The sequence below is a fragment of the Triticum urartu genome, chromosome 4A (assembly GCF_056163025.1).
Source record: "Triticum urartu cultivar PI428250 chromosome 4A, HENAU_Tu73, whole genome shotgun sequence".
Taxonomy (NCBI): domain Eukaryota; kingdom Viridiplantae; phylum Streptophyta; class Magnoliopsida; order Poales; family Poaceae; genus Triticum; species Triticum urartu.
The window spans coordinates 6693270-6765358 of record NC_141876.1 but is presented as its reverse complement, the minus strand read 5'-3'; the positions used below and the strand labels follow the sequence as shown (position 1 = coordinate 6765358).

Below are 72089 nucleotides of genomic sequence, written 5' to 3'. Positions count from 1 at the left end.
TCTACCTTTAGCTCCTCGTTGGGTTCGACACTCTTACTTATCGAGAACTGTTGCGATCCCCTATACTTGTGGGTTATCAAGACCTTTTTCTGGCGCCGTTGCCGGGGAGCAATAGCATGGGGTGAATATTCTCGTGTGTGCTTGTTTGCTTTATCACTAAGTAATTTTTATTTGATGTTCTTAGTTTTTCTCTATCTTTAGTTATGGATATGGAACACGAAATACCAAAAAAATTAGGTGTACTTTCTGCTCATGGAGATGGGGAACCTCCTAAAACCCTCGATGCTGGTTATGTGAAAGATATTATGTACTACTTTAATAATCCTAAGAAAACCCCATTTAATTATATAATGGGAGTAATGTTGGATCAAAGTGAATACTTTAGGGATTACCACTTGACACAAAAAGGGAAACTATTATGGGATCAAATTCATATACTGAATTGGTATGCTAGGCAACTATGCTTGAGATATGATTATACTTGTTGCTCTAAGGTGAAGGCTCCACACCTTCCCTTTTCATGTGAATTTAATGATAATGAAACCTTAGCTTCTTATGCTAATGGTATATATGATTACTATGATGTGGAACAAATAGAAGAATTTGTTGCTTTTAAGGGTGCTTATGAAATTGAATCTATGTTTAAAGAGTCTGAAGATTTTGATGATGCTGTTTATAGACCTGAAAATTTAGCTATCCTGAAATATTGTTATGAGAATTATGAATACAATTATGAAATTAATGCGCTTATTAAGAAAGTCTCCGCTGTCCAAGAAGAGACTAATATTTTGCAGGAGTCTATGGAAGAAGAAATTGATGAAACTGTGAGATCATTGGATGAAAAAGATGAGGAAGAAAGAGAAGAACAAAAGGAGGAAGAGCGGATTGATCACCCGTGCCCACCTTCTAATGAGAGTAACTCTTCAACTCATAGATTGTTTAATTCCCCTTCGTGCTTACCGAAGGATGATTGCTATGATGACTGTTATGATCCCGTTGATTCTTTTGAATTATCCCTTTTTGATGATGCTTGCTATGCTTGTGGCAAAGATGCCAATATGAATTATGCTTATGGAGATGAACTTGCTATAGTTCCTTATGTTAAACATGAAATTTTTGCTATTGCACCCACGCATTATAGTCCTATTATCTTTTTTAATTCTCCCGACTACACTATATCGGAGAAGTTTGCCCTTATTAAGGATTACATTGATGGGTTGCGTTTTACTACTACACATGATGATGTTGATGAATATAATATGCATGTGCTTGATGCTCCTACTTGCAATTATTATGAGAGAGGAACTATATCTCCACCTCTCTATGTTTCCAATACGATAAAATTGCAAGAAACTGTTTATACTATGCATTGGCCTTTACTATGTGTGCATGAATTGTTCTTTTATGACATGCCGATGCATAGGAAGAGAGTTAGACTTCGTTGTTGCATGATATATGTTACTTTGTGCTCACCACTAAATTACAAATCATTGTTAATTAAAATTGGCTTTGATATACCTTGGGATCCGGGTGGATTTACTACTTGAGCACTATATGCCTAGCTTAATGGCTTTAAAGAAAGCGCTGCCAGGGAGACAACCCGGAAGTTTTAGAGAGTCATTTATTTCTGTTGAGTGCTTTCATATAGTTTAAAAACAACAAAAATAAAGAGGGGAACCCAAAACTTTTTCTAAAAGAAAAGTGAAAGTGAGAGAGACGAGCATTGTGAAAGTGGGGGACGTCCTTGAACTTTGTTCATGCCCATGGGAACTTTGTGAATCTTAATTACAGAAACCTTTCAACAAAAATAATTATCCCCTTGTACAATTCCATTGTATTATAAAAATAATGTGCCAAGGTTTGCCTTTAGGATGTTTACATTTGCTTGATGGTTTGTATGGTGCAGGACAGAAACTTTGGCTGTAGTGCGCGATTTTACATTTTTTTCTGGAACGTCAAATGGTTCTGATTCTTTTTGCACTGTCTTCCTATAAAAATTGTTTTTTTCCTAATTTTTGTAGAATTTTTCAAGTATCAGAAGTATGGTTAATGTTCAGATTATTACAGACTGTTCTGTTTTAGACAGATTCTGTTTTTGATGCATAGTTTGCTTGTTTTGATGAAACTATCGATTTATATCAGTGGATTAAGCCATGAAAAGTTATATTACAGTAGACACAATGCAAAAACAAAATATGAATTGGTTTGCAACAGTACTTAGAGTAGTGATTTGCTTTATTATACTAACGGATCTTACCGAGTTTTCTGTTGAAGTTTTGTGTGGATGAAGTGTTCGATGATCGAGAAGGTCTCGATGTGAGAAGAAGGAAGAGAGGCCAGAGCTCAAGCTTGGGGATGCCCGAGGCACCCCAAGTAAATATTCAAGGAGACTCAAGCGTCTAAGATTGGGGATGCTGGGAAGCCATCCCCTCTTTCTTCAACAAGTATCGGTATGTTTTCGGATTCGTTTCGTTCATGCGATATGTGCAATCTTGGAGCGTCTTTTGCATTTAGTTTTCATTTTTCTTTTATGCACCATGCTGGTATGAGATAATCCTTGGTTGATTTATATAATGCTCTTTGCACTTCACTTATATCTTTTGAGTATGGCTTTATAGAATGCTTCATGTGCTTCACTTATATCATTTGAAGTTTGGATTGCCTGTTTCTCTTTAGTTAAACAACCGCCATTTGTAGAATGCTCTTTTGCTTCACTTAGATTTTTTAGAGCATGGGCATATATTTTGTAGAAAGAATTAAACTCTCTTGCTTCACTTATATCTATTTAGAGAGATGACAGGAACTGGTCATTCACATGGTTAGTCATAAAATCCTATATAAAACTTGTAGATCGCTGAATATGATATGTTTGATTCCTTGCAATAGTTTTGCGATATAAAGAAGGTGATATTAGAGTCATGCAAGTGGGTAGTTGTGGATTGTAGAAATACTTGTGTTGAAGTTTGTGATTCCCGTAGCATGCACGTATGGTGAATCGTTATGTGATGAAGTCGGAGCATGATTTATTTATTGATTGTCTTCCTTATGAGTGGCGGTCGGGGACGAGCGATGGTCTTTTCCTACCAATCTATCCCCCTAGGAGCATGAGCGTGGTACTTCGTTTCGATAACTGATAGGCTTTTGCAATAAGTATGTGAGTTCTTTATGACTAATGTTGAGTCCATGGATTATACGCACTCTCACCCTTCCACCATTGCTAGCCTCTCTAGTACCGCGCAACTTTCGCCGGTACCATAAACTCACCATATACCTTCCTCAAAACAGCCACCATACCTACCTATCATGGCATTTCCATAGCCATTCCGAGATATATTGCCATGCAACTTCCATCATCATCATATACATGACTTGAGCATTCATTGTCATATTGCTTTGCATGATCGTAAGATAGCTAGCATGATGTTTTCATGGCTCGTCCGTTTTTTGATGTCATTGCTATGCTAGATCATTGCACATCCCGGTACACCGCCGGAGGCATTCATATAGAGTCATATCTTTGTTCTAGATATCGAGTTGTAATATTGAGTTGTAAGTAAATAAAAGAGTGATGATCATCATTATTAGAGCATAGCCCCAGTGAGGAAAGGATGATGGAGACCATGATTCCCCCAGAAGTCGGGATGAGACTCTGGACTTTACAAAAAATAAAAGAGGCCAAAGAAGCCCAAATAAAAAAAGAGGCCAAAGAAGCCCACCAAAAAATATTAAAAAATGAGAGAAAAAGAGAGAAGGGGCAATGTTACTATCCTTTTACCACACTTGTGCTTTAGAGTAGCACCATGTTCTTCATATAGAGAGTCTCTTGAGTTATCACTTTCATATACTAGTGGGAATTTTCATTATAGAACTTGGCTTGTATATTCCGATGATGGACTTCCTCAAATGCACGAGGTCTTCATGAGCAAGCAAGTTGGATGCACACCCACTTAGTTTCAGTTGGAGCTTTCATACACTTATAGCTCTAGTGCATCCGTTGCATGGCAATCCCTACTCACTCACATTGATATCTATTGATGGGCATCTCCATAGCCCGTTGATACGCCTAGTTGATGTGAGACTATCTTCTCCTTTTTGTATTCTCCACCATCATATTCTATTCAACCTATAGTGATATGTCCATGGCTCACGCTCATGTATTGCGTGAAAGTTGAAAAGGTTTGAGAACGTCAAAAGTATGAAACAATTGCTTTTGGCTTGTCATCGGGGTTGTGTATGATGTGAATATTTTATGTGGTGAAGATGGAGCATAGCCAGACTATATGATTTTGTAGGGATAACTTTCTTTGCCATGTTATTTTGAAAAGACATGATTGCTTTATCAGTAGGCTTGAAGTATTATTGTTTTTATGTCAAATGATAGACTATTGCTTTGAATCACTCGTATCTTAATATTCATGCCATGATTAGATATGTGATCAAGATTATGCTAGGTAGCATTCCACATCAAAAATTATCTTTTTTTTATCATTTACCTACTCGAGGACGAGCAGGAATTAAGCTTGGGGATGCTGATACGTCTCCGTCGTATCTCCCGTCGTATCTATAATTTTTGATTGTTCCATGCCAATATTCTACAACTTTCATATACTTTTGGCAACTTTTTATACTATTTTTGGGACTAACATATTGATCCAGTGCCTAGTGCCAGTTCCTGTTTGTTGCATGTTTTTTGTTTCATAGAATATCCATATCAAACGGAGTCCAAACGGGATAAAAACTGCCGGAGATTTTTTTTTGGAATATTTATGATTTTTGGGAAGAAAAATCCACGCAAGACGGTGCCCGAGGTGGCCACGAGGTAGGCGGGCGCGCTTGCCCCCCTGGGCGTGCCCCTGACCCTCGTGGGCCACCCGTAAGGCGGTTGATGCCCTTCTTTCGCCGCAAGGAAGCTAATTTCTGGATAGAGATCGTGTCAAAATTTCAGCCCAATCGGAGTTACGGATCTCTGGGAATATAAGAAACAATGAAAGGGAAGAATCTGAAAATGCAGAAACAGAGAGAGACAGAGAGACGGATCCAATCTCGGAGGGGCTCTCACCCCTCCCACGCCATGGAGGCCAAGGACCAGAGGGAAAACCCTTCTCCCATCTAGGGAGGAGGTCAAGGAAGAAGAAGAAGAAGGGGGGCCCTCTTCCCCTTGCTTCCGGTGGCGCCGGAGTGCCACCGGGGGCCATCATCATCACCGCAATCTTCACCAACAACTTCACCACCATCATCACCAACTCTTCCCCCCTCTATGCAGCGGTGTAACCTCTCTCTTACCCGTTGTAATCTCTACTTAAACATGGTGCTCAACGCTATATATTATTTCCCTATGATGTATGGCTATCCTATGATGTTTGAGTAGATCCTTTTTGTCCTAATGGCTATTTGATGATCAAGATTGGTTTGAGTTGCATGTTTTATTATTGGTGTTGTCCTATGGTGCTCTCCGTGTCGCGCAAGCGTGAGGGATCCCCATTGTAGGGTGTTGCAATATGTTTATGATTTGCTTATGATGGGTGGCGTGAGTGAACAGAAGCACAGACCCGAGTAAGTAGGTTGTTTGCGTATGGGATGAAGAGGACTTGATGCTTTAATGCTATGGTTGGGTTTTACCTTAATGATCTTTAGTAGTTGCGGATGCTTGCTAGAGTTCCAATCATAAGTACATATGATCCAAGTAGAGAAAGTATGTTAGCTTATGCCTCTTCCTCAAATAAAATTGTAATAATGATTACCGGTCTAGTTATCGATTGCCTAGGGACAAATAACTTTCTCGTAACAACAAACTCTCTACTAAACCTAACTTAGTTGTGTCTTTATCTAAACAGCCCCTACTTTTTATTTACTTGCTCTTTATTATCTTGCATACCTATCCAACAACACCTACAAAGTACTACTAGTTTCATACTTGTTCTCGGTAAAGCGAACGTCAAGCGTGCGTAGAGTTGTATCGGTGATCGATAGAACTTGAGGGAATATTTGTTCTACCTTTAGCTCCTCGTTGGGTTCAACACTCTTACTTATCGAAAACTGTTGCGATCCCCTATGCTTGTGGGTTATCAGCCGCTTCATCCAACATTACCGCCGAATCAAAGTATGACATTCTGGTAAGCAGTATAACTAGTATCGCCCACAACTCACTTGTGTTCTACTCGTGCATATAACATCTACGCATAAACCTGGCTCTGATACCACTGTTTGGGAACATAGTAATTTCAAAAAAATTCCTACGCACACGCAAGATCATGGTGATGCATAGCAACGAGAGGGGAGAGTGTTGTCCATGTACCCTCGTAGACCGAAAGCGGAAGCGTTATGACAACGCGGTTGATGTAGTCGTACGTCTTCATGATCGACCGATCCTAGTACCGAACGTACGGCACCTCCGCGATCTGCACACGTTCAGCTCGGTGACGTCCCACGAACTCACGATCCAGTAGAGCTTCGAGGGAGAGCTTCGTCAGCACGATGGCGTGATGACGGTGATGATGAAGCTACCGGCGCAGGGCTTCGCCTAAGCACTACGACGATATGACTGAGGTGGATTATGGTAGAGGGGGGCACCGCACACGGCTAAGAACAATGTCTATTGTGTGTTTTAGGGTGCCCCCCTGCCCTCTTATATAAAGGAGCAAGGGGGAGGTCGGCCGGCCCTTGGTGCGCCAAGGAGAGGAGGAATCCTCCTCCTAGTAGGAGTAGGATTCATCCTTTCCTAGTCCTACTAGGAAGGGGGGAAGGGGAAGGAAAGAGAGGGAGAGGGAGAGGGAAAGTGGGGCCGCGCCCCCCTCCCCTAGTCCAATTCGGACTCCCCTTGGGAGGGGGTGCGCCACCTCCTGGGCTGCTGCCCTCTCTCTCCCCTAAGGCCCACTAAGGCCCAATACTTCCACGGGGGTTCCGGTAACCCCTCCGGCACTCTGGTTTTCTCCGAAATCAGCCGGAACACTTCTGGTGTCCGAATATAGCCGTCCAATATATCGATCTTTATGTCTCGATCATTTCGAGACTCTTCGTCATGTCCGTGATCATATCCGGCACTCCGAACTATCTTCGGTACATCGAAACACATAAACTCATAATACCGATCGTCACCGAACGTTAAGCGTGCGGACCCTACGGGTTCGAGAACTATGTAGACATGACCGAGACTCCTCTCCGGTCAATAACCAATAGCGTAACCTGGATGCTCATATTGGTACCTACATATTCTACGAAGATCTTTATCTGTCAAACCGCATAACAACATGCGTTGTTCCCTTTGTCATCGGTATGTTACTTGCCCGAGATTTGATCGTCGGTATCTCAATACCTAGTTCAATCTCGTTACCGGCAAGTCTCTTTACTCGTTCCGTAATGCATCATCCCGCAACTAACTCATTAGTCACATTGCTTGCAAGGCTTATAGTGATGTGCATTACCGAGAGGGCCTAGAGATACCTCTCCGACAATGGGAGTGACAAATCCTAATCTCGATCTATGCCAACTCAACAAGTACCATCGGAGACACCTGCAGAGCACCTTTATAATCACCCAGTTACGTTGTGACGTTTGGTAGCACACAAAGTGTTCCTCCGGTATTCGGGAGTTGCATAATCTCATAGTCATATGAACATGTATAAGTCATGAAGAAAGCAATAGCAAAATACAAAACGATCAAATGCTAAGCTAACAGAATGGGTAAAGTCAATCACGTCATTCTCTAATGATGTGATCCCGTTAATCAAATGACAACTCATGTCAATGGCTAGGAAACTTAACCATCTTTGATTCAACGAGCTAGTCAAGTAGAGGCATACTAGTGACACTTTGTTTGTCTATGTATTCACACATGTACTAATTTTCCGGTTAATACAATTATAGCATGAATAATAACCATTTATCATGATATAAGGAAATATAAATAACAACTTTATTATTGCCTCTAGGGCATATTTCCTCCAGGGCAGCCGTTGCCGATTGGCATTCTGGATTACTCACGCCTAGATCACGATCTCGAACAGCCACTGCCCCCCCCCCAATGATCAAATGCCCCTGGGAAGACTGGTGCTATGTCATTACCTGCTATTTAGAACTTTAAAGGGTACTCAATCATTGTGCAGGGATAACTGATTTTTTTTGAAATTATGATGTTTTTATAACCAATTCGGAAACTATATGACCTAATGCATGATTTTCAGAACTATGACCCCGTCGGCCTCTATAAGGCCGAAGACCAGCTTTTCGGTCAACCGTAGGCCGACGAGCGCTCTTCGGTCTCCTGTTGGCCAAAGAGAGGCGGAGCTGGGTCGAAAAGTTGTTTTCGGCTTTGTTTAGGCCGAAGAGTGTACTTCGGTCATCTTTAGGCCGAAGAGTCCTCTGGGGCCAGCCCTTCGCATAAATGTGAGGCCAAAGTTGCATGGCAGCTCTCTTCGTCTTATGTTAGGCCGAACTGTCTTTTTTAAAATTTGAATTATGAATCCTATACAACCATTCTCCGTCTTAGACACTAGAAAGCAAATACTTTTCCGCAACCCTTTCCCTCCATATGTTCCGCCAACTCAATCCCGCCAACCCTTTCCTGTCGTTCTTTCCCGTCAACCCTTTCCCTCCATATGTTCCCGCCAACCCTATCCCGCCATTTTTTCCCACCATCTTCTCTTCTCAACCTATAAAAAAACCTCCACACTAAGGTGGGTAAGAAGTCCAGTGTAGTCTTGTCAAGATGTCTGATTATCCTTTTGATCGTAGTTTTCACCCTAGGATGAGCCAATGTCTTCTAAAATTAGCCGGTGATTTAAGATAGACAATAGGATAGTTCCATGGGACGAACTCCTCAGTAGTGACACCGTACTGAGTGAGTTGGATCACGGACCTGCTTCTTCCATTTTTATTCCTTGCACGGGCCTGCATCTTAGTAGACTCATCAAGTTTTGACCAAATAAAGTCGTATTTGCGCTGCTGGTTCTGCTTGCATAATTTTTTGAACAAGTTCATCAACCGCTTGTTCTTGACCTGTGAGAAAAAATTAGCCCGAAGATGGCGCATGCACCACCGGCTCTGCAAGTCCTTCCAAGGTGTTGGTTCGTCTCCAGTTTGATCCCTCAATGTCTTGACAGCCATCAATATATGAGCATGTCTGTCATGAATGGCACGCACGTTTGGTCGGTCCTTCATGATGGCAATTTTCAGTTGCCGGAAGAACCATATCCGGCTCGAAAGTTCTCACCCTCCTCAAATGCTATAGCAAGTGGTATGATTTGACCGTTCTCGTCCACACCAATAGCAGTAAGGATTTGCCCTTTATACTGACCAGTCAAGAATGTACCATCCACAAACATCACAGGAGGACAATGCCGGAAAGCTTCGATGCACATAGCGAAAGAGAAGAATACTCGTTTCAACACCTTGAAATCGGGTATACTCGGCAATCTCGTGTGTTGTACATTAACATAAGTGCCGGGATGCCTCTCCTTCAATATGTCGAGGAGACGGACAACATTATCATGAGTCGATGAACGTCCCAAACCTTTCCTCTGGAGCCTTCTGCTTAGCCCTCCATGCCTTCCCATAAGGAATGTCATAATTCCATCTGACCTTCACTGATGTCTGGATGTGTTTTGCTTCCATATCTTTCTTCTCCACTACCTCAGTATACATGAGTTGCGCAATGAGAGTTGAATTCGGGTTGGGATGATTCATCAGAAGGTTTTTCCTCAACACAATTATGTGGGATGACATCAGTGACAACCTAGTGGATGTTATACTTCGGCATGTGCCCGTGCACCTTCCCAAGACAATCTGTTTCAACACATTTTACGATATAGTTTGTTGGACTTGATATGTGTGTACGGAAAACCCTCTGCGTAGACATAGCCCACTTTATCACCATATAATTCAATTTTTTCTTTGTATCATACATAGGCCCTATCTGTAATTGGTTCAGATTATACTGTCATGGAGTCTCATGTCCATTGTTGACCGTAAGGCCGGTCGATATGTCCTGATCTCATGCAGAAGGAATCGGTACCTCCACTTCATCCTTGGAATTTTCATAATCCAGACCCTCCGCCAATCCATCCTCCTCCTCTTCCTCTATCACCCTCTGCATTTCCTCCCCTTCCTCATCCCCATCAGCAAAACCAGAACCAGCTAATATTATTGACTGACCACTCTGTACAGTATCATGACCACACACATTGTGTGGCACGTAATCTGACTCTTTCTCGGGTTGGCTAGCATCCACATCCAATGGTTGTGACCCGGATAAATAAATCTCGTTGGCCACTTGATTGCCCTGGCCGGGTTCATACCCCACGTGGAGTTGTATGGTATTCTTCTTCTTCGCCACAGGTTGCACTAGGGCATGTGGGTGGATTCTTCGGTCTCTGTAATGCCTTAACAGGGTCAACCGCTGTTGGCTCCTATCTATCAACATCAACTCCCACTTAACATTTTTACACGATTTGGTCCATGATGCATGAATACTAACGGAACATACTTTAGGATCCAACCCAAAATTGTAGTCAACCAGTACCTCAACTGTCTAATGTCCAGTCTATCCGGATCTGAAAGTGTCATGACACAATTTTTATACTCGCTAAGATCAACACCCAACTCATTATATCGAACATTACCAGGGCCATAGTAAACAGTCAAATTTACTGATTCAGACATTTTCACGTGTCAAACATTTACATCTTCTCATTAATCACAATGAACAAAATTATTACCCGCTACACTAACTAACCGCTAAAATGCCACCACGGACAGATTAACACTCGAAGTAAGCAATATGACTTATCTACACTAACTAAACTGTACAACTCAGATAAAATTTGTGACAACATGGTTATACCTTCGACGCATGTGTCCCTTGCTTCTTGCTCCTCTCTTCAACTCAGCTGCACCGGCCACCTCGCGAAGTACTTGCACCACCGGACAACACCACCGCCGCCCCCTTGGCTCCCGGAGGTTGGCTACCCCCCAAGTCGCACCTCCTCCTCACTACCTCCTCCCCAACCGCACCTCATCCTCACCACCACCTCCTCCCCAGCCGAACAACCTCCACCCCACCATGGCTCCTCCTCACTTGTACGCGAGAAAACTATCCCATAGGAAAAAAATGATCGTAGGCCGCCGGGGATGGCTACGGTCTACTCTTTCTTCGTTTTAGATGCGAAAATGGATGAAAAAGGGAGGAAATCGGCGCGGGGTGGCAAGAGAAACAGAGAGCAACAAGGAAGAACTAGGGAGCGAGAGGACGGAGAAGACCCGTTCGGCCTTATCCCGACCTCTTCAGTCACGGGGTGGCCGAAGACCTTTTCGATGTTGGTAAGCCGAAGACCATCTCTTCGGTCGCCAGCCCACCGGCAGCCCCTCTTCGGCCAACAGGAGACCAAAGAGCCCACATCGGCCTAGGGTGGACCGAAAAGTTGCTCTTCGACTTATAGAGGCTGACGGGTGATAGTTTTGAAAACATGCATTAGGTCATATAGCTTCCAAATTAGTTATAAAAAAGTTTTAAAAACAAAATCAGGATAATTTGGGTTTCTTGCCAGCAGATTGCACGATGACTATTCATGTATCTGATTTGTTTGTTGATGTGGTTAATTTGCATGAGAGCAATCACAAGCCTCATCATTAATATCACACATCAATTGTAACTACTGTTATTCACGTGCTTTTCATCTTTTGCTTGCCATCTGAGGCCCCAGTTACAGGAGAAGACAAGGATTTAAGAAATGCCATGTTAGACGTCTACGCGGAGGCTGAACTCCAATCCAACGGTTCAGAGTGTATCCAACGGCTCACGTCTTAAGTTAATCCTACCATACATATTGGTGTATATATATATATATATATATATATATATATATATATATATATATATATACATATATACTGAGCTAAAAGGCCACTAAGACAAACAGATTGCATAGTGGGCAAACATACAAGGGTACAAAACATGCATCCACGGCACACACACACACACACACACACATATATATATATATATATATTGTTCTGGCATGATTTCGATGAGCACATCACTCCAGCAGAATCACAACTCAAGAGAAACAGTAGTGGTCGTTCTGTCATCTTCACCAGGCACGCGCAAAATTCAATAAAAACTACGACACGACACTGACATATTTATGCGTAAACATAGTAAGGAAGTCCAGTATTCTAGGTAGCATTGATATAGATGGGCGGTAGGGGTACAGGGTTTAGAACACACGGACCGGCTTCCCCATGGTGCTCTTGATGTACAGGCACCTCACCTGCAAAAACAAATGCAATGACCAACGTCATGCCATGTCTAATTTAGTCTTTTGGGCCTAATCACTTGCACTAGACACGAGAGGAAGTGAAACAGAAACTCGGAGGGAGTGAGATCTGAATGGGACTCACGTTCTGCCAGTTCTTCTTGAGCAGGGAAACCAGAAAGTTGACGCTCATCTGGATGTTCTGCTGGATCTGCTTCTCCTCCATCGACAGGTTGCCCACCGCGACGCCCATGCACAGCACCTTCTTGAGCTGGAACTTGATTGTGGCTTTCGTCTCGTTCACCTTGGCTTCCAGAGACTCCTGGTGAGAAACCAGAGTCGGGAACTTGCCTACAATGCCACCAGCAGACAACACTCAGTATGCAGGATCAGAACAGGGATGGTGAAGCTGTCTATGTTATGCACACAAGTATGAACTATGAACTCTCAACAGATGGGGCATAGAATATTAGAACACCATATAATGCAGTAAGCTCTACAAATGTCAAAATTCACAATAGACTGTTCTGCGAAAGCATGGATGCAGATGAGAATCAAATGGGTTGTCTGCAACTGTACAAGACCATATGGCATACATTAAATCCATACAAGGACAAAATGCAAGTAAATTACAAGGTTCAGCTAGGTTCACACTAAAAATAAAACCATCACAAAAACTAATAATAGATCAATGATAGAAAAGATGTAACACACACATCCACATGAAGACAACCAAAGAAATGGTATTCGAACTTCTAACCATGAGAAGTAAACCAACCAGCTGAGAGACAAGTAAACTAACAGAGACAGATCAGATTACTTGCCTGCCTTGTTGAGACCAGGACCAAGGAGACGTGGAATCTGCTTGATGATAGCCTCTGAGGCCAAGAAAGCATGGTACTTCTTGGCAAGCCTCTTGACAAGCTTCTTGTTCTTGTTCATCTTCTTAAGAGCTTCAACATCCATGGAATCAAGACCAATCTTTTCAGCCTGCAATCAGGAGAATAAGCTATGAGGAAGGTTAAAAGAACATTGATCCATCTATCACTTCAAAGAATACAGTTCTTACATATAGATAGCATTCATGAAGATGTAACAAAGTTAGTTGTCATATTAGCAAGGCATGGGCGGAGCCACTCATTGGTGTTGGGTTCAAGTGAACCGAATAAATTTTGCTTATTACTTATAAGCTAGCTTAAGACTAAGCAAAGAACTAATCCCACTGTTTAGCAGAGCTGGACCCGATGAATAATAATCCTAGCTATGCCCCTGTAGCTAGACACCTATACAATAACAAAAAAATGTTCTAGCACCGGTCACATTCTGACGGCATGATGCAAATAATAACTCATGTAAAGAGTAAAGTGTAATCGCAGTATCACACTACTATCATCTTAAAGAGCCCACAATACTAGCGTGCAAGTAACATTCATTAGATGTAACAAAGTTATCAGCACAGCTCAAAATTCCCACGACCAGTGATTGCTCACAGCACAGCCAAAATCCTCACAGCCAGTAAATGTTACAGACGAAAAGAAGAACTGACTAATAGTAGCAGCCGGCGGGCCATACCTCTCCCACATGCTGGGCGTCACCGAGCATGCAGACCCTCATCTTGGGGCGAGGGACATGGGGCAGCTTGACAGAGCCGCTGAAACGCTTGTCCTTTTGCGGATCATAGTTCTTGAGGCCGATCTGGAGCTCAACGGTCTCGGTGAACTTCCTGTTCTTCTCCTTGGCGTCCGCCACCACCTGGGTGATGGCCTCCTTGAGGGCGTCGGTCTGCAGCTTACTGCAAAAGCAGAGCATGTGGCGTCAAAAAGGATGGCATTTGAAGCGTTAAAAATCCCACGTCTGAACAGCTCTTACAAGTTACCACTACTTCCTACACTTGCAACCAACTGCTGGCATACTACCAGGGCAAAACGAGCCTGAATGAATATACTTTAGCTATCAATCAATAGGTACTCCCTCCGTTCGAAAATAGATGACTCAGCTTTGTACTAACTTTGTACAAAGTTAAGTCATCTATTTCGGAACGGAGGGAGTAGCAGGTAGCACATGAATAGTCACTAATGAATCACACAGTAACTAAAAATTCTGCGAATTCCAAGATAACCAGGCGAAGGACTGCTACAAAAAACCCCAATCTCCTCATGTTAATTGCCGCTACAAAGGGGTATAAACACCATCTATTCACCAGAAGAGCTCCTGACCCTACAACACTTCACAGATGCAAGCCACGAATTCGGTAACGTTTCAAAGTAATAGACAGCACGGGACCAGTGTCTGACGCAGCCACGGCCCACACAGTAGGCAGGCAGAGATCGTACCACAAAATCATGTACGTAAATCCCAGGTAAATTAGACGATGCAGCTGCCACGAACCCAACCTCCCAGCATGTGATGTGAACTCCCGCCACGCAGAACCAACCACAAAACGCCGTCTATATTCATCAGGGTTCATCCAGGCCAAAAGGCGCGCGATGCGATCTATCCATCTCGGCCCCTCTCCGCTCGGGTGAGACCCGGCGGGCGGATCTCTAGGCGCGACTACGATTTCGGCGGGGTAATCCGTCCATCCAGCGAGCGCCGGCGACGACCCGTCCGACGGCCGCTCGCGGGAAACCAACGGGCACGGGAACCGGGGGGTCGGTAAAGGCGGGCGTTACCTCATGGCTGTCGCCGGTCGGCGGTCGACGATTCACCTGCGGGCAGAGGGAGAACGCGGTGAGAATGAGATGAGCGGCGGCGGGGAGAGAGATCTCGCCGGGGGCCTTACCTGGTGTTGGTTAGGGTTTGGGGAGGGTGCGGCGCGAGGGGGGAGTGGGCTGTGGCGCTCGTGGCCTCGGGCAGCTGCCCAAGGCTTTGGGGGTGGGAGGGTCGGGCGGCGGGTGCTGCCAGCCGTTGGATTCGGTGCCTGGAGGGAGAGGCGGCCGTCAGATAGCGATGCCACGAGGCGATGGGCCGCGGAGGCCGTGGGAATGTGCTTGCCATGCCAGCCCAAGAGGAGTGCCGCTGATGGTTTCTCGAAATCCTCCCCTCAAAAAGTACTAGTAATACTGATGATGATTTTTTTTATGGAAATAATTCTTGTACGGAGTATTACTCGATCAAGGGTAACTTACCCGATGGTCGAATCCTAGCAGGCAACTTACCTGATGGCCTAGTACTAAAATTTATACAAAGTTGGATCATCTATTTTAAAACGGAGGAAGTAGCCAGGACCAACGATGGCCTGCTTATGTAAGAACCACGTCGACTCCAAACCACACATGCATACATACGTACATACGTGCAACCGAATTCAGTTCAAAGCACTAATGGAGCTTAACAACAGCTGCAACTCAAGTTGTAACCTGATAACGACATAGTTAATTAATAAACAAGTCGATGGTGAGTGACCCCCAACTGCTACCATGTACAGACACAGATACTGGTACTCTACTACTACTACTACTACCAAGTTTGAATGAACAAGAATCTTAAGACAACACAAAGCCAGGACTGGAAACTCTTCGTCGTCGTCGTCATCATCATCAGCGGCAGTTCCCTGCAGACACTGGGAGCAAGGGTGGCATGCCGGGCGGCAGTCGATGCAGCTTGCCTCCACACCATATCATGCCGCGCAGCTTCAAGCCACCATGCTGCGGCTTCGGCTGGAAGCAAGAGAAGCGCCGGGCCTAGTGCTCCAGTCGGGCAGCTGCACATGGCAGTTCGTCATCGTTAGTCCCATCATCAAAAGGATGAAGTGTAAGAAGCAGAACACAAAGATCACTGGACTAACCCAGGTCCCGGCTGTCGATCCACATGCTGGATGTCCCCACGCCATTCTCTTCTCTTCTCTTCTATTGCAGCTCACGTGGCGCCACTCGTGTTCCGAGGAGCCAGTGGCGGCAACATGTGCCCCTCCTGCATCTCAAGTATGCAAGGGGAAGCAGCAACGCCAAGAACAAAGAACCCGAGCAAGGGCGAGACGGCGACCGGCTCTGCCCTAGACTTCTCAGCTTCTTTCCATGTGTCATGGACTTCTGAGGCCCACGCAACTGTCTGCAGTTTAATCCACCGATGAAGGAGTACGGTGCCCCGCCTGCATCTCAATGTGCAGGGAGGAACAACACCGAGAAGCGCACGGGCATGACAGTATCAGGCAAATGACTAGCTCGGCCCGGCGCTTCTCGGTTCTTTCATGCCTGCTCCTGCCAGCCAGAAATGAGAAGGATATCTCATCCGATTTGAGTTGGAAGTTCGGCCCATGCTGGCAGGAGCAGGCACGCCCAGGCCCCTCACCGGGGCCGGGCTAAGCGTAGACTAGCTTCAGATTGTTGTTGGTGGTGAGTCTGCAAAAACATGGGGTGAGTCAAGACAGAAGGAAACTCTGCAAGTACATAGTTTAGGATTCAATTTATAGTGTATACTGCCTAGGTAACATTTTACATCTCCAAATATAGGAACTAAAATCATTAGAAAAATATCTATCACTGAACACTGGAGGTACAAAAAAACAAAAGTTGGCTTGCTTAAAGAGAAGATTGTATGCCAAATGCCAAAAACATAAAAAGGAAGTAAGACAGTCATAGGCAGTCATGGCTATCAAAAGATTACTCTAGGAAATCAGCTCAGTACGAATGATAGGAAAAAACACAGACCTGTGCAAATGGTCGCATGGAATCCTGTGGATGTACAAATGTGACCCCTGGGCGTGAAGGCATGGCATATTGCTGGGAAGCATGCATGAAAACAGAAGATCTGACAGGAGCACCAGCTTGACCAGGACTGTAGGGTGGCATAACACCATCTGGAGGCCTGTAGCCAACTGCATTAGGTGATTGAGCCGGCGACCAGGGCCCAGGCATGTGCTGAGCCATTGGATGGGGCTGCTGCTGTTCAACAGGAACAGGAGACATTTGTGGTGACCCAAGCTGGGGGAACTCAGTGTTGTAGGTAACAGCAGGAGCATACAAAGGTTGAATGGTGTACGCGCCGCCATTAAATCCAAATCCAGGATCAAATCTTTGCATATACCTGCAATGCCCATTTAGCGGTGAGTGAACTTGTCATAAAGTCCATATCCAAAAGGGTTTATAAGAACATAATAATAAGCTTAAAACCTTGGCACGTATATATACTTCTTTAGAATAAGATTGACAAGTATCTGAAATAGTAAGATTATAGCTTAATCATCTTCATCAGAACAAGTGAAATATTTTGATATGATTTTTCACCACTGAACCCACTTTAAATATATTGTTTACATGTTTCACACGAATTCCCTCCAATCATCGGCAATCAATGCGAAGTTAATATGTACAAATCTAATTTCACAGATCCTATCAATAGTCCTAAGAAATATGACAGATCACAGACTTAACCACATACTTTGGTGGTTTAAGGAGAAAAAGTGCATTAGGAATAATTAAAGAGCACAGCCAGACCATAAAACATGGAACTACACTGAGGCAACATAAAAACCAGGTCCTACTGATTATGACACAGGAAACTCCAGCTCAGATAGCAACAATAAAAACTGTGTTATGTGAACAAACCTGTCATAGCTTCTGTCATAATCAGGATCCTTGCGATCAGAGTCACGGTCTCGAAATATCGCCACCCTATTGCCTTGCCTGCCCCTATTGACTGGAGGCTCCTTGTCAATCCTGCTTCTATTATTTGATCTGCTGCTAGATGCGGTGCTAGTCAAACTCCTTTCAAGGGTAGCTTCAGTCAATTCACCGAACCTGGTGTTTGAGTTCAACTCCAAGGAAGTGGACCTATGTAGGGTGTTGGGCAAAACCACTTCATCAGCTGGTCTTCCATCAACCGGACTAGTGCTACCACTACTGCTGTTAAATATGCGAGCACGTGCCCTGTTGTATTCCTCTTTCCTCTCCTCGACGCTTTTCTGAAGGTTGCCTCTGTTAGAGTTGGCACCTGCGCCTGCGCCGCCATGCTGATTCTTCTGAGGCCTTTGCTTAATAGCTACTTTGGTGGCCACAGCGCTGCTCTCTTCTTGAGGGAGATTAACTGGAATATCAGCTAGGCGGACAGCAGGCAATCGGCACTCAGCCGACGTTTTGCGAAGGATGATCCGCGAACTGGTTCCGTCAGGCAGGCTGTTATCCGGCAGGGCGATCGATATCAGGAAATAATGCTGTGCCAGACGGTGCGCAGCGAGGCGCAGGTACGAAGTCGGAAGACCCTGGAACTCAAACTGCGTCTGCCCAGGGTCACGAAGGAACTTCAGAATGTCTTGCTCCATCCGTAGCACTGCAATGAGAGATGAGATTGCAATGAGATAAAACTATCTATTCGAGCAATGTTCAACTTTTCATATTTATATGTAGGAATCTAGTCACATAGTAAGACAAGATGCAGAAACATGATGCAACATAGCAGGTTAAAGGGGGGAATCCGATCAACGTAAAGCAACTGCCTATGGAACAATTCAAGAGTGTACAAATGTTTTAAATAACTGACATGATGATACTTGAGCAACCCAGACGAACACACAAGCTAGCTGCTAGCTTAGCACACGTCTTACGGCATTTTCTTGTCCAAAAGTTAGTACAAAATCGCCAAACAATTTGTCAATACGCAGTTCGACTAATATGGCCAAGTAATCCCAAACAGGAAGGGACAGGCTTCGGAGCTATGTTGCATTGTGATGCTCTGCAGCATGTTCCCAGGCTTCCAGCAGGAACACATGGCGTGCCTCGGCACACCAGAATACAAGCTAACACCACCTGTGGATGCACATGACCGAACGCGCGGCTCAAATCAACTAGGCGTACGCGAACTCCTTGTCCTGCACAAGTACTTACATACAAACCTATTACCTGGAACGACAAACCACAGAGCTAGCACTGGCTATGGATGCACCTGACCTTTTACCTACCGCGCAGTGCCTGAAACAAGGACGCGAGAACTTTGCACGCTTCCCAAATTCCTCGCCGCGCACCTGGAATTCTACCTGGAAGCTAGCCAGCTAGCTAGCTAGCGCGACTCGCGGCAACCAAAACTAGGGAAGAGACGCCGAATATCTAGTAAGAAGAGTAGCCGCGGAAACGAGGTCGGGCGGGGCGGGGCCGTACCTTGGAGGCGCTCGCGGGGCTTCTCGAGGGCCTCGCGGAGGAACTGGTCGACCTGCGCGACCGGATCGTCGGCCTGCTGCTGCGGTTGCTCCTGGTGGTCGTCGGCGAGGTCGGGCGAGGAGGAGACCCTTCGCGCGGCGCCACCGGGGGAGGAGGAGGAGACCCTTCGCGCGGCGCCACCGGGGGAGGAGGAGGAGAGGAGCAGGCGGCTCATGGCCCCGTCGAGGTCGGCCGTCTCCCACGAGTCGGGCGCCGCGGCCGCGTCCTCCTCCATGCTTTGTTACCCCGATCCGCGCGCGGCTAGCTCGCGAACTAGAAGCCGGCGAGGCGGGGGGCGGGAGCGGCCATGGGAGGTCGGGGGTCGACGGCGAGATCTGGCGGGAGGGTTGCGCGCGGCGAGCTAGCTAGGGTTTGGTCCTCTGGCCTGGTCTGGTCTGGATTTGTGGGGAGGAAGAAGGGAATCTCATCTCATCTAGTGGCAGGCACGCGAAGTTACCGTCCTGCCCCCGCGCCTGGCTCGTCTGACAAGGGGCGTTTCGGGGATTTCGGAGCCCGGGCTCGTGGTGCACGTGCCGGGTCCGGTCGGGGTTGGTGTGGTGCGGTGGTGTGTGCCTGCCGTACGCGTAGCGGTCTACTCTCCATCACGCGCTTCGGCTTCGCCCACGGCACGTTACGTGCGGTGCGTTGCCTTCGCCTTACGCGGGAGACATTCTTTTCCCTTCCCTCGACCGATCCACTCCGGAGGGAGAGAACATGTCATGCCGCCGTGTGTTTTCAGCACGCCAAGTCCTTTCCCTTCCCTCCTTTCGCATCCATCCATCCACGTCGAGCAGAGCCCGCTGACGTGGCAAGCCTGTTGAGGTCCTGGGACGAGCTCGCTCAAGCGGCTGCCAAGCAGTTGTCGGATCATTTAGACCAGAACATGACAGTGAGCGTGGTCTGCATGCGTCACAAATCACTGTCCCAAGGAAAACAAGTAAAGAGAAAACGAAAAGACCGAAGAGAACCTGTATGATGCATCAGGTCCGGGCATGAAAAAAAATTCCTACACATAAAAGCATGCTCTCTGTGTGCACTAGCAAACACATTAGTCCCTTTACTGCTTTTGTCTCCAATAGTCTCCAAAACTCTCGGGGCACTCGGTTGCACCGGCAATCTTCCCCCCTCTTTGGATGATTGTTGACAAAACAATTCATCGCTGAAGGGTAGGCATATATGTTGACATCAATTCAATGGCATGGCAACATATGCTTGAAATTATCTTTATTATTACCTACTATGAAAATGGTTCATGGTTCCATGATGCATATGTAAGAGTTGAGGCACCTCTGAATCCCATGGCCATGATGTGTTGCCATGGCAATATATGCTTGTAGTTGTCATGGCAACACATCTTAAAAATTATGTGCTTGTACCCGTCATAGCAACACATAATGGCCACATATGTTTTTAGTTGCCACACAATTTGTTGATGAATTAACAAAAGAATTACGGTGATAGTGTAAATCAGAAAATTATGTTGTGCCTCTCATAGCACATTACATGGCAATTTGAGAAAAACTGAACTAAAGAAGTGGAATAAAAGGATGTGCACCCCCTCACACAATTTGAGAAAAACTGAACTAAAGAAGCGCACCCCCTCATACATGGATGGATGATAGATAGCAGTCAGACCGCCACGTAAACCTGCTCCTCCTGCTGCTGCCTCTTGAGCTCCTGGTACTCCTGCCTCTTGAGGATTGAGGCAACGGACTCGAACGTGAGCCATGGCAGGGCAGCAAGCGTCTCCCGCGTGCGCCGCTCGAACCGCTCGCAGATCTTGGCGTAGCTCACCTCCGGGTCTTCGTCCGAGTCGAACTCCTCGTCCGACGAGTAGTCCACCTCGCCCGGCTCCGGCATGCCGGCGCCCCTCGGCCCCGCCTTGACGACCAACGACGGCTCCTCCGGCTCGGCGGCCATCGGCATGGCAAACTGAATCTTCTCGACGGCCATCGCTGAATCTCTCTCGGCGATCGCTCCTAGTGGGTTAGGATTTGGTGGACTGGGGATTTCTCTCGCTCTCGCTCGCTTGATCCGAAGGAAAACGAAACCTAGCTTAGCGTATATATATGTCCAGGCCAACCGTAGCTTTACTCGGGTCAGACTCGGGTCTCCTCTCCGGACCGGATTCACCATACTCGTTCATTGGGCTGAGCTGGGCTGGGCTGGGCTCGGCCCCCGTCACTTCTATCTTTCCACTAGCTTTTTCCTTCTCTTTTTTTGAGAAAAACGAGAGAGCTCTATTCAAAGTTTAAAGTTACATGGATGCAACTTGGACCAGGGGAATCAAACAGCCACATATGACTTCATGACAAAAATCATATTGGCTTCTTTCCACTAGTTTGCTGGCATTTTTCTTGAAATAAAAAAAGACACTACCGCAACTTGCAAACTAAGGCTGTCATGTGTAAAAAACACTTGTTCTCCAGCACTAAGTGCAAGTGCAACAGTCGAATTCATTCCAGTGCCACCATCTCCTTCGGACGCCAGGCTTGCGGAGTCGCTTAGGACAGTGCGGTTGATCCATGACGGTGCTTCACCGATAAAGTGCTATTGGATGCAGGATGCTCTAGCTCTTGCTGATGCATAGCTCACTCGAGATATGAGCATGAGCATCGAACTCGACGTGAGACGAGGAATTCATGTGATGGAGCACACTACGATGGGAGGAGTTCATAAAGGCTACGTGAGTTTTCAAAAATAAAAATTAAATAATGTTCATGAATTTCAACTATGTTCATGGATTCAGAAAATGTTCTTAGATGTGAAAAATGTTTGAAAATTCAAAAAAGTATTCCAGAATTTCAAAAAATGTTCACTAATTCAAAAGAAATTGCAAATTAAAAAATATTTTTAAATTCAAAAACATTCATTCATGAGTGTGAAAATATTCATGAAGCACATTTTTTTGCAAATTCAAAAAATATTCAGGAATTTTAAAATAAAACATATAAGAGAAAATAAAAGAAAACTAGGAGAAAACTTATAAAACCAGCAAAGAAAAATAATCCCATGTGTCAGTTATCCTGGACATTACGAGACAAGATTGAATCATTTCATATTCATGCAAGTATTAGGTTCTCCTGTATTTTCTCCCGAACTTTAAGAATGCATGGGAAGCTATTTTCAAAACTAAAAATTTGGACAAAAGTAAACAACTGGAGAGCAACATAAAAGTAACTACAAATATTTAATCACAATACATAAAGCTAAAAAAAACTTCTTTGCTGACTAATCACGCTAAAATAACTGAAGTGGCGATGTATGTTTTATGATCATAAGCTTATCCTGAGATGTTTGCATCTTCATCTTCTTTCGTTTAATTCTCTGAACCCCCATGAACGCAAATGACACATAAATCCAAATAGTGACCAGTAACAGCATTCCCAAGGCCTGACAGTCAATTTCTGAAACTTTTTTTGGTGTGTGCGCGTGCTAATCTACACCACAGTATCTGCTTGCTCTTCTGTTTGTTCCACTTGAGCCTTGAGCTTTCAGAACACGTCACCTTTGTCAACTTCTGTGTGATGGATGGTCGCCTGATGGCCAATTCTACAAATCAAACTTATCATCGATAACGATGCCCATACGGCGCCAATCCTTGTTTCCCTTGACGGAATTGATGTGCCGGTTCTTGGCTCCAATGTCACCAGCACCGCTCATAGATTTCTGAAATTGTTTCTACTGTCTATCATAGAAAGTATCTTTTTCTTCATATATACAGATTTACTGAGCATAGATTTCCGGAAGTTTTATAATTTAACACGCAGAAGAAATGAAGTTGCCAATGACGCCTACAATTGTGTCGAATGCTGGCGTGCCGTGCATCCACCCGATTAATTTGTTCCCTTGTCTCTACTTTTTACTGATGAATCTGCTGGAGAAAACAAAATACCTGTTTGGCTTGGCAGTGAGACCTGATGTCCTTGTTTGGCGTTCCAGCTGTTGTTCCCTGAATACTAGTACTGATAACTGTTTTTTTGACATTAGAATGATGCATGGTTCCGGAAGTACCTTTCTACACCCATGAGCAAATGCTCCTGGTGTGAACAGTAAAATAAAAAAAAAATTCAAAAAAATCTGATTTTTTTGTGACATATTTTCACAAATGTTTGTTGTGCACGCAAAATTTCATCACGAAATCATATTGGTGGGAGTCGTGCCAAAAAAACAAAACAAAAACAGAGCTTTAAAATGCTTTTGTGACTAACATTTTCAGAGCATCGATTTGTTTTTTTACCACGCCTTCCACCAATGTGATTTTGCGATGAAATTTTGCATGCACAACAAACATTTGCGAGTGTATGCCACAAAAAAAATTCAGAATTTTTTTGATTTTACTGTTCACACCAGGAGCATTTGCTCCTGGGTGTAGAAACTCCATGTCCGCATGGTTCTTCTTATATCCAACAATGCCAGTTTTTTTTTTGACATCACCAACAATGCCAGTTAGTAGCTCAGAGAGAAGGTGTAATTAAGCCGACAGGAAATTAGTGGCCAATGCTCCGGCATATGCAACGCATATCTCCTTTGTGTGACATATACAGAGTTAAGATCAGAGGTATTCAGAGTTGGATTTGCTCTTGTGATAAAAGGAGCCCAATCCAGGCTGACAGTAACCGGTAGAAATGCGACCAAGTTGTTACTGATGAACACTGCATATAAAGTTCAGAGAACGATGAGGCTAGATGTGAAGATAAATAAGATTGACACTATTGGGGACGGTTTCATAGCCAAGAAAAAAAAATCACTCTACGCATCATTACAACAATCGTTCACAGTTCTGATCATCAAAGACAGCACCGAAACATTCTTCTAATTACGAAATTATTCAACCCGGGGAAGAGAAGGAAAATGCCAGATACTCCCTCCGTTCCGAATTACTTGTCTTAGATTTATCTAGATACGGATGTATCTAGCACTAAAATGAATCTAGATACATCTATATCTAGACAAATCCAAGACAAGTAATTTGGAACGGAGGGAGTAGTAATCTATGTTACTCTACCTGGCATGAAGTATAGCAGCCACCAGACTCTGAAGATGGAGAAGGAGCAAGTCACCAGACTCTGAAGATGCAGGCAGGGGAAAAGACAACATTAAACTGATCAAATTATGCACTTCCGGTTAGCGTTACAGCACATCATGCATGCTATCAGTTGCTTGTTACTAAAACCAAAAAACAGAGCAACATGAGCTGCTTACAGTCACAAATTGCTCCGGTGCATCAGAACATAGTTGCTATTCGGCGCATCGGTACAGTAGACAGAAAAAGACGAGTTGCAGCTGACAGAATGCATAGCTATCCACAGCGCTCCAGAGAACTGTTACCAAACCAACAGTCTTCCGTTTCAAATCATCTTCATGAGGCAACTGCACAAGGTTAGCTTTATTCAGCTCAAACCTCAAACCATCATCGAACATTGTTTTTTTTTTTAATTTTGGAAATCGTTCCACATCTTGTGATTGAAAATAAGTCACATACCTGATGTTCTCAACGTGGCATCAATTTTCTTCCTGCTCAAAAAAGGCCAAAGTAAAGATATTTCAAAACAGGAATGCCTAGAAACCAACATAAAAGAGCTGAATACTATATTTGAATTATCTTATTCATGATTCCGTTGGTGCGCCAAAGATCAAATACAGGCACTAGATATCCATGAACCTGACAACAAACTTCAAACAAAGCAAACCAACAGAAGCAAGGTCAATGGCCTCATTTTGCAGTGAAATCAGAATCACTTAGACAGATTATCACACAGCAGATTACGTCCGACCTTATCATACAGTAAATTACAATAAAATTCACTCTTCCCATCATAAGAATTAAAATCGCGTTGCACAATTTAACCTAGTAGTGTCCTCGTCATCCGTAAACAAGAAATAAACCCCATGCCACACAACTTACTTTGCTTGGGACTACTGTTGCAAGCACCGACTCTCCAGTTTCTTGACAAATATTGAGTAAATATTTCAGATGGTTTGTACTACTGCCCCAAGGATATCTGCAACCACGGTTGAAGAGCACACTTCCGAGTTAACACCAAGAATTCTTGGATTGAACCTAAGAATCAGTCTTCAACTTGAAATCATTGAATCCTCTGTTTTCAGCTAGCCAGGAGCACATCAAATTTCAAAAGAAAAGAGAGCACAGAAATTCGCCGTCAGATTGTCTGGACCTTAGCAAGCTGGATCATTCCTGCCATATCCTAACAAATAATGTCCATGAGACGGACATGAGGATACAACTGAGCACTAACAACGAGCATGTATTGTGTGAGTTAATTAGCTGCCAAGATACAAAAAAGCCATCGTAGTATTCAGCAGGATTCAAATCATCCATCTGTCTGTAGTTATATGATCGAGTGGTTTACAATCAGACCAGAAAAATCTGTTTACAACCATACAATATATTGTGTCGCAATACATTAAATACCTTTTACAGGTAGCTAATAATTGCACCAGAAACTAGTACATATAGTAGTACACACCAAACATACATCTCTTGGGCAGTTCAACTGCACATGAAGCAGGCCACTCATGCTGCATCTTTGCGGGTCTTCTTCATCAGGCGAGCCCGAGTTATAGCCACCCTTACATAAACCTCGTCATACAGCTTGTCAACAAACTGGAAGTAGGAAATCGCCCAGGTTCTCCTCAGTAACATGGTGCAAAACACCGTCCAAAGGCCGACCACAAACCCTATGCTCATCCCAAGGTAGAGATACGCGATATGATCTGCATCTTCATGGACGACACTTTGCTCTGCGTCAGTAGTACTGGTAGAGCAGTTCTTGGAGATAGGGTGACCGCAGAGACCGGGGTTGCCGATGTAGATATCAATCTGGTTGCCGAGAGTTTGCAGCTGCGGCCCGGATGGTATCGGGCCTGATAAGTTGTTGTATGACAAGTTCAAGTAGCTCAGATAGGTTAGAGCCGACAAACCTGACGGGATTTCACCAGAAAACTTGTTGTTGGATAAGTCGAGGGACTGCAACTGCTTCAGATCACCAATCTTGTTTGGGATTTTGCTAGTCAACTGATTACTTGATAAGTCCAAACTGGTGAGCCCAATGAGCAAACTTATCTGCTCTGGAATATGTCCTGTTAAACTGTTACATGACAGATCAACATTCACAACTTGGCTGAAGACGCCCACAGTATAATCACGTGTTTGGCCTTTTGTGATTACTGGCATGCTATCCGCATAAACATAGTCATTTGCATCCTTATATATGACTCTCATTGCTTTCAAGTTTGATAGCAACCATGGTATGCTTCCTGATATATTGTTATGGGCCATGTCCAAATAATAAAGATTTTCAAGGCAAGTAAGGTTCTTGGGAATACGACCACTGAACATGTTTGATCTCACCGTCAAAATTTCCAATCGTGGCATTTTTTCTGGTAACCACTTTGGCAATATTCCAAAGAACCTATTATATGAAAGATCAAGGAACATCAATTGTGAGGCACTCTGAAGAAATTTAGGGAATTCACCTGAGAGACCATTGTTGCTCAAGTCTAGACTATACATCCGAGAACCGAATTGATCTGCGTTTGCTCTGGACACTGAAGAATTGTTATCTGACTCCTTCCAGCACTGCACAACATCTCCTGTTAATTTGTTTCTTGACAAGTCCAACCGTGCTAGACTAGTCAATTGGCACATAGATGATGGAATGGTGCCTGTAATTTTATTATCTGCCAATGACAACATAAAAATTTGTGGTGCTTTTAGCTCTGCTGGCAATGACCCTGAGAAAGAGTTTGAAGAGAGATCTAAGCTTGTTATATTTATAGGGAATAGCCGTGGAACTAGACCTGTAAGATTATTTCTCTCCAGACCAATACTGATGGCTGCCATGTGCTGTAGATTTGACGGTAATGAACCACGCAACATGTTTTCTGATGCATCCAAAGCTGAAGCTTGGGAAAATGTCACCCAAAACCAATCAGGAATAACATCATCCAAACTTGTATTTCCAAGAAGAAGATAATCAATGCGAGTTTGCCATCTAAGCCACTCTGGAAAACGGGGGCCTACTGTGCATGACTCTAAATTTATGTGCTTTAGTCTAAACGGAGGAATCCAATTTGGTTCAATATCCATTTTCAAGGAGTTGTCCGACAAGTCCAGATACTCTAAATTCAATAAGCCTGAAAAATGTTCCTTCACGAGCACACCATCGAGTTTATTATTGCCGAGACTCAACAATGTCAAGTTACCAAGTGCTCCAACTTCTAGCGGTAGGTTTCCGGTCATAGTCGTATTCCTCATTGACAACTTCTGTAATGTACTCCATGAGCACCATGGCAACCGATCCATGAACTCCCCAATACTCGCATCAATGTTGTTATCATCAAAATTCAGCACTTTCAAACTGCACAAATTTTCTAAGTTGTTCGGTATCAAACCCACAAGATCATTTGCACTAAAATCTATTACTTCAAGGGATGTCATGTTTGCCAATTGTTCAGGAATAGGTCCATGCCACTCACAACGGGAGAGGTGAAGCTCCTTCAGGCTTGTGAGATCCCAGAAGAACCAGTTATGCTCTAGTGTTGCGTCAAATGAGTTGGATGATAGATCAAGGACTTGGAGATGTGTGAGATTTGATTTTGAAGTAGCAGACACTATGCTGGTAAGGCCACAATCTACTAAGCGAAGCACTTTTAGAGAAGAAAGCCCGTTAACCATGTGAACCCAACCCCGCACAGCACGGAGGTCCACTTCGGTCAAGTCAAGATAGCTCAACAGTGATAGATGTGACAACCATGAGAGGTCCAACGTGTACAGAACATTGTAATAATCCCCACTAATATCAAGATATTGCAGATTTGAGAGATTACCGAGTTGGGAAGGTATTCTCCCACCGAAACCTGACGACGAGAGGTTGAGATACCTTAGCTTCTGTAGGGAGCCCATGAACGCAGGAATGCTTATGTGGTTGAAGTCATTGTAGCTCATGTCAAGATACCTCAACTGTTGCAAAGCAGCCAAAGAAGAGCTCATCTCATTTCTCGACAAGCTCAGGCTGTTGGACTTGTAGTAGTGCATGGTGTACAAACCTTGGAAGGCACTTACTACGTAGTTGTTGCGGAGGTCGAGCTTTACGACATGGCCTGTTCTGCTGCTGCACCGGACTCCCGCCCACTGACAGCAATCTTCACCATGCCATGAGGAGAGACGGCCAGCAGGGTCCAGAAGGCCCGCCTTGAAGGACAGAAGCGCATCCCGCTCCCTGCTGATGCAGGTTCCATTCCCACCTGATATCCTCGCCTGAGCACGGGAATCAGACGGCTCTACAAAGAAAATCAACAGGCAAAGTACCGATGCAGCTCCTTGGGCTAGATGCCCAAGCTTAGCAGCCATATTGGTTGGAAGAGGGAGAACAGCTACTGTAAGGGAACGACAATGGAATGACCAGAGACGGGCACAATATATGGTCCATGATATGCTATTCCCAAGTCTTGGTCTTGGCATGCACAGTTTGACTTTTGTTATTCAGAAGCAGTGGCTGCTGGAGTTTCTTGCTATTAGCTCAAAAGTGAGGCACCAACCAATGATTAACATGGGACCAGGGCATCACCATTTTATATCAAAGGCTAACACAATGGACAGATCAGACTTGAGCCTCCATTAATTGTTTCCTTTTGTGTTCCTGAGACCAGGAATGGAGTAATTTCCAGACAGTGAGTTCACTACTTTTTAGTGAGCCATCTGACGAGGAATCCATAGAAAAAATTATGTTACGCGCAAGAGAGAAAGAACCACACAAAAAAAGCGTAATATTCCAGTAATTCAGAATTTTCAACCAAAGTCCTGGGTTGCCTCTAAGTTCCCTGAAAAGGGTTGTCTCTAGCTAACAGGTCCCAATCAAGAGGGTCAAACATGGCAACACACAGCAGCAGTAGCATCCTAATTCGGTTTGGCTGTGTCAATAGCTCACACAAACACACGCCAGTTCTTCGGAATCTGAACCCGAGTATCACCACGAACAGAAGAAAAAGAAATCACACCACAGGAAATAGGGTAGAATTGATGATAACTCCCCCCCGGTTCGTGCGCCTTCGATCATAAGCCCCCCTTTGTGTCACTGACATGTGGGACCGGACCCCACATTGAACAAAAAAGAATCTGAAACTTTTGAGCTGATGTGCGACCTTGCACTAAACTGTGATGCAGAGAAGGTCGTCACAAACTAACAGATCTCAGGTAACAAAATCATCCTAATTCGATTCGGCTGTCACCCCGTCGCATCATCACTCTGAAATTATCTGAAATGGAAGAAGCCCCATCGCTCCACAACTGAGCACTCTGAATCTACTGCATCATGAGTCCTAACTAACAACCAACTGCAAGATTGACAGCCAGAAAATTTACCAATTTTCGGTAGAAACACCAGTTCTTTAGAATATGAACCCGAGTATCACCGCGAGTTACCACGCGCGGCATCACATCCCACCTGATTCCGGCGGCCTGCTTCCGGCAACTGCCGTCGCCGGCGCCACCGCCGGACAAGAGCAGCCGGAATAGGACTCTCCAACAGCAGGTGCGGCTGTGGGTGGCGAGCTGAGACTCCTCGCCGGAGTGGCGCATCCGGAGGAAGGGCGAGCATGGCTTGCTTGCTGCGGAGACGGCGGAAGGCGGAGGCGCGAGCTACATCGGCATCGCCCATGGGGCCCTCTGGCGAGTGAGCTAGTTGAAGTCCAGTCCAAGCCCACCACTGGACGCTGGCTGCTGGGTCCAACACAACCCTGTTTGTTTTCAATTCTTTTTAAGAACACATTTGTTATCAATAAATGAAGCTATAGATTTTCGAAAAGTCAAGTTTACAAACTTTGACCGAGTATGTAGACAAAAGTATTTAGACTTAGAATATCAAATAGATATCTATATCTATAGACATGGATATAGTTTTTACTATTTCTGTTTTCTTTGTACTGACATGACAAGATAAATAGATCGAAAGTTTTCTCGCAAAAAAACTCTACACCGTTCTTATTTCATTGTTAAAAAAACATTGTGTATTTCACAGAATGTTTATGGTGTATTTAAAAACTGTGCATCGTGTGATATTAAAAAATGCATCATGTTTAAAGAAACATTGAGTTTCAAAAATCAATATTTTCTAAAACAATTGTCCATCACGTATTTTAAAAGTTATCTTACTATAAATTTTTAAATGCTCACAGTGTATTAAAAATGATCATTTTTCATGGTTAAAAATGTTCATTGCGTTAAAAAAAATCCATCACGTATAAATTTTTTACATCATGTATTTCACAAATGTTAACCTTGTATTTATTCATCGTGTAATAAAATATTTCGGCATGTGATTTTACAATGTCCACTTTGTATTTTAAAAATGTTCATAGTATATTATAAAATAACTATATATATGTCAAAGACAATGTTCAACTCATGTTTCGGTGCGTGTATAAAAATGTTCATCTTGTACTATTTGAAAAGTGAGATCATCGTGTATTACAAAACATGATTATTTTGCATTAAAAGTTGTTCGTCACGTATTTTTCAATAAAGCTTGTTGCGTACACGAAAACAAACTTTATTGCAAATCACACAATGCTTTACTGAAAAAGGCTTTCGCCCCGCTTTATATATAAAGCACGATCCACAAGCAACACGATACAAACTCACGCCACCACCGCATACGACACACACACCCAAGGCAAGATACAAAAGTGCCGAGCACCGCCACACCACCCCAACGACTACCAAGCCACGACACATGCGCGAGGATGAACCGCTTGGAGCCAACGGAAACCTCCAAGCCTCCGAGGAGAGGTGAGACGGAAAACGACGGGACAAGGACTCCAAGATGGTGCCTCCTAGAAGGGAACGACCACTGATAGCCGCCACCATTCGATCCCAAAGATCGAGTTTTCACCCGGAGCAACTCGAAGGAGTAAGGGCACCGCGACGAAGCCTTCATGAAGGATACGGTGTCCACGGACGCCGCCGCTGTCGGCCAATACAAGATTGGGCAAGTGATGTACCCCGGCACGCCCACCCCTCCGACGCATCCTAGCACCGCCAACCACCAGCGACCACCCACCCGCGTGGCCATGGCCGCTCGCCCGCACCTGAGGCGCAAGTTCTGCCCACGAACATCGTGCCTCCCGCCGCCAGGGCCGCCGCCCAGCATCCAGACACCCCCAAGACCATCCAAAGAGATCAACTTTGAGCCACAGGGACTCCCCCGACCGATGAACCGTAGCACACGCCCTGCCTTGAACGTCGTCGGAGCTGCGACAACCCGCACACACGGACAGGGAAAGGGGGAGGTGGGGGAGCGGACGCATCCGGACCGGCACACCCCTGTGCCAGTGACGGGTGGCCCAAGCACGTCGGCGCCGCCCATCCCTCCAGCCAACCTCCCCACCGGACACACCCCTGTGCCGCCCCACCACAGCGGCCGACGCAGACCCGCGCAAAGCCACCGACGCAGATCCGACCACCGGCAAGGAGGATCCCCACGGACCACCGCCAATCGCCAAGAATACTCACCGGGGAGCCCATCCGCGCTGCCGTCGTCGTCCAGCCGGCGGAACGCCTGGAGCCCGACCAACACGCCCACCTACCACCGCCGCTGCGCCTCCACCACCACCAGCCGCGGCCACGGTAGGGGCGGACGCCCGCAGCTCGCGCCGCCCTCGGCCCGCGCCGGCTGGGCCCAAATCTGGCCGACCGACGCCGCTGGAACCCACCGCGCACCACCATCGCTGCAGCCCCTTCACACCGCCGCCCACAGCCCGCGAGTCCGCCGCTGGCTGCTGCCGCCGCGCCCCGAGCAAACGCCGCGCCGCCGCCCGTCCCGGAGGCCCGCACCCACCAGATCGAGCGGGGGAAGGAGAGCGCCCCGCCGCCGCCAGCACTGGCCGGGCTTTGCCCGCCAGTACGTCGAGGCGGCGGCGAGGGGAGGAAGGAGCGAGGAGGGGGGCTGCCCGCGGCGGCGCTAGGGATTTCCCCCCCGGCGCTCACGGGAGCGTCGCGGGAGGGGAGACGAGCTACCAAACAAGAAAACTTGTATCATCACGCAGTGCTTTCAAAATTCTCTTTCCAGGTTGGTCAGAGCTGTAGGTATACGCACGTATTTCTCGATCGGAATCAACTTGCATGGTAGGTGCGCTGCGAAATCGACTTGGGCACGTACGTGAAACCCTACTCGGTCACGCCTCACGGCCCCGACCGACCGAGCGATAAGAATTTCTACCACGAGCACATCCATGATCCATCGCTAGCCGTATCTCCTCTCCACCGATCGATCTCTTGCAGCATCAGCGATGGACGACGCGAGCCACGGCAACGACTTCCTCGCCGGCCTGCCCCGCGACATCCTCCTCGATGTCCTGCGCCGCCTGCCAAACCGCGCGGTCGCCGAGTCCTGGCGCGTCAGCTGCACGTGGCGTGCTGCCGTCGATGACAGCGCCGTCCTCCTTGCCCGCTTCAACCGCATCTTCCCGCCGCGCGCCTTCCTCGGCATCTTCACCAACAACTGCACAACCGTCCCCGGCATCAACACCAGTGGCAAACACGGGACCACCGACAGGTCCTCTTTCTTCGCCCGCACGGGAAAGCCGCCACATACCACCTTTGATGACGAGCTTGTGTTTCGGCATCCTCCCTTCAAGCACGACTGGGCCTCCGTGCTGGACCACTGCAACGGCCTCCTGCTCCTCCGTCAGGACGGCCCCCGCCTCTACTACGTGCGCAACCCCATGACAGTGCGATGCGCCCGCTTGCCCGCCCTGCCCACTTTGTATTTCTGGAGTATCTTCCTCGCATTTGACCCGGCCGTGTCACGGCACCACGAGGTGTTCCTATTTCCACGGACGATGACACAGCTGCGACCTATGAAGGAGGCGGTCCGATCCCGCGTCGAAGCACAAGAGTTGTTACGCGGCTTGTTTGAAGAAGACCAACCATATGAAGAAGAGGGAAAAAAAGAGCAATGCGAGGTTGAACAAACACATGAGCTAGTTGTCGAGGATCAGCCCAAAGATGAGGTATTGTCTTTAATGGTGTTCTCGTCACGGACTAACAGGTGGGAGAGCCGAGAGTTTGTGCCCGGAAGCTATTGCACTTCTCAGCACCTCTACGATATGTTGCCATTACATGAAAACTATAACCAAATATGGAAGTCAGCTGTGTATTGGCGAGGGTCTCTCTATGTGCATTGCGGCAATAACATTCTTATGATCTTAAGAAACTCACAGGTAACCTATGATATGGTCCAGCTGCCGAGAATACCTTGTGACGAGGAAGAGCATAGAGGCACCCTTCCTACTAGGTCGGTCTTAGCGAGCTATGAGAAAGGGATCCACTATGTGACGCTTGACATGTTCCAACTCCAGGTGTGGAAACTGACGGAACCTGTTGATGGGCAGTTAGGATGGACACTGACACACGAGGACAACCTTAGTCTTTTTGGTCATCAAATAAAGCTCCCATCACAAGTTATAAAACAGATGGCGCAATGGGAGTTGGTAGAAAGTAGTGAAGCAAAAGTCAGTCTCTTTGAACCCCTCGGTAGCCAGAGCAAAGAGGAAGATGAAGATGAAGAAGAGCAAGCCAAAAGTGGGTCCGAGTACTTGTGGGACTCGGATGAGGATAACTTCATTGACCTGGACGAAGGTGTCACCGACCGACCCGTGCCGTTGGAGTACTGGTGGTACTGCAGGATCATCGGAATGCATCCGCACAAGGACGTGCTCCTCCTCCACATGAATGGTAGGGCGATGGCATACCATCTCAACACCTCGAGGATGCAACACCTGGGCAAGGGGCTCGTCAAGAAAGTCGGCCGGCGAAATGGCGTCGAGTGCGCATTCCCTTACCGCCCGTGCTACGTGGACGCGCTTCCCGTGGGGAAGATGTCGCAATGAATGTATCGTAGCGAGCATGGTTGTTTTCCTGTGTTTTAAAAAATTGCACGCTTTGCAGACTTGGGTAGAGTTAGGTTACTCGAGCATCTTGGTGAAAGAACAAGATTATAAAAGAATTGAGGAAGTTGTCATGAAGATCAAGGCAGAGACAGGGGGTGCCAGCCAGGGCCCTGCCCCCCCCCCCCCCCCCCCTAACATCAGTGATTTAAGCCTACAATGAATAGTAACAATGATTTGCTTTTGCTAAAATTGGTGTTTTTTCGTAGATTGGCCCTCCCTAACAAGATTTAACAGTAGTTGGCCCCCCTTGTCTGAATTTCCTGGCTCCGCCACTGGATCAAGGACGTGTTGGATGTGGCATATACGGGAAGTCATGGATGGAACTCTATGGTATCACGGGTCAATGGGTGAAGAAGTGAAAAGCGCGCTTGTTCCCGAGCCCACATGTACCCCGGTGAATAGTAAAATCTAAAAAAAGTGATTGGAAATTTCAAACAATTCTAAATTTTTGGCAACAAACATTGATTAATATTTTAACTATGTGTAAATTTTGGTGATGGACTGACATTTGTGGAGGTCTAGAAAAAAATGATTAAAAAAAGTCTTCTTGAAAAATTGATTCTGTTTTTTGTCCAGACTTGCACGAATGTCATTCCATCACGAAATATGGCACGCAGATGAAGCATTCACCGATGCTTATCACAAAAAATCGGAATACTGTAATGTTAAAGTGTTTTGTGTGGTCTTAGAGGACACTCCAGCGTGGAGCATGCCCACCTGTCAGTCACCATGCAAGCTACAGTTCGTGTTGATTATCTCCTACTCCCTCCGTTTTAAAATATAGTGCGTTATCGGTTCCTGCGCTTCAAATTTAACCATAAATTTAATCAGCGAGACCGATTGCGGCAGAAGCAAAGATTATACCAGTGAATCCGTATTCAAAAAAAGTTTTCAATTATATAATTTTTGCTCCCACCACACTTAGTCTTGTTGGTTAAATTTATGGTCAAAATTGAATCTCGAAAAGTACGGGCACACTATATTTTGGAACGAAGGGAGTATCATTTTGTCTGAAACAAGACACGTTAGTACTGCTCAACTTTGGAAGCACGTACGTGTACATACATTTGCTAATTGCTAGGCTATGGATCATTTTGCCCAGGCCTCCTGACCTATTTATGGTCATATTGTTAACAGTAACCAAAAAAATATATTGTGAATTGTTTCCAAAACTTCTGATTTTTTGTGTGGATGTCAGTGTTAGTGTCGCAAGCATGCTTGGCAATTTTCATGCGAGAAGGAGCAGTAGTGTTTCGTCGGTGAAAAATAAATAAATTTAGGGTGACATTTTGGGTTAACATTTGGTGTCCGATTATTTATTTCTTTTTGGCACAGGCCAAAATGTTTAACCCTTTTGCCTAAAACTTTGCAGGTAACATTTGAATGTGACTATAAATACGTAAAAGAAATTGTAGGGATTTTCGAAAAATCATTTTCACGTGCAAGAGCACGTGCTGCCGGGAGCCAAATTGGATTTCCGCATCTTGGGCTCCAGTTCAGCGCACATTCAAGAGCATGTCAACCAGCTGACCTAAGGCAACACATTCAGGTCGCAGGTGCCTAGAGGTTGATGTATTTAACCAAAAACTACCACATTTCACGAAAACGTGACAGAAAACTACCATTTTACGATTTTGTGCGGAAAACTACCACTTTTGTTCTATTCCGTGGCAAAAAACTACCAAGTCTGGAAACCGGTCGCTTCGCCCACGCTAAGCACCAAACTGACCAGCCGGTCCCATGTTTCAGGTGCCACGGTGGCCAACCGATGCCCGCCGCGCGTTAACGGCGCGTCCGTAGTCGGAAACGGCGGCTGTCAGTTTGCGTTCAATGCACCAAAACGTGGGACCGGCCATTTGATGTTGATCCTCTGACGACGCCGTTTCCGACCGCGGACGCGCCGTTAACGTGAGGGGCGTCGGTTGGCCACCGTTGCACCTGAAACATGGGACCGGCTGGTTAGTTTGGTGCTTAGCGCGGGCGAAGCGACCGGTTTCGAGACTTGGTAGTTTTTTGCTACGGATTAGGACAAAAGTGGTAGTTTTCCGCACAAAATCGTAAAGTGGTAGTTTTCTGTTATGTTTCCGTGAAATATGGTAGTTTTTGGTTAAATACTCTAGAGGTTGTGAACGAATTGGAAATTGGAATACACGTGATGATCACATGTTCGAAAATATAGAGCCGAATCTTTATGCTTGTCAGATTTTTATTTTCAAGGAGGATCACTAGCTCTCAGAGCTAGCGCAAGGAAGTATTTCAGTTCATGGGCACAATCCTTCAGATAAACACTTTGTTGCCAAGTTTGTGCCTTTGTGTCGTACTAGTACTTTTCTAAACCAATTTTTGAAATGTACTTTTCTAAACCTTGAAAATTTATTTTAGAAAAGTCACTGTGGGACGAAATTCCTACATGTTCGTTCAAGAAACAGCAAATCCGATAGTACATCAATCATCATCTTGCAATATCCACGGGCAAGAACCAAAAAATCATCCCCAAACAACGATCAAGTTTTGTTGGATCATCGTTAATTCATAATACTCAGCTGATTTCGTAACGATAAGAGCTTGGAGTATTACGTTACGATGCTGGAGTATTAGACTGGACGGCGGTCGATCGGATGGTGATCATGTTGGTACTCGTAGTCGTAGTCGAGCAGCCGCTGCATCAACTGGTCGTCCGGCGGGGCCATGTACGGCTGCGACCACGGCTCGCCGTCGTCGCCGCCCTCTTGCATCCACTGTCCGTCGAAGACATCACCCGCCTCCACCGGCGGCATCGGGAAATGGTACGGTCCGCCGTCGCCGCCCTCTTTGCCTCCACTGGCCGTCGAAATCGAAAACATCATAACCGGCCGCCTCCGGCGGCAGCGGCTGCGGGAGCTGGTACGGTTCGCCGTCGTCATCTCCCTCTTGCATCCACTGACCGGCCAGGACATCATCACCCGCCTCCTCCGGCGGCAGCGGCTGCGGGAGCTGGATGGCGTCCGCCGCAGCCGGTGGCGGAGGAACCCACGCCTGCGGCGGGGGAGCATCATCACCGGCCTCCTCCTCCAGCGGCGGCAGCGGTTGCGGGAGCTGGTGGGCGTCGTCCGCAGCCGGCGGCGGAGGAAGCCACCACGCTGGGGCCGGAGTGTTAGAATAGAGATTGTAGAAATAGCTGTTTAAAGTGTATTCGGTTCCTATCTCTTCTTCTGTTTCGTTCTTCCTCTCCAAGTCATATCTCTCTCTCGATGTATTCTGGAAGCATCCTAGCGATATTCCAAACCTTGTAAGCCACGGCAATCTTTTCATAAATACACATGCGGCCCGAGCAAAGGGTTTAACGCTTCCCATCAAATCTTACATGGTCATCAGAGCCCTTCCTCTCGTACGTCTAGCTTTCCTAAAAGATCGATCTAGTTGATCGAGAGAGAAACCTGAAATCTATCCAGAAGAGAGGCATCGAGAGAAATCATGTCAGGCACCAATGTACGCTTCCTCCGCACCTTTGGCTGCGTCGGGCACGTCAAGATGACGCGCCCACAGCTAAAGAAGCTCGACGACAGGAGCACCCCAATGGTGTTCATGGGCTATGAGACCGGCTCTAAGGCGTACAAGATGTATGATCTCTTCTCGAAGCGTGTGCATGTCTCGCGCGACGTCATCTTCGACGAAGACGCACGATGGACTTGGGAGGCGTCGGGGGAGGCCCCGGCAAGCAGCTCCTTCACCGTGGAGTACCCGATGTACTCTACAACCTCGGGAAGCAAGACCTCGGGAATTGCCACGCCGGGAAGCCCGGGAGGTGTGGGTCCGGGAACCGCAACCGCGAGAACACCGTCCCTGGGTATGGTGTCCCCAGACACCCCGACATCAAGCAAGGTGGTTCCCGGGAGGCTGTTCGCGACCACGCCAACAGCAAGGTCGGAGCTGTTCGACGCCGACGACAGCGTTGGCGCCCCCCACAGGTTTCGGCGCATGGGGGATCTCCTCGGCGAGGCTGCGGCAACACCACAACAGCCCGAGGAAGAGGACGTTGATGACGACGACGTCTTGCATCTGATGGACGGCGAGGAGCCGACCACATTCGCGGAGGCCGAGCAAGAGGATTGCTGGCGCCACGCGATGCTGGACGAGCTGGCGTCGATCAACGACAACGCCACTTGGACACTCACCACACTGCTTGCTGGGCACCGAGCCATCGGGCTCAAGTGGGTGTTCAAGGTCAAGAAGGACGAGCACGTCGCCATTGTCAAGCACAAGGCGCGCCTCGTTGCAAAGGGCTACGTGCAGCGTGAGGGAGTGGACTTCGAGGAAGTCTTCGCTCCGGTGGCAAGGCTGGAGTCTGTGCGGCTCATCCTTGCCATGGCTTCTCACCGCGGGTGGGAGGTACACCACATGGATGTCAAGTCAGCGTTTCTCAACGGCGACCTTAACGAGGAGGTGTACGTCTCCCAGCCTCCAGGGTTCGTTGCCAAGAACCACGAGCAGGGCGTGTACAGGCTACACAAGGCCCTGTATGGTCTCCGGCAAGCCCCAAGGGCGTGGAACACAAAGCTTGATGCAAGCCTCACATCCCTTGGGTTCTCACGCAGCGCTTCTGAGCACGGCGTGTACTCGCGTGGCACCATGAACACACTGCTCATCGTCGGCATCTACGTCGACGACCTGGTCATTGCCGGGGCAGAGCCCGAAGTGGTTCGACGCTTCAAGGGAGAGATGCATCGTCTCTTCAGCATGAGCAACCTCGGGCTGGAGGTAAACCAGGAGGGTGGTCGCATCACGATCACGCAGACGGCCTACGCCACCAAGATGCTCGAGCGAGCAGGCATGAAGGACGGTCATGCCGTGCACGCTCCAATGGAGGCACGACTGAAGCTCAGCAAGGATAGCTCCGAGAAGGCGGTGGATGCTACACTCTACCGCAGCATCATCGGGAGCCTCAGGTACCTCGTGCACACCCGACCAGACATCAAGTTCGTTGTCGGGTACCTGAGTAGGTTCATGGAAGCCCCGGCAAGCGATCATCTCGCTGCCGTCAAGCACTTGCTCCGGTACATCGCGGGTACGCTCACGCATGGATGCGTGTATCGTCGTGGCGACGGCGAGAGCTTGGTCGGGTACAGCGACTCCGACCACGCTGGTGACGTGGACTCCCGGAAGAGCACCTCGGGCATACTATTCCTTCTCGGTAATAGTCCCGTCAGCTGGCAATCGGTGAGGCAGAAGGTTGTCGCTGTATCTTCGTGCGAGGCGGAGTACATCGCGACAGCTACAGCGGCCTGTCAAGGCGGAGTACGATGGCAGAGAAGTACTAGGGGGCAGCAAGGAGAAGCGCAACCCAAGATTAGGAGACAGATTCATCTGCATGCTCCAGTATGATGAATCAGGAGAGCTATACATGTTCTATGCTATTCTACCTGAGAGGGAGCAGCAGGAGTAGCTAGCTACTAGTTCATGCTCTTAATTAGTACTTGTCTCATGTCCGTGTCCTGAACTTCGATGTTGGTGATGATTATGTTGAACTCGATGATATCTTTGCTTCTGTTACAAAGTGAATGTTTCCTCTTTAAGCTAGCCAGTGTTGGTGATGATTAAATAGTTAGCGGTAATGACTATGATGATTAAATAGTGGTATAATTAGACGACTACGATGATTTTTAGCTAGCTAGAGTTTATTTATTTATTAATATGCGATGATGATAATGATGATGACGACTACAACTCATTATAACGTAAAACATTCCTAAATTAAATTGATAACACAAATTTAATTGAAAAATAAAAAATAAAACAAAATCATTTAGTACCGGTTGATGTTACCAACCGGTACTAAAGGGCTCCCGCCCCCCGGAGCTGACTTGTGCCATGTGGTTTCCCTTTAGCACCGGTTCGTGCTGAACCAGTACTAAAGGGAGGCCTTTAGTGCCCACACTTTAGTGCCGGTTACGGAACCGGCACTAAAGGGCCTTACGAACCGGTGCTATTGCCCGGTTCTGCACTAGTGGCGGACATCCTGACCAAGTCACTTGGCCGTGTCCGGTTCCAGGAGCTACGCAACAAAGTCGGGATCAACGACATCAAGCTCCTTTGACAAGGTTGAGGGGGAGATTGTTGAGTCAACCATGATCTTCGGACACATGCATGTTGCACCAACCGGCGGTAGCTTCCTTGACATGTAAGGAAGTAGCAATTACCTAGTAGTTTCCAGGAATGTGATGTGCATGTACGTAGTAGTTTCCTAGCAGTTTTCTAGACGTTTACTTGACTTGACCCGGGCTGACCTGTGGCCTATAAAAGGAGATGATCCCATCGGTTGTAGGCAGGCCATTCCAATGCGATAACAATCAGCCTCAAGAGCTCTTCCATATGTGTGTGTTCAGTGTAGAAGCATTGTTCAGCCACTAGTACTAGTAGTCTAGTACGTGAGCTCCGCTCCAACTCGATTGTGTGTGTAGCACCCAGTTCGTGTCCTCTTGTGCTAGTATAGCTAGACATCCGGCAGTAGCTCATCTCTAGACTGTAGTTGGGCTAACATTCTGGAAGCATCCTAGCGATATTCCAAACCTTGTAAACCACGGCAATCTTTTCATAAATACACATGCGGCCCGAGCAAAGGGTTTAACGCTTCCCATCAAATCTTACACGGAGGAGCGGATTGGCCCGCAGCAGCAGCAGGGTCGTCGTCGTCAGGGAGCGGGATGGGGACACTAGTAGAAAAAGGGTCAAACGTAAAGCATATTAGTGCCAGTTTGAATTAGAGCCGACACTAATGTGTACATTAGTGCCGGTTCATGGCGGCGATCAATAGTACCGATTCGTGGTGAATCTTTAGTACCGGATCGTGGCATGAACCGGTACTAAAGAGGCTGTGTCAGCCTGCGGTCAGGCTATGGCCCCACCATCACCATTTAGTGCCGGTTCGTATCACGAACCGGTACTAATGAGGTTATGGTAAGCTGTTTTTAGTCCCACCTCGCTACCCTAACAAGGCTTTTACTATCTTAAATATGTTACTTCTCAAACTATCACAAGCACTTGGTCTTCATTGAACTCTATGTGTAGAATTTATGGCCGCAATATGAGTCTTCATCGGTTTAAAAATCGTTGATGACTCATATTGACAATTCAGATTGTACACACAAAGATCATTGATAATCAAAGTATTTTTGATGTATAAGAGATCATATTGACAATTTAGACTATAAAGAAATATAAGATCATGATCTAAATGTTCTTATATTTTTTGCGTTCAGTATGCACCATTCAAAGCGACGCCATCAACTTTCAACCGTTTATGCCTTCATTTACTATTTTTCATGCATTTAATGATTTGTTTTGAGAACTAAATGACCTGGAAATTGAAAAGCACTACAAATGAACTCTGAAAAAGTTGAAACTTGGCATGGTATCATCATTTCACCCACATAGATTGTTCAAAAAAGTAGAGAGGGTTACGGCAAAAACTGGATGCACTTCGTTTACAAACTGGACAATCTCTTTCGAAGTATTCCTGTTTCTGACGAAATTAAACTCATCTGTTACAAAGGCATTTCATTTTTTTAAACTTATTACAACTCCAAACTTTTTGTGTATTCAGTATGCACCATTCAAAGCGACGCCATCAACTTTCAACCATTTCTGCCTTCATTTGATATTTTTCATGCATTTAATGATTTGTTTTGAGCTAAATGACACTAAATTTTCTGCAGGCAGCGCACCACCTTTAGTACCGGTTGGTGGCTTCAACCGGTACTAAAGGGTGACCAGTACTACAGTTACTTAGTAAGCTGTTTTTTAGTCCCACCTCGCCAAGAGAGAGGGACTAGGAGCGGTTTATAAGCTCTGAGTGCAGAGACGATGAAGAAGAGGCTCAATGCTCACGTTACTTAGCTTCAAGCCTTCAGGAATATGGTAGATTGCACGGAGCTATGCGCAGTGCAGTTTACACTATTCCGAAAGGCTTGAAGCAAATTAACGAGCATTGCACCTCTTTTTTATTTTTAATAACTTATTACAACTCCAGACTTCTTCTGTTATGGCAAAAACTAATTGCACGTCGGCATTTCTTTTTTTTAAACTTTGGTTATAACTCCAGACTTTGACCATCAAGTTTTGCAGAAAAGAAAAAAATAGCAGAAAAGAAAAAAAACTATAGCTGAAAAGAAAAAAACTATATAAAAAAATTACTCAGAAATAAATAGAACAAAATAAATATAGCAAAAAAGAAAAAACTACTCAGAAATAATTAGAAGAAAAATAAAGCAGAAAAGAAAAAAAAATATTTGCTATTTTTCAATCGTTTACAAAATGACCGTGAAATTGAAAATCACTACAAAATGAACTCTGAAAATGTTGAATTTTGGCAAACTAGATGAAAAACTACTCACAAATAAATAGAAGAAAATAAATATAACAGAAAAGAAAAAACTATACAAAAAACTACGCAGGAATAAATAGAAAAAAATAAAGCAGAAAAGAAAAAAAACTATAAAAAAATTGGGGCGCTGCCCTGTGGGCCTGCTAGGCCACGGGCGTGCAATTACAGGCCTTAAAGGCCCAGCAGACTCACAGGACAGCGCGCAGAATTTAGGCCACAAGCCTGCTATATAGAGAAGTTCGAAGAGGTAGCCGCGGCTGGGTTTATAAACTAGTGCGGCTGCCCTTCGCCCGGCGAGGTGGGACTAAACTTTGGGGTGGCAGCACGAGGCCTTTAGTACCGGTTGGTGGCTCCAACCGGTACTAAAGACCACCCTTTAGTACCGGTTGGAGCCACCAACCGGTACTAAAGGCCTGCTCTTCCCGCCTCTTTGCCTGGCCAAAGTTGGCCTTTAGTACCGGTTGGTGGCTCCAACCGGTACTACACTGGTAGAAAAAGGGCCTATAGTCCCGGTTCGTAAGGGCCTTTAGTCCCGGTTCAGGAACCGGGACTAAAGTGTCGGTACTAATACCTCCACCCTTTAGTCCCGGTTCTGGATTGAACCGGGACTAAAGGCCCTCCACGTGGGCAGTGCGCAGAGCCCAGTCAGGAGACCCTTTGGTCCCGGTTGGTCTCCTGACTGGGCTCTGCGCACTGCCCACGTGGAGGGCCTTTGGTCCCAGTTGGTGGCGCCAACCGGGACCAATAGGCATCCACGCGTCAGCACTTCTGTGGCTGGGGTTTTTGTTTTTTTTTGAAGGGGGGGGGGGGTTGGGGGTTTTAGGGGGTTAATTTAGGTGTTTCATATATTGTGTTAGCTAGTTATAATTAATAGAGAGAAGTGTCCTCTGTTATGTCTGTACTTGGTCGACGCTACGTACTATACATACGTATATAGAGAGGACTAGACACGCTAGCTAGCTAGTAAAAAAACGAAGGAAACAGAAGATCGTCATGAACATATATGCATATATACGGAGAGAAGTGATATCGACCACCTCTCCTTCTCCGAGAGATTGGTCGAACAACAAGTTCTCGTATATCTATCTGACACTACCGGCTACATATATACAGTAATTATCTCTTACAAATATAATCATACGGACTCAGGGTTAACATAGAATTCTCCGTCTTCAGGGATCACGTGGTCAAGAAAGAATGCCGCCAATTCCTCTTGAATTCCTCGCATGCGAGCTGGTGCTAGGAGTTCATCCCGCTTCCGAAACATCTAATTTAAAGAAGGGGGTCAATACATATATATATGAATGAATGAAACTCAACACAAATGATGGTAATAAAATAAAATTGTGAATGTTGTTATTTACGTACTTCATATTGTTCGTCAGTGTAGCCCCGCTCACAGGTCGTGTGGCGGATGGACTCGCAAACATAGTAACCACAGAAATCATTCCCTTGTTGCTGCCACAACCACTTTACAAGAAATAGAGGTTAATCAAACTGATAAGCAAGAATGCCAAATGGTATTGATGAAACTAGCGCTTGAATGACTAGTAGATGCGCTTAAAATGCTACTATAGCTAGTACTTACTTTCGGGTGTCTAAATTGCAGCTCCTTCGGCAGTCCCGGAGCTTTTCTGGTGAATTTTCTCCAAACCCTGCCAGACAAAGAAAACAATTACTTGATATATCAGGAAATGAACAAAGTTGCTGATATGGTGGATAATGATCGATTTAACTTACTTCTCGAGTATTTGAGTCATGTATGCATAGTCCTTGGGATCTTTTCGTCTTGAGTCTAAGACGGTTACTAGTCCCTGCTCAAGCTTAATATGTAGGAGAATATAGTGGAAACTGCACACGCATGCATAACTCATCAATTACATTACTATAACCTTGACTAATATATAAGGGAAACCGAATACGCACAAGACAGTAACACTCACTTGAAGTTGTAAGGAAAGAGTATTATATCTTTGTTTTGATTTATTATCAACGATTCTAGCATGCTGGCCTCGGTTTCTGCGGCATGAAATTTAACCTGAGTTGCATCTATGAGATTTGTGTTAATGAACCCAATATCACCGACTTGTCTTTTCTTCAATTCGATGATCTTCAATCTGCATAATATAGTGAGGATGATTATAAATACATGCAATGAAAGAGCTAAGCTATATAGAGAAACTTAATGACAGAAGTAGTACTACTTACAGACAGTAGCAGGTGACAGTTGCTTTATCGAGGGCCAATTGATTGAAGAACTGATAGAGCTCCTCAAATGGAACAGGCAACAGATCAATTCCAACGAGGTCATGCTCCGGTTTAACTCTCGCATACAAAGTACTCCTCCCCCCAGAGTCTCTGCAGATTTTCAAGTACCAATCATGCAATCTTCGCATCATCGTTGATAGAGATCTTTCATATTTGACGAGAGGCTTCCCGTACTCGTATCTTTGTATCTGCACGTCCATGGGGTCATAATGTACTTCGTCGGGCAGGTAATCTGCAGGATTGCTATAACCGGGCACCATCCTCGGATCATTATCGACGTTGTGGCTAGGCACCTTGAGCGGGGGGCACGATTGCTTCGCTTGTTCGCCGAGCTGGGCAATTTGTTTCCCAGCTCGTCGTTGTTTCAGCCTTTGATCACTGACAGTACTTCCCGACCGCTCCGCTTCGGCAAATTCCTTTCCAATAATGCGGTCATAGTTTCCTTTCGGCGAATCAGACTTCGGTGGTTTTGTCAGGGCAGCCAGAGTGCGCTTCACTTTCACCCGATCTACCTTCTCCTCCGGAGGTGGATGTTTCTTTGCTTTCACCCCTTCAAAGAATTTCTTCACTTCTTCTCGTGCGATCTCGGCGTTCTCCTCCTGGGTCCTCTCGTATGGTAACTTCTCTGGAGTCTTCAGAGAAGGACCGAATCTGTATGTCCTCCCGCCTCTGGTTGTACTGCTAGACGCCGACCGAGCAGACGTAGCGGTTGTCTTCTTTAATTGCTTAAGCGGCGGAGGAGAAGGACTATGACGCGCCGGAGCAGCTGGAGCGGCGGCAGGTCTCTTCCGCCCTTGCTGACGAGGCGGAGAAGGAGGAGGCGGGCTGCTCGGGCGCGTCGGCGCAGGCGGAGAAGGAGGTGGAGTGCCGCCGCGCGCCGGAGAAGGAGCCGGCCGAGGGCCCTGATCGTCACTCGTCGGAGGAGGAGGCGGTGGAGGCGGAGTGCCCTGACTCGCCGGAGGAGGAGGAGGAGGCGGTGGCGTCCAGTTCGGAAGGTTGATGAGGTCCTTCCGCCATAGGCATGGAGTCTTCAGAGCAGACCCCAGCCGAGTCTCCCCTTCACCGGTAGGGTGGTCAAGCTGGAGGTCCTCAAATCCCTCCGTTATCTCATCCACCATCACCCTAGCATATCCTTCTGGAATCGGCCGGCAGTGAAAAGTTGCGCTGGGTTCAGTAGGATAAACAGAGCCAACAGCCGCCTTGAACTTCAAATTCATCCATTGCGTCATAAGGTGGCAATTTTGAGACTCCGTGATAGCATCCACGGGATAGCTGGCAGGAGCCGTCAAGGCATGCTGTAGCTGAAGCAGCTCGGTGGAAGCCACGCTGCTTCTGCGCTGAGATGGCGGGGTAGCTTCGGGGGAGGCTTCGGAGTACGTTTGCTGCGATTTGCTTCTCGTTCCTCTATCGCGTCCACCCTTGCTTGCAGCGCCTGCATTTGGGTCTGCTGCACTTTTTTCCTCCTCTCATGGGATTTGTAACCACCTGCGTCCGGAAACCCAACCTTCCACGGAACGGAGCCTGGCGTGCCTCGTGTCCGTCCAGGGTGCTCAGGATTCCCGAGGGCCATTGTGAGCTCGTCGTTCTCTCTGTCTGGAAAGAACGTCCCTTCCTGCGCTGCTTCGATATACTGCTTAAGCTTACTGACTGGTATGTCCATTTGATCGTTCGTCCAAATGCACTTCCCTGTTTCAGGGTCCAGGGTTCCGCCAGCCCCGAAGAACCAAGTCCGGCAATGGTCTGGCCAGTTATTTGTCTCTAGTTCGATCCCTTTATGAACCAGATCATTCTCACTCTTGGACCACTTAGGCCGGGCTACGAGGTAGCCACCTGACCCCGTGCGATGGTGAAGCTTCTTCTTCGCAGCATTTTGCTTGTTTGTCGCCGACATCTTCTTACTCTTTTCTGATGTCTTGTGGGCCACAAATGCGGGCCAGTGATCTCTGATCTTCTCATATCTGCCCTTGAATTCTGGTGTCTTATTTTTTTCGACAAACTTATTCAGCTCTTTCTTCCACCTCCTGAATAGTTCTGCCATCCTCTTCAGAGCAAAAGACTTGATTAATTTCTCTTTAACTGGGTTCTCTGGATTATCCTCAGGCGGTAGGGTGAAATTTGACTTTAGCTCAGTCCAAAGATCATTTTTCTGCATATCATTGACATAAGACACCTCAGGGTCTTCTGTAGCTGGCTTAAACCATTGCTGGATGCTTATCGGGATCTTGTCCCTAACCAGAACCCCGCACTGAGCAACAAATGCGCTCTTTGTCCGAAGGGGTTCAATAGGTTGGCCGTCGGGCGCGATTGCTATGATGTCAAACTTTTCATCCGAGCTCAACTTTTTCTTCAGGCCTCGTCTCTTTATCGAAGTTGTGCTCGATTCGGAGGGCTAGAAAAAAGAACAAAGACTTAATTAATATGTGTACATACCAAAACAATGAATGCATCAATCAGCTAGTCAGCATAGGCTTAACTAATATATATACCTGGCCGGACTCGGTTCGGTCACCGGAGCCGTCATCACGGTCTCCTTCTTGCACCGGCATTGGGTCACCGGAGCCGTCCTCATGTTCTTCTTCTTGCACCGGCATTAGGTCACCGTAGCCAGCTTGTTCACCCTGTCCTTCCAGACCATCGGTTTCATTGAGAAACAACGAGATGGCATCACTTCCTTCTGCGATTATGTCCCTCAACAACGCTTCTTTTGTTGCTTCGTCTAGGGCGGTGTCCATAGTTTCTACAAATATTTACAACATGGCAATTATTATTCAAACATGATAGATGGATATATTAGTGCCAAACGTAGAACTAGCTAGCTACCTAATCATAGTAAGCTATCGGGAGGGGGTATATATCGACAACGACGACACTACATCTATGTCCCTCGACGACCCTCGTTCCCGATAAAAAAAAGAGGAAGAAGAAGAAAAATAAGAGGAGAAGAAAGAATAGAGGAGAAGATCTCCTCTATTCTTTTTTCTCCTCTTTTTTTCTTCTTCCTCTTCTTTTTTTATCCTCTTCTTCCTCTCATGTTCGATAGGATCGCCGAGGGGTCGGGAGGTTGCGTAGTGTCTCAGGATTCAACAAAACCATGTCTTCATCATTAGGCGAAAGTAACATGTGCATGATGGTACGAAGCTCTTCAAAGTTGTTCTGGAACGGACTCCCAGATAGGATAATCCTCCTTTTGGTACAAAGTTCAACAAGAGCCTTCCGAATATCGCTATTTGGAAGGCCTTTGCTGAATTGGTACCAAAAGGCGGATTATTCTATCCGGGACTCCATTCCAAAACAACTTTGCAGAACTTCGTACCAACATGCCCTGGTTACTTCCGGCTAATGATGAAGGCATGGATTTCTTCAATACTTTGACACTAGGAAACCTCTCTCGACCCCTCGGCGATCCTCGACCCCTCGAACCCTCGACGACCCTGGAACCCCCGACCCCTAGACGACCCTCTTCTTCCTCTCATGTTCGAGAGGATCGCCGAGGGGTCGGGAGGTTGCCTAGTGTCAAAGGATTCAACAAAACCATGTCTTCATCATTAGGCGAAAGTAACATGTGCATGATGGTACGAAGCTCTTCAAAGTTGTTCTGGAACGGAGTCCCAGATAGGATAATTCGCCATTTGGTACAAAGTTCAGCAAGAGCCTTCCGAATATCGCTATTTGGAAGGCCTTTGCTGAATTCGTACCAAAAAGCGGATTATTCTATCCGGGACTCCATTCCAGAATAACTTTGCAGAACTTCGTACCAACATGCCCTGGTTACTTCCGGCTAATGATGAAGGCATGGATTTCTTCAATACTTTGACACTAGGAAACCTCTCTCTACTTCTGGCTAATAAGAAGAAGAAGAAGAAGAAGAAGAAGAAAAGAAGAAAAAAAAGAGGAGAAGAAGAAAGGAATAGTGGAGAAAAGAGAAAATAGAATATATTCTATTTTCTTTTCTTCTCCACTATTCCTTTCTTCTTCTCCTCTTCTTTTTCTTCTTTTTTCTTCTTCTTATTTATTTCTCCTCTTCTTTTCGGTAGAGGAAACCCTAAATAGCTAGAAAGTTTCCTGGGTGTGAGATACATGTGGCCTTCGGTGTCGGACACTACATCCACGTCCCACAAGTGACGTGGGCGTCGAAGCCCGCGCCACTTGTGGGATGTGGGTGTAGTGTCCGACACCGACGGTACATGTATCTCACACCGACGATACTTTCTATTTAGGGTTTCTCCTCTACCGCTCCTCGACCTCTCGACGACCCTCGTTCCCGATAAAATAAAGAGGAAGAAGAAGAAGAAAAAAGAAGAGAAGAAAGAATAGAGGAGAAGACTTCCTCTTCTTCCTCTCCTCTTCTTCTCCCTCTTCTTCCCCTTCTTCCTCGCCTCTCTCATGAATGTCCGACGTTCTCGACCCCCCCCCCCCACGTGTCGAAGAAAAAAAAGAGGAGAAGAAGAAAGGAATAGTGGAGAAGAAGAGAAAATAGAAAGTATTCTATTTTCTCTTCTTCTCCTCTATTCCTTTCTTCCTCTCCTTTTCTTTTTCTTCTTTTTTCTTCTTCTTATTTATTTCTCCTCGTCTTCCTCTCCCCTCTTCTTCTCCTTTCTTCCTCTTCTTATTTCCTTTTTCCTCTCATTCTTTTTCTTCTTCTTCCTTTCTTAAAAATACATGAAGTAGTATTGCTTGTTTTTTTAAAATAATGATCAAATATAAATTTTAGAAAAAGTAAAGGTTTTCCCTAATTCATTGTTCATATGAATATACAAACATTTGAACATATCATCATATATATTAACATACATTTTCTTTGCATATGCATATGAACATACATACATACATTTTTCTTTCATATGAACATACATACATACATTTTCTAAAAATCTGAACATACATACATATAAACATACATACATACATTTTCTAAAAATCTGAACATAAACATACATACATATGAACATACATACATACATATAAACATAACATACATACACAAAAAATTCTAAAAATCTGCCTAAAAAATCTAAAAATCTGCCTAAAAAAATTATATGAAAAAAAGCATACATCATCCATCCATCCATATAATGAACATATACATCATCCATATCCATCCATATAATTAACATATGCATATGAAAAAAAATTATATGAAAAGGATCGAGGGGACAGGGAGGAAAGGGGGTCGCCGGAGCCGGACCGAACGGGGAGGAGGGGCGGCGTCGAGGCAGGGGCAGCAGTGGGGGCTGGCGCCGGCGACGACGACAATGGTGGGGGCGGGCCGGGGCGCAGGGGCGCGGCCGTGCGTGCTCGGGGACGGGGCAGGGGCACGGGGCGGCGGCCGGCGTGGGCTCGGGCGCGAGGATGGCGGCGGCGACGGCGACGAGGAGCGCGCGTGCGGCGGCGACGGCGACGAGGAGCGCGCGAGCGATTTGGGCAGCCTGGCGGCGGGGGCAACTGGCGACGGGAGGCGAGGGAGATGTGAAATTTTCACAAGTCCTGGTTATATAGCAAGGGCATTGGTCCCGGTTCGTGGCACCAACCGGACCAATGCCACCCTTTAGTCCCGGTTGGTGCCACCAACCGGGACCGGCGGCCTTTGGTCCCGGTTGGTGGCACCAACCGGGACTAAAGGGTGGCATTGGTCCCGGTTGGTGCCACGAACCGGGACCAATGCCCCCTTTAGTCCCGGTTGGAGCCACCAACCGGGACCAATGCCCTTGTGCTGCCCGCGCCCATAAGTTTAGTCCCACATCGCTAGTTGAGAGCGGCCGGCACTGGTTTATAAGGTCTGCTGTCTCTTCCCTCCCGAACTCCTCTGAATAGCAGGCCTATGGGCCTAATTTGACACTGCTTTGCCTGTGGGCCTATTGGGCCTTCTGCGGGCCTGAATCCTGGCCCATGTAGGGTTTCTAGTCGTATTCAGGCCGTGGAGGCCCAGTAGGTGGCATTTTTTTGGTTTTTTCTTTTTTATTTCTATATTTTTTTGGTTTTTTATTTTTTTATTTCTACTTAAAACTAAATACTTAAAGTTTTTTAGTGATTTCTTTTTGCTTTTAGGTCACAAAAATTATAAATTTTCTGTTAGTGCCATTAGTTTTAAATTTTAAATAGTTTAAATTTGAATTTTTAAAAATTTGTGTGAATCACTAGTTTATGAATAACTTTACTATAAAATTAGAATTTTTTTCTATTTATTTTTTATTTCTACTTAAAACTAAATACTTACAGTTTTTTAGTGATTTCTTTTTGCTTTTAGGTCACAAAAATTATAAACTTTCTGTTAGTGCCATTAGTTTTAAATTTTAAATAGTTTAAATTTGAATTTTTAAAAATTTGTGTGAATCACTAGTTTATGAATAACTTTACTATAAAATTAGAATTTTTTTCTTCTTTGCTATTTATTTTTATGAATCACTAGTTTGTGAATCACTAGTTTATTTCTATTTAAAATTAGAATAACTTTACTATTGATTTTAGGTCACACAAATTATATTCTTTTTGCTATTGAAGAATATTATAGTTTTATTTTAGTTGATCATAACATAATATTTTAATTGATTGTTTTTATTTTCATAAAAGTTTCGTAGTTCATTCTGTTTGCTATTAATTCATTCTTTGAGCTAAATGACTCTGAAATTGGAAAGCATTTCAAAATGAACTCTGAAAAGGTTGAAAGTTGGCATGGTATCATCATTTCACCCACATAGCATGTTCCAAAAAGTAGAGAGGGTTACGACAAAAACTTGATGCACTTCGTGTACAAAATGGACAATCACTTTCGAAGTATCAAAGTTTCGAACCATAAGACATGAAAGCATTTCAAATGAACTCTGAAAAAGTTGTTCTGGAACGGAGTCCCAGATAGGATAATTCGCTTTTTGGTACAAAGTTCAGCAAGAGCCTTCCGAATATCGCTATTTGGAAGGCCTTTGCTGAATTCGTACCAAAAAGCGGATTATTCTATCCGGGACTCCATTCCAGAATAACTTTGCGGAACTTCGTACCAACATGCCCTGGTTACTTCCGGCTAATGATGAAGGCATGGATTTCTTCAATACTTTGACACTAGGAAACCTCTCTCTACTTCCGGCTAATAAGAAGAAGAAGAAGAAGAAGAAGAAGAAGAAGAAGAAGAAGAAGAAAAGAAAAAAGAGAGGAGAAGAAGAAAGGAATAGTGGAGAAAAGAGAAAATAGAATATATTCTATTTTCTCTTCTTCTCCACTATTCCTTTCTTCTTCTCCTCTTCTTTTTCTTCTTTTTTCTTCTTCTTATTTATTTCTCCTCTTCTTTTCGGTAGAGGAAACCCTAAATAGCTAGCAAGTTTCGTGGGTATGAGATACATGTGGCCTTCGGTGTCGGACACTACATCCACGTCCCACAAGTGACGTGGGCGTCGAAGCCCGCGCCACTTGTGGGATGTGGGTGTAGTGTCCGACACCGACGGTACATGTATCTCACACCGACGATAATTTCTATTTAGGGTTTCTCCTCTACCACTCCTCGACCTCTCGACGACCCTCGTTCCCGATAAAATAAAGAGGAAGAAGAAGAAGAAAAAAGAAGAGAAGAAAGAATAGAGGAGAAGACTTCCTCTTCTTCCTCTCCTCTTCTTCTCCCTCTTCTTCCCCTTCTTCCTCGCCTCTCTCATGAATGTCCGACGTTCTCGACCCCCCCCATGTGTCGAAGAAAAAAAAGAAGAAAAAAAAGAGGAGAAGAAGAAAGGAATAGTGGAGAAGAAGAGAAAATAGAAAGTATTCTATTTTCTCTTCTTCTCCTCTATTCCTTTCTTCCTCTCCTCTTCTTTTTCTTCTTTTTTCTTCTTCTTATTTATTTCTCCTCGTCTTCCTCTCCCCTCTTCTTCTCCTTTCTTCCTCTTCTTATTTCCTTTTTCCTCTCATTCCTTTTCTTCTTCTTCCTTTCTTAAAAATACATGAAGTAGTATTGCTTGTTTTTTTAAAATAATGATCAAATATAAATTTTAGAAAAAAGTAAAGGTTTTTCCTAATTCATTGTTCATATGAATATACAAACATTTGAACATATCATCATATATATTAACATGCATTTTCTTTGCATATGCATATGAACATACATACATACATTTTCTAAAAATCTGAACATAAACATACATACATATGAACATACATACATACATATAAACATAACATACATACACAAAAAATTCTAAAAATCTGCCTAAAAAAATTATATGAAAAAAGCATACATCATCCATCCATCCATATAATGAACATATACATCATCCATATCCATCCATATAATCAACATATGCATATGAAAAAAAATTATATGAAAAGGATCGAGGGGACAGGGAGGAAAGGGGGTCGCCGGAGCCGGACCGAACGGGGAGGAGGGGCGGCGTCGAGGCAAGGGCGGCAGTGGGGGCGGGCGCCGGCGACGACGACAATGGTGGGGGCGGGCCGGGGCGCAGGGGCGCGGCCGTGCGTGCTCAGGGACGGGGCAGGGGCACGGGGCGGCGGCCGGCGTGGGCTCGGGCGCGAGGATGGCGGCGGCCGGCGGCGGCGAAGGCGACGAGGAGCACGCGAGCGGCGGCGACGGCGACGAGGAGCGCGCGAGCGATTTGGGCAGCCTGGCGGCGGGGGCAATTGGCGACGGGAGGCGAGGGAGATGTGAAATTTTCACAAGTCCTGGTTATATAGCAAGGGCATTGGTCCCGGTTCGTGGCACCAACCGGGACCAATGCCACCCTTTAGTCCCGGTTGGTGCCACCAACCGGGACCAAAGGCCAATTTTCGGCAGCCCAAAGGGCGGGAAGCGGCGGCCTTTGGTCCCGGTTGGTGGCACCAACCGGGACTAAAGGGTGGCATTGGTCCCGGTTGGTGCCACGAACCGGGACCAATGCCCCCTTTAGTCCCGGTTGGAGCCACCAACCGGGACCAATGCCCTTGTGCTGCCCGCGCCCATAAGTTTAGTCCCACATCGCTAGTTGAGAGCGGCCGGCACTGGTTTATAAGGTCTGCTGCCTCTTCCCTCCCGAACTCCTCTGAATAGCAGGCCTATGGGCCTAATTTGACACTGCTTTGCCTGTGGGCCTATTGGGCCTTCTGCGGGCCTGAATCCTGGCCCATGTAGGGTTTCTAGTCGTATTCAGGCCGTGGAGGCCCAGTAGGTGGCATTTTTTTTGGTTTTTTCTTTTTTATTTCTATATTTTTTTGGTTTTTTATTTTTTTATTTCTACTTAAAACTAAATACTTACAGTTTTTTAGTGATTTCTTTTTGCTTTTAGGTCACAAAAATTATAAATTTTCTGTTAGTGCCATTAGTTTTAAATTTTAAATAGTTTAAATTTGAATTTTTAAAAATTTGTGTGAATTACTAGTTTATGAATAACTTTACTATAAAATTAGAATTTTTTTCTATTTATTTTTTATTTCTACTTAAAACTAAATACTTACAGTTTTTTAGTGATTTCTTTTTGCTTTTAGGTCACAAAAATTATAAATTTTCTGTTAGTGCCATTAGTTTTAAATTTTAAATAGTTTAAATTTGAATTTTTAAAAATTTGTGTGAATCACTAGTTTATGAATAACTTTACTATAAAATTAGAATTTTTTTCTATTTATTTTTTATTTCTACTTAAAACTAAATACTTACAGTTTTTTAGTGATTTCTTTTTGCTTTTAGGTCACAAAAATTATAAACTTTCTGTTAGTGCCATTAGTTTTAAATTTTAAATAGTTTAAATTTGAATTTTTAAAAATTTGTGTGAATCACTAGTTTATGAATAACTTTACTATAAAATTAGAATTTTTTTCTTCTTTGCTATTTATTTTTATGAATCACTAGTTTGTGAATCACTAGTTTATTTCTATTTAAAATTAGAATAACTTTACTATTGATTTTAGGTCACACAAATTATATTCTTTTTGCTATTGAAGAATATTATAGTTTTATTTTAGTTGATCATAACATAATATTTTAATTGATTGTTTTTATTTTCATAAAAGTTTTGTAGTTCATTCTGTTTGCTATTAATTCATTTTTTGAGCTAAATGACTCTGAAATTGGAAAGCATTTCAAAATGAACTCTGAAAAGGTTGAAAGTTGGCATGGTATCATCATTTCACCCACATAGCATGTTCCAAAAAGTAGAGAGGGTTACGACAAAACTTGATGCACTTCGTGTACAAAATGGACAATCACTTTCGAAGTATCAAAGTTTCGAACCATAAGACATGAAAGCATTTCAAATGAACTCTGAAAAAGTTGAAAGTTGGGATGGTATCATAATTTCACCCACATAGCATTTGCTTATTGCGGGAGAAAGTCTTCACTTTTTCTTTGCTTGTGTCATTTGCTTATTGCGCCGTAACCATGGATAATCTTCATTGTTTATCAGGATGCTTGGGTCAGCCTTGACATTGAAGGGAGGAATTTCATGAAACTTTTCATAATCTTCAGACATGTCTGTCTTGCCGTCCACTCCCAGGATGTCCCTTTTTCCTGAAAGAACTATGTGGCGCTTTGGCTCATCGTATGATGTATTCGCTTCCTTATCTTTTCTTTTTCTCGGTTTGGTAGACATGTCCTTCACATAGATAACCTGTGCCACATCATTGGCTAGGACAAACGGTTCGTCAGTGTACCCAAGATTTTTCAGATCCACTGTTGTCATTCCGTACTGTGGGTCTACCTGTACCCCGCCGCCTAACAGATTAACCCATTTGCACTTAAACAAAGGGACCTTAAAATCAGGTCCGTAGTCAAGTTCCCATATGTCCACTATGTAACCATAATATGTGTCCTTTCCGCTCTCGGTTGCTGCATCAAAGCGGACACCGCTGTTTTGGTTGGTGCTCTTTTGATCTTGGGCGATCGTGTAAAATGTATTCCCATTTATCTCGTATCCTTTGTAAGTCAATACAGTCAAAGATGGTCCCCTGGACAACAAGTACAACTCATCACAAACAGTGTTGTCACCTCTGAGACGTGTTTCCAACCAACTGCTGAAAGTCGTGATGTGTTCACATGTAATCCAGTCGTCGCACTGCTCCGGGTGTTTGGAGCACAGACTGTTCTTGTGTTCATCGACATACGGGGTCACCAAGGTAGAGTTCTGTAGAACTGTGTAGTGTGCTTGAGACCAAGAATATCCGTCCCTGCATATTATTGAGTCTCTTCCAAGAGTGCCTTTTCCAGTCAGTGTCCCCTCATACCGCGATTTAGGGAGACCTATCTTGTTAAGGCCAGGAATGAAGTCAACACAAAACCCGATAACATCCTCTGTTTGATGGCCCATGGAGATGCTTCCTTCTGGCCTAGCGCGGTTACAGACATATTTCTTTAGGACTCCCATGAACCTCTCAAAGGGGAACATATTGTGTAGAAATACGGGCCCCAGGATGACAATCTCGTCGACTAGATGAACTAGGACGTGCGTCATGATATTGAAGAAGGATGGTGGGAACACCAGCTCGAAACTAACAAGACATTGCGCCACATCACTCCTTAGCCTTGGTACGATTTCTGGATCGATCACCTTCTGAGAGATTGCATTGAGGAATGCACATAGCTTCACAATGGCTAATCGGGCGTTTTCCGGTAGAAGCCCCCTCAATGCAACCGGAAGCAGTTGCGTCATAATCACGTGGCAGTCATGAGACTTTAGGTTCTGAAACTTTTTCTCTGGCATATTTATTATTCCCTTTATATTCGACGAGAAGCCATTCGTGACCTTCATACTGAGCAGGCATTCAAAGAAGATTTCTTTCTCTTCTTTCGTAAGAGCGTAGCTGGCAGGACCTTTATACTGCTTCGGAGGCATGCCGTCTCTTTCATGCAAACGTTGCAGGTCCTCTCGTGCCTCAGGTGTATCTTTTGTCTTCCCATACACGCCCAAGAAGCCTAGCAGGTTCACGCAAAGGTTCTTCGTCACGTGCATCACGTCGATTGAGGAGCGGACCTCTAGGTCTTTCCAGTAGGGTAGGTCCCAAAATATAGATTTCTTCTTCCACATGGGTGCGTGTCCCTCAGCGTCATTCGGAACAGCTAGTCCACCGGGACCCTTTCCAAAGATTACGTAGTGTAAATCATTGACCATAGCAAGCACGTGATCACCGGTGCGCATGGCGGGCTTCTTCCGGTGATCTGCCTCGCCTTTGAAATGCTTGCCTTTCTTTCGACATTGATGGTTGGTCGGAAGAAATCGACGATGGCCCAGGTACACATTTTTCCTGCATTTGTCCAGGTATATACTTTCAGTGTCATCTAAACAGTGCGTGCATGCGTGGTATCCTTTGTTTGTCTGTCCTGAAAGGTTACTGAGAGCGGGCCAATCGTTGATGGTCACGAACAGCAACGCCTTAAGGTTAAATTCCTCCTGTCTGTGCTCATCCCACGTATGTACACCATTCCCATTCCACAGCTGTAAAAGTTCTTCAACTAATGGCCTTAGGTACACATCAATTTCGTTGCCGGGTTGCTTAGGGCCTTGGATGAGAACTGGCATCATAATGAACTTCCGCTTCATGCACATCCAAGGAGGAAGGTTATACATACATAGAGTCACGGGCCAGGTGCTGTGATTGCTGCTTTGCTCCCCGAAAGGATTAATGCCATCCGCGCTTAAAGCAAACCATACATTCCTTGGGTCCTTTGCAAACTCATCCCAGTACTTTCTCTCGATTTTTCTCCACTGCGACCCGTCAGCGGGTGCTCTCAACTTCCCATCTTTCTTTCGGTTCTCACTGTGCCATCGCATCAACTTGGCATGCTCTTCGTTTCTGAACAGACGTTTCAACCGTGGTATTATAGGAGCATACCACATCACCTTCGCAGGAACCCTCTTCCTGAGGGGCTCGCCGTCAACATCACCAGGGTCATCTCGTCTGATCTTATACCGCAACGCACCGCATACCGGGCATTCGTTCAGATCCTTGTAGGCACCGCGGTAGAGGATGCAGTCATTAGGGCATGCATGTATCTTCTCCACCTCCAATCCTAGAGGGCATACGACCTTCTTTGCTGCGTATGTACTGTCGGGCAATTCGTTATCGTTTGGAAGCTTCTTCTTCAATATTTTCAGTAGCTTCTGAAATCCTTTGTCAGCCACAGCATTCTCTGCCTTCCACTGCAGCAATTCCAGTACGGTACCGAGCTTTGTGTTGCCATCTTCACAATTGGGCTATAACCCTTTTTGTGATCCTCTAACATGCGATCGAACTTCAGCTTCTCCTTTTGACTAATGCATTGCGTCCTTGCATCGACAATGACCCGGCGGAGATCATCATCATCGGGCACATCGTCTGGTTCCTCTTTATCTTCAGCAGCTTCACCCGTGGCAGCATCATTGGGCACATCGTCTGGTTCCTCTTGATCTTCACCAGCTCCCCCCGTTGCAGCATCACCGTATTCAGGGGGCACATAGTTGTCATCGTACTCTTCTTCTTCGCCGTCTTCCATCATAACTCCTATTTCTCCGTGCCTCGTCCAAACATTATAGTGTGGCATGAAACCCTTGTAAAGCAGGTGGGAGTGAAGGATTTTCCGGTTAGAGTAAGACCTCGTATTCCCACATTCAGTGCATGGACAACACATAAAACCATTCTGCTTGTTTGCCTCAGCCGCATCGAGAAACTCATGCACGCCCTTAATGTACTCGCGGGTGTGTCTGTCACCGTACATCCATTGCCGGTTCATCTGCGTGCATTATATATAATTAAGTGTCCAAATTAATAGAAGTTCATCATCACATTAAAACCAAAGTGCATACATAGTTCTCATCTAACAACATATAGCTCTCCAGAGCATCTAATTAATTAAACCATACATTGAAACTATGTAAAACATTTCAATGCGAAAACAAATGCGATCATAATCGCAACCAAGGTAACAATTGATCCAACGGCATAATGATACCAAGCCTGGGTATGAATGGCATATTTTCTAATCTTTCTAATCTTCAAGCGCATTGCATCCATCTTGATCTTGTGATCATCGACGACATCCGCAACATGCAACTCCAATATCATCTTCTCCTCCTCAATTTTTTTTATTTTTTCCTTCAACAAATTGTTTTCTTCTTCAACTAAATTTAACCTCTCGACAATAGGGTCGGTTGACATTTCCGATTCACATACATCCTAGATAAATAAAATCTATGTCACGTTGGTCGGCATAATTTTCATAAACAATAAATGAACCAATAGTTATGAAGATAATATACATACCAAATCCGAATCATAGACAGGACGAGGGCCGACGGGGCGGATACCAAAACCATCGCACTATATAAGATGCAATAATAAATGTAAGAAAATGATACAAGTATCTATCTAAACAGACAAGTAAGAATATTTTTCCTTTCAGAAAGAAGATAAGAACAAGAGGCTCACCACGGTGGTGTCGGTGATGAGATCAGCGCGGGTGATCGACGGCGGTGAAGACGGAGACGGGGCGTGACGGACCGCTAAATCTAGACAAATCTCGAGGAAAATGGAGCTTGGAGGTCGAGCTTCGAGAGGAGAAAGTTTAAGTAGTGTGGCTCGGGCATTCCATCGAACACCTCATGTGCATAGGAGGTGAGCTAGAGCACCACAAACCCCTCCCCTCGCCGGCCAGAGAAAAACAGAGCACTCCAGTGCTCTGCTCGCGGGCGAGGGTATATATAGACACCTCACTGGTCCCGGTTTGTGGCAAGAACCGGGACTAAAGGGGAGCCTTTGGTCCCGGTTCAGGCCACCAACCGGGACCAATGGTGGTGGGCCAGGAGCGAGGCCCATTGGTCCCGGTTCATCCCACCAACCGGGACCAAAAGGTCCAGATGAACCGGGACCAATGGCCCACGTGGTACGGCCGCCCCCTGGGCTCACGAACCGGGACCAATGCCCACATTAGTCCCGGTTCTACACTGAACCGGGACTAATGGGCTGAGCCGGCCTGGACCATAGCCCTGTTTTCTACTAGTGCTAAAGGCCTCTCCTATATATACAACACTTGCGAAAATTCAGTTAGATCTCCCCACTTCTTTCTTTTCAACCTCTCGCACGCGCCCGTCGCCCGTCGTCGTCGCCGCCGCCCGTCGTCCGTCGTCGTCGTCGTCCCCGCCGCCGCCCGTCGTCGTCGCCGTCTCGCGCCGCCGCCCCGAACGCCGCGCACCGCCGTCCGCCGTCGTTCCGCCGCGGTCCCGTACGTACGTCTCTTGCTCTCCTCGCGTACCCGCCGCGCTGTCATCCGTCGTCGTCGCACCCGGCCTGTACGCCGGCGCCCCCGCCCATACGTACGCCGCCCCCGCCCCGTACGCCGGCACCCCCGCTCGTACGTACGGGGCGGCGGGCCGCACACACACATACACACACATATGTACACACATATATACGTACACACACATACACACACACACATTTTTTTTACTTATTTTCTATTTTTTAGAAAAGTTAATTAGATGATCGAATGTTAGATGAATTAGCTAGATAGAAAATTGTCGAACTAGAGATTTGAACTAGTTGAATAATTAATATAACTAGTTTATTTTTAGTAAGAAAATTGTCGAACTAGTTTATTTAGGTATATGAGATTTGAACTAGTTCAATAATTAATATAACTAGTTTATTTTTAGTAAGAAAATTTAGGTATCTGAGATTTGATGATCTAAGTAAAATATTATTTGTTAATGCTTTTTTCTGTTTATTTAATTTTTTAGATATTTTGAGTTTATATAAATGTTAGATTAATGTCGAATGTTAGATGAATTAGATAGAAAAGTTAAATATATAGTAATGTCAATTGTTAGAGATGAATATAGTTAGATATATTAATGTCAAATGTTAGATGAATATATATTTGGCTAGATATTAATTAATGTTAGATAGTAATAGGTGTTTAATGTTTCACGTATATGAACATAGGAAATGTCATCTGACGACGAAAACGATTTCATTATGTGCGAACACTGTGAAGACCAGCGCGGCCTGTGCGACAGAAATTTCCTTGTTGATGATAGGCGCTTCAGCATCAAGCTGGATGAGACATTCGAAGTTGATACAGTAAGTCACTTTGGCAATTATTATTTGAATGCAAAACTTATGCTTCATTTGCTTCAACTTATAATTTTAAATTTTCACTATTCTACTAGCGCATCCCCTGCCATGCAAGAATTTTTGTCTTGGATAAGATAGGTTTTAGTGCTATAGATGATATGGAGGTAAAGAGAGTTTACTTGAAGACGGAGCATGGGTATACTTTTAACGTCAAATTATATAATGGAGACACATACACCCATTTTGAATGCAAAACTTGGCAAGCACTATGCAAGGCTTATGCATTTGAGCCTGATATAGTTATCACCTTTGATATTCGTCCGGAAGATGATATTGAAAGTAATATAGACATCTGGGTCGATGTGCAAACGCCTCCAGTTCTACCATTATGTGAGTTTTTCTCAACCATGCATGCATATGTTTATGTCTTTGATACAGTTTATTCAAAAATAGTTGACAACTAATTTGTATTGTCAGCTTATTTCGGTTCAAGCAAACATGTCCGGCGCTTGGTAGACAGGACCTACTACTGCCCCGGGGCTCAACTAAACTGCGAGGAGATAAGTCATTATGTTTCATGGCTTGAGGATCTTAATACTGTCAAGACAAATATTTTTCCTGAACTTAGAAATGTTAGTACTCAAAACGTGCGACCAATGGTGATCGTATTGAACTACGGTCACATCTATAATCGAAAGATGGTAAGATTTTAACTATTTGTCCTTAATTAGTGCATCTTTTGCATACATTATTTTTGAAGCTAAACTTTCATTGCTTAGTATATTAATTACTATACGATGTTCTTCAACAGGGACTTCCGATGACAGTTGTGCCTCAGTGGATCGAGACTAAAGGTGACATGTCAATGGTTAGTTTACGGCCAAGATATCCTACATTGCACATGAGTGCATTCAGGATTTCTGAAAGCGAAGAATGCTTAATAGTGAAAGAGTGGAGCAAAATTGTTAACGATCGTAGAGAAGTACTAGGGGGCAGCAAGGAGAAGCGCAACCCAAGATTAGGAGACAGATTCATCTGCATGCTCCAGTATGATGAATCAGGAGAGCTATACATGTTCTATGCTATTCTACCTGAGAGGGAGCAGCAGGAGTAGCTAGCTACTAGTTCATGCTCTTAATTAGTACTTGTCTCATGTCCGTGTCCTGAACTTCGATGTTGGTGATGATTATGTTGAACTCGATGATATCTTTGCTTCTGTTACAAAGTGAATGTTTCCTCTTTAAGCTAGCCAGTGTTGGTGATGATTAGATAGTTAGCGGTAATGACTATGATGATTAAATAGTGGTATAATTAGACGACTACGATGATTTTTAGCTAGCTAGAGTTTATTTATTTATTAATATGCGATGATGATAATGATGATGACGACTACAACTCATTATAACGTAAAACATTCCTAAATTAAATTGATAACACAAATTTAATTGAAAAATAAAAAATAAAACAAAATCATTTAGTACCGGTTGATGTTACCAACCGGTACTAAAGGGCTCCCGCCCCCCGGAGCTGGCTTGTGCCATGTGGTTTCCCTTTAGCACCGGTTCGTGCTGAACCAGTACTAAAGGGAGGCCTTTAGTGCCCACACTTTAGTGCCGGTTACGGAACCTGCACTAAAGGGCCTTACGAACCGGTGCTATTGCCCGGTTCTGCACTAGTGGCGGACATCCTGACCAAGTCACTTGGCCGTGTCCGGTTCCAGGAGCTACGCAACAAAGTCGGGATCAACGACATCAAGCTCCTTTGACAAGGTTGAGGGGGAGATTGTTGAGTCAACCATGATCTTCGGACACATGCATGTTGCACCAACCGGCGGTAGCTTCCTTGACATGTAAGGAAGTAGCAATTACCTAGTAGTTTCCAGGAATGTGATGTGCATGTACGTAGTAGTTTCCTAGCAGTTTTCTAGACGTTTACTTGACTTGACCCGGGCTGACCTGTGGCCTATAAAAGGAGATGATCCCATCGGTTGTAGGCAGGCCATTCCAATGCGATAACAATCAGCCTCAAGAGCTCTTCCATATGTGTGTGTTCAGTGTAGAAGCATTGTTCAGCCACTAGTACTAGTAGTCTAGTACGTGAGCTCCGCTCCAACTCGATTGTGTGTGTAGCACCCAGTTCGTGTCCTCTTGTGCTAGTATAGCTAGACATCCGGCAGTAGCTCATCTCTAGACTGTAGTTGGGCTAACATTCTGGAAGCATCCTAGCGATATTCCAAACCTTGTAAACCACGGCAATCTTTTCATAAATACACATGCGGCCCGAGCAAAGGGTTTAACGCTTCCCATCAAATCTTACACGGAGGAGCGGATTGGCCCGCAGCAGCAGCAGGGTCGTCGTCGTCAGGGAGCGGGATGGGGACACTAGTAGAAAAAGGGTCAAACGTAAAGCATATTAGTGCCAGTTTGAATTAGAGCCGACACTAATGTGTACATTAGTGCCGGTTCATGGCGGCGATCAATAGTACCGATTCGTGGTGAATCTTTAGTACCGGATCGTGGCATGAACCGGTACTAAAGAGGCTGTGTCAGCCTGCGGTCAGGCTATGGCCCCACCATCACCATTTAGTGCCGGTTCGTATCACGAACCGGTACTAATGAGGTTATGGTAAGCTGTTTTTAGTCCCACCTCGCTACCCTAACAAGGCTTTTACTATCTTAAATATGTTACTTCTCAAACTATCACAAGCACTTGGTCTTCATTGAACTCTATGTGTAGAATTTATGGCCGCAATATGAGTCTTCATCGGTTTAAAAATCGTTGATGACTCATATTGACAATTCAGATTGTACACACAAAGATCATTGATAATCAAAGTATTTTTGATGTATAAGAGATCATATTGACAATTTAGACTATAAAGAAATATAAGATCATGATCTAAATGTTCTTATATTTTTTGCGTTCAGTATGCACCATTCAAAGCGACGCCATCAACTTTCAACCGTTTATGCCTTCATTTACTATTTTTCATGCATTTAATGATTTGTTTTGAGAACTAAATGACCTGGAAATTGAAAAGCACTACAAATGAACTCTGAAAAAGTTGAAACTTGGCATGGTATCATCATTTCACCCACATAGATTGTTCAAAAAAGTAGAGAGGGTTACGGCAAAAACTGGATGCACTTCGTTTACAAACTGGACAATCTCTTTCGAAGTATTCCTGTTTCTGACAAAATTAAACTCATCTGTTACAAAGGCATTTCATTTTTTTAAACTTATTACAACTCCAGACTTTTTGTGTATTCAGTATGCACCATTCAAAGCGACGCCATCAACTTTCAACCATTTCTGCCTTCATTTGATATTTTTCATGCATTTAATGATTTGTTTTGAGCTAAATGACACTAAATTTTCTGCAGGCAGCGCACCACCTTTAGTACCGGTTGGTGGCTTCAACCGGTACTAAAGGGTGACCAGTACTACTGTTGCTTAGTAAGCTGTTTTTTAGTCCCACCTCGCCAAGAGAGAGGGACTAGGAGCGGTTTATAAGCTCCGAGTGCAGAGACGATGAAGAAGAGGCTCAATGCTCACGTTGCTTAGCTTCAAGCCTTCAGGAATATGGTAGATTGCACGGAGCTATGCGCAGTGCAGTTTACACTATTCCGAAAGGCTTGAAGCAAATTAACGAGCATTGCACCTCTTTTTTATTTTTAATAACTTATTACAACTCCGGACTTCTTCTGTTATGGCAAAAACTAATTGCACGTCGGCATTTCTTTTTTTTAAACTTTGGTTATAACTCCAGACTTTGACCATCAAGTTTTGCAGAAAAGAAAAAAATAGCAGAAAAGAAAAAAACTATAGCTGAAAAGAAAAAAACTATATAAAAAAATTACTCAGAAATAAATAGAACAAAATAAATATAGCAAAAAAGAAAAAACTACTCAGAAATAATTAGAAGAAAAATAAAGCAAAAAAGAAAAAAAATATATTTGCTATTTTTCAATCGTTTACAAAATGACCGTGAAATTGAAAATCACTACAAAATGAACTCTGAAAATGTTGAATTTTGGCAAACTAGATGAAAAACTACTCACAAATAAATAGAAGAAAATAAATATAACAGAAAAGAAAAAACTATACAAAAAACTACGCAGGAATAAATAGAAAAAAATAAAGCAGAAAAGAAAAAAAACTATAAAAAAATTGGGGCGCTGCCCTGTGGGCCTGCTAGGCCACGGGCGTGCAATTACAGGCCTTAAAGGCCCAGCAGACTCACAGGACAGCGCGCAGAATTTAGGCCACAAGCCTGCTATATAGAGAAGTTCGAAGAGGTAGCCGCGGCTGGGTTTATAAATTAGTGCGGCTGCCCTTTGCCCGGCGAGGAGGGACTAAACTTTGGGGTGGCAGCACGAGGCCTTTAGTACCGGTTGGTGGCTCCAACCGGTACTAAAGACCACCCTTTAGTACCGGTTGGAGCCACCAACCGGTACTAAAGGCCTGCTCTTCCCGCCTCTTTGCCTGGCCAAAGTTGGCCTTTAGTACCGGTTGGTGGCTCCAACCGGTACTACACTGGTAAAAAAGGGCCTATAGTCCCGGTTCAGGAACCGGGACTAAAGTGTCGGTACTAATACCTCCACCCTTTAGTCCCGGTTCAATCCAGAACCGGGACTAAAGGCCCTCCACGTGGGCAGTGCGCAGAGCCCAGTCAGGAGACCCTTTGGTCCCGGTTGGTGCCACCAACCGGGACCAAAGGGTCTCCTGACTGGGCTCTGCGCACTGCCCACGTGGAGGGCCTTTGGTCCCGGTTGGTGGCGCCAACCGGGACCAATAGGCATCCACGCGTCAGCACTTCTGTGGCTGGGGTTTTTGTTTTTTTTTTGAAAGGGGGGGGGGTTGGGGGTTTTAGGGGGTTAATTTAGGTGTTTCATATATTGTGTTAGCTAGTTATAATTAATAGAGAGAAGTGTCCTCTGTTATGTCTGTGCTTGGTCGACGCTACGTACTATACATACGTATATAGAGAGGACTAGACACGCTAGCTAGCTAGTAAGAAAACGAAGAAAACAGAAGATCGTCATGAACATATATGCATATATACAGAGAGAAGTGATATCGACCACCTCTCCTTCTCCGAGAGATTGGTCGAACAACAAGTTCTCGTATATCTATCTGACACTACCGGCTACATATATACAGTAATTATCTCTTACAAATATAATCATACGGACTCAGGGTTAACATAGAATTCTCCGTCTTCAGGGATCACGTGGTCAAGAAAGAATGCCGCCAATTCCTCTTGAATTCCTCGCATGCGAGCTGGTGCTAGGAGTTCATCCCGCTTCCGAAACATCTAATTTAAAGAAGGGGGTCAATACATATATATATGAATGAATGAAACTCAACACAAATGATGGTAATAAAATAAAATTGTGAATGTTGTTATTTACGTACTTCATATTGTTCGTCAGTGTAGCCCCGCTCACAGGTCGTGTGGCGGATGGACTCGCAAACATAGTAACCACAGAAATCATTCCCTTGTTGCTGCCACAACCACTTTACAAGAAATAGAGGTTAATCAAACTGATAAGCAAGAATGCCAAATGGTATTGATGAAACTAGCGCTTGAATGACTAGTAGATGCGCTTAAAATGCTACTATAGCTAGTACTTACTTTCGGGTGTCTAAATTGCAGCTCCTTCGGCAGTCCCGGAGCTTTTCTGGTGAATTTTCTCCAAACCCTGCCAGACAAAGAAAACAATTACTTGATATATCAGGAAATGAACAAAGTTGCTGATATGGTGGATAATGATCGATTTAACTTACTTCTCGAGTATTTGAGTCATGTCTGCATAGTCCTTGGGATCTTTTCGTCTTGAGTCTAAGACGGTTACTAGTCCCTGCTCAAGCTTAATATGTAGGAGAATATAGTGGAAACTGCACACGCATGCATAACTCATCAATTACATTACTATAACCTTGACTAATATATAAGGGAAACCGAATGCGCACAAGACAGTAACACTCACTTGAAGTTGTAAGGAAAGAGTATTATATCTTTGTTTTGATTTATTATCAACGATTCTAGCATGCTGGCCTCGGTTTCTGCGGCATGAAATTTAACCTGAGTTGCATCTATGAGATTTGTGTTAATGAACCCAATATCACCGACTTGTCTTTTCTTCAATTCGATGATCTTCAATCTGCATAATATAGTGAGGATGATTATAAATACATGCAATGAAAGAGCTAAGCTATATAGAGAAACTTAATGACAGAAGTAGTACTACTTACAGACAGTAGCAGGTGACAGTTGCTTTATCGAGGGCCAATTGATTGAAGAACTGATAGAGCTCCTCAAATGGAACAGGCAACAGATCAATTCCAACGAGGTCATGCTCCGGTTTAACTCTCGCATACAAAGTACTCCTCCCCCCAGAGTCTCTGCAGATTTTCAAGTACCAATCATGCAATCTTCGCATCATCGTTGATAGAGATCTTTCATCTTTGACGAGAGGCTTCCCGTACTCGTATCTTTGTATCTGCACGTCCATGGGGTCATAATGTACTTCGTCGGGCAGGTAATCTGCAGGATTGCTATAACCGGGCACCATCCTCGGATCATTATCGACGTTGTGGCTAGGCACCTTGAGCGGGGGGCACGATTGCTTCGCTTGTTCGCCGAGCTGGGCAATTTGTTTCCCAGCTCGTCGTTGTTTCAGCCTTTGATCACTGACAGTACTTCCCGACCGCTCCGCTTCGGCAAATTCCTTTCCAATAATGCGGTCATAGTTTCCTTTCGGCGAATCAGACTTCGGTGGTTTTGTCAGGGCAGCCAGAGTGCGCTTCACTTTCACCCGATCTACCTTCTCCTCCGGAGGTGGATGTTTCTTTGCTTTCACCCCTTCAAAGAATTTCTTCACTTCTTCTCGTGCGATCTCGGCGTTCTCCTCCTGGGTCCTCTCGTATGGTAACTTCTCTGGAGTCTTCAGAGAAGGACCGAATCTGTATGTCCTCCCGCCTCTGGTTGTACTGCTAGACGCCGACCGAGCAGACGTAGCGGTTGTCTTCTTTAATTGCTTAAGCGGCGGAGGAGAAGGACTATGACGCGCCGGAGCAGCTGGAGCGGCGGCAGGTCTCTTCCGCCCTTGCTGACGAGGCGGAGAAGGAGGAGGCGGGCTGCTCGGGCGCGTCGGCGCAGGCGGAGAAGGAGGTGGAGTGCCGCCGCGCGCCGGAGAAGGAGCCGGCCGAGGGCCCTGATCGTCACTCGTCGGAGGAGGAGGCGGTGGAGGCGGAGTGCCCTGACTCGCCGGAGGAGGAGGAGGAGGCGGTGGCGTCCAGTTCGGAAGGTTGATGAGGTCCTTCCGCCATAGGCATGGAGTCTTCAGAGCAGACCCCAGCCGAGTCTCCCCTTCACCGGTAGGGTGGTCAAGCTGGAGGTCCTCAAATCCCTCCGTTATCTCATCCACCATCACCCTAGCATATCCTTCTGGAATCGGCCGGCAGTGAAAAGTTGCGCTGGGTTCAGTAGGATAAACAGAGCCAACAGCCGCCTTGAACTTCAAATTCATCCATTGCGTCATAAGGTGGCAATTTTGAGACTCCGTGATAGCATCCACGGGATAGCTGGCAGGAGCCGTCAAGGCATGCTGTAGCTGAAGCAGCTCGGTGGAAGCCACGCTGCTTCTGCGCTGAGATGGCGGGGTAGCTTCGGGGGAGGCTTCGGAGTACGTTTGCTGCGATTTGCTTCTCGTTCCTCTATCGCGTCCACCCTTGCTTGCAGCGCCTGCATTTGGGTCTGCTGCACTTTTTTCCTCCTCTCATGGGATTTGTAACCACCTGCGTCCGGAAACCCAACCTTCCACGGAACGGAGCCTGGCGTGCCTCGTGTCCGTCCAGGGTGCTCAGGATTCCCGAGGGCCATTGTGAGCTCGTCGTTCTCTCTGTCTGGAAAGAACGTCCCTTCCTGCGCTGCTTCGATATACTGCTTAAGCTTACTGACTGGTATGTCCATTTGATCGTTCGTCCAAATGCACTTCCCTGTTTCAGGGTCCAGGGTTCCGCCAGCCCCGAAGAACCAAGTCCGGCAATGGTCTGGCCAGTTATTTGTCTCTAGTTCGATCCCTTTATGAACCAGATCATTCTCACTCTTGGACCACTTAGGCCGGGCTACGAGGTAGCCACCTGACCCCGTGCGATGGTGAAGCTTCTTCTTCGCAGCATTTTGCTTGTTTGTCGCCGACATCTTCTTACTCTTTTCTGATGTCTTGTGGGCCACAAATGCGGGCCAGTGATCTCTGATCTTCTCATATCTGCCCTTGAATTCTGGTGTCTTATTTTTTTCGACAAACTTATTCAGCTCTTTCTTCCACCTCCTGAATAGTTCTGCCATCCTCTTCAGAGCAAAAGACTTGATTAATTTCTCTTTAACTGGGTTCTCTGGATTATCCTCAGGCGGTAGGGTGAAATTTGACTTTAGCTCAGTCCAAAGATCATTTTTCTGCATATCATTGACATAAGACACCTCAGGGTCTTCTGTAGCTGGCTTAAACCATTGCTGGATGCTTATCGGGATCTTGTCCCTAACCAGAACCCCGCACTGAGCAACAAATGCGCTCTTTGTCCGAAGGGGTTCAATAGGTTGGCCGTCGGGCGCGATTGCTATGATGTCAAACTTTTCATCCGAGCTCAACTTTTTCTTCAGGCCTCGTCTCTTTATCGAAGTTGTGCTCGATTCGGAGGGCTAGAAAAAAGAACAAAGACTTAATTAATATGTGTACATACCAAAACAATGAATGCATCAATCAGCTAGTCAGCATAGGCTTAACTAATATATATACCTGGCCGGACTCGGTTCGGTCACCGGAGCCGTCATCACGGTCTCCTTCTTGCACCGGCATTGGGTCACCGGAGCCGTCCTCATGTTCTTCTTCTTGCACCGGCATTAGGTCACCGTAGCCAGCTTGTTCACCCTGTCCTTCCAGACCATCGGTTTCGTTGAGAAACAACGAGATGGCATCACTTCCTTCTGCGATTATGTCCCTCAACAACGCTTCTTTTGTTGCTTCGTCTAGGGCGGTGTCCATAGTTTCTACAAATATTTACAACATGGCAATTATTATTCAAACATGATAGATGGATATATTAGTGCCAAACGTAGAACTAGCTAGCTACCTAATCATAGTAAGCTATCGGGAGGGGGTATATATCGACAACGACGACACTACATCTATGTCCCTCGACGACCCTCGTTCCCGATAAAAAAAAGAGGAAGAAGAAGAAAAATAAGAGGAGAAGAAAGAATAGAGGAGAAGATCTCCTCTATTCTTTTTTCTCCTCTTTTTTTCTTCTTCCTCTTCTTTTTTTATCCTCTTCTTCCTCTCATGTTCGATAGGATCGCCGAGGGGTCGGGAGGTTGCGTAGTGTCTCAGGATTCAACAAAACCATGTCTTCATCATTAGGCGAAAGTAACATGTGCATGATGGTACGAAGCTCTTCAAAGTTGTTCTGGAACAGACTCCCAGATAGGATAATCCTCCTTTTGGTACAAAGTTCAACAAGAGCCTTCCGAATATCGCTATTTGGAAGGCCTTTGCTGAATTGGTACCAAAAGGCGGATTATTCTATCCGGGACTCCATTCCAAAACAACTTTGCAGAACTTCGTACCAACATGCCCTGGTTACTTCCGGCTAATGATGAAGGCATGGATTTCTTCAATACTTTGACACTAGGAAACCTCTCTCGACCCCTCGGCGATCCTCGACCCCTCGAACCCTCGACGACCCTGGAACCCCCGACCCCTAGACGACCCTCTTCTTCCTCTCATGTTCGAGAGGATCGCCGAGGGGTCGGGAGGTTTCCTAGTGTCAAAGGATTCAACAAAACCATGTCTTCATCATTAGGCGAAAGTAACATGTGCATGATGGTACGAAGCTCTTCAAAGTTGTTCTGGAACGGAGTCCCAGATAGGATAATTCGCCATTTGGTACAAAGTTCAGCAAGAGCCTTCCGAATATCGCTATTTGGAAGGCCTTTGCTGAATTCGTACCAAAAAGCGGATTATTCTATCCGGGACTCCATTCCAGAATAACTTTGCAGAACTTCGTACCAACATGCCCTGGTTACTTCCGGCTAATGATGAAGGCATGGATTTCTTCAATACTTTGACACTAGGAAACCTCTCTCTACTTCTGGCTAATAAGAAGAAGAAGAAGAAGAAGAAGAAGAAGAAGAAGAAAAGAAGAAAAAAAAGAGGAGAAGAAGAAAGGAATAGTGGAGAAAAGAGAAAATAGAATATATTCTATTTTCTTTTCTTCTCCACTATTCCTTTCTTCTTCTCCTCTTCTTTTTCTTCTTTTTTCTTCTTCTTATTTATTTCTCCTCTTCTTTTCGGTAGAGGAAACCCTAAATAGCTAGAAAGTTTCGTGGGTGTGAGATACATGTGGCCTTCGGTGTCGGACACTACATCCACGTCCCACAAGTGACGTGGGCGTCGAAGCCCGCGCCACTTGTGGGATGTGGGTGTAGTGTCCGACACCGACGGTACATGTATCTCACACCGACGATACTTTCTATTTAGGGTTTCTCCTCTACCGCTCCTCGACCTCTCGACGACCCTCGTTCCCGATAAAATAAAGAGGAAGAAGAAGAAGAAAAAAGAAGAGAAGAAAGAATAGAGGAGAAGACTTCCTCTTCTTCCTCTCCTCTTCTTCTCCCTCTTCTTCCCCTTCTTCCTCGCCTCTCTCATGAATGTCCGACGTTCTCGACCCCCCCCCCCCCACGTGTCGAAGAAAAAAAAGAGGAGAAGAAGAAAGGAATAGTGGAGAAGAAGAGAAAATAGAAAGTATTCTATTTTCTCTTCTTCTCCTCTATTCCTTTCTTCCTCTCCTTTTCTTTTTCTTCTTTTTTCTTCTTCTTATTTATTTCTCCTCGTCTTCCTCTCCCCTCTTCTTCTCCTTTCTTCCTCTTCTTATTTCCTTTTTCCTCTCATTCTTTTTCTTCTTCTTCCTTTCTTAAAAATACATGAAGTAGTATTGCTTGTTTTTTTAAAATAATGATCAAATATAAATTTTAGAAAAAGTAAAGGTTTTCCCTAATTCATTGTTCATATGAATATACAAACATTTGAACATATCATCATA

General features: G+C 45.2%; 3 protein-coding genes across 3 annotated transcripts; all 3 read right to left on the bottom strand.

The window, feature by feature from the left end:
- Positions 1-11884: 11884 nt before the first annotated feature.
- Positions 11885-15153, bottom strand: LOC125550171 (large ribosomal subunit protein uL1). The gene is made up of 6 exons (XM_048713101.2): positions 15031-15153; positions 14921-14956; positions 13821-14040; positions 13073-13238; positions 12394-12599; positions 11885-12263 (listed from the first exon to the last, which is right to left on the bottom strand). The coding sequence occupies exons 2-6, from the start codon at positions 14923-14925 to the stop codon at positions 12210-12212; spliced, it is 651 nt and encodes a 216-aa protein (XP_048569058.2). The 5' UTR covers positions 14926-14956; positions 15031-15153; the 3' UTR covers positions 11885-12209.
- Positions 15154-15554: 401 nt separating this feature from the next.
- LOC125550170 (uncharacterized) lies at positions 15555-19769 on the bottom strand. The gene is made up of 5 exons (XM_048713100.2): positions 19340-19769; positions 17795-18515; positions 16898-17273; positions 16036-16588; positions 15555-15951 (listed from the first exon to the last, which is right to left on the bottom strand). Exons 1-4 carry the CDS (start codon positions 19611-19613, stop codon positions 16535-16537), a joined length of 1425 nt encoding a protein of 474 aa, XP_048569057.1. The 5' UTR covers positions 19614-19769; the 3' UTR covers positions 15555-15951; positions 16036-16534.
- A 5926-nt stretch (positions 19770-25695) lies between these two features.
- On the bottom strand, positions 25696-30081 carry LOC125550172 (receptor-like protein EIX2). The gene is made up of 2 exons (XM_087517403.1): positions 28467-30081; positions 25696-28364 (listed from the first exon to the last, which is right to left on the bottom strand). The coding sequence occupies exons 1-2, from the start codon at positions 28863-28865 to the stop codon at positions 25917-25919; spliced, it is 2847 nt and encodes a 948-aa protein (XP_087373529.1). The 5' UTR covers positions 28866-30081; the 3' UTR covers positions 25696-25916.
- Between the last annotated feature and the right edge of the window lie 42008 nt (positions 30082-72089).

Excerpts from the sequence above, each read along its gene's own strand:
- LOC125550171 (XM_048713101.2), bottom strand. Across the intron at positions 12,600-13,072 it reads TCCTGGTCTCAACAAGGCAG|GCAAGTTCCCGACTCTGGTT; the intron begins GCAAGTAATCTG and ends GTGGCATTGTAG. Across the intron at positions 12,264-12,393 it reads TCAAGAAGAACTGGCAGAAC|GTGAGGTGCCTGTACATCAA; the intron begins GTGAGTCCCATT and ends TTGTTTTTGCAG.
- LOC125550170 (XM_048713100.2), bottom strand. The coding sequence starts at position 19,613 with ATGGAGGAGGACGCGGCCGCGGCGCCCGACTCGTGGGAGACGGCCGAC. Across the intron at positions 17,274-17,794 it reads TATGACAGAAGCTATGACAG|GTATATGCAAAGATTTGATC; the intron begins GTTTGTTCACAT and ends TGGGCATTGCAG. Across the intron at positions 16,589-16,897 it reads CCATGCGACCATTTGCACAG|ACTCACCACCAACAACAATC; the intron begins GTCTGTGTTTTT and ends ATGTTTTTGCAG.
- LOC125550172 (XM_087517403.1), bottom strand. The coding sequence starts at position 28,865 with ATGCCAAGACCAAGACTTGGGAATAGCATATCATGGACCATATATTGT. Across the intron at positions 28,365-28,466 it reads ACCTCCGCAACAACTACGTA|TTGAGGTATCTTGACATGAG; the intron begins GTAAGTGCCTTC and ends GCTTTGCAACAG.